This window comes from Adiantum capillus-veneris, chromosome 11, assembly GCF_014529385.1.
Source record: "Adiantum capillus-veneris isolate H3 chromosome 11, ASM1452938v2, whole genome shotgun sequence".
Lineage (NCBI taxonomy): Eukaryota > Viridiplantae > Streptophyta > Polypodiopsida > Polypodiales > Pteridaceae > Adiantum > Adiantum capillus-veneris.
This window is the reverse complement of record NC_140941.1, coordinates 1651970-1724058: the sequence shown is the minus strand read 5'-3', so window position 1 is coordinate 1724058 and position 72089 is coordinate 1651970.

Here is a 72089-nt window from a genome sequence, read left to right as displayed (position 1 = left end):
CGCGATGAAGAAGAAGCTGCAGTCGTGCCGCGCTCAACCGCTTCGCCGCCGTCGTGCCTTCGTAATGCTCGATCGCACACACACTCTCCCTCTCTCTCTCTCTCACACACACACACACAAGGAGGTGAAGAAGAAGAAGATGGAGATGGAGCAAGAGCACTCTTCAATTGCACAAATGAGAGAATGAGTAAAAATTAGGTTTAGTTGGCTTTTATAGGAGCTCACCCCATTCACACTTGGGCACCCATGCTTAACCAACTAATCCCTTGAATGTCCCAGTTAGAGTGCGCCTCTCATCGACGATCACTCTTACCCTTTTCCTATTGGTCCGACAAGCCCGGTACCTGACTCTAAATAATACAACGTTTATAGATCATAGGGTGTCCGTGTGCCGTGAGGGTTAACATGCCCCCCTTCTTGATGTAGATTCCGTCCTCGGAAGCTATTGAGTTGAAGCTGGTTCATCGAGGTGGAAGAGCATTTGAGATGAATGTCCTTAGCCTTCTTCAGTCACTGCAAAATCAAACAACATTGGCACAGTAATTGCATTCTCTTAAAAAGCATATGCAGTTTTAGGTAGACACATTGATTGGTCAAACAATTTCAAACAATTTGTTAGCAATGAACATTAAATTGCAATGTAATCAAATGCATAAACAGATGTAAAGGTAGAAAATTAAACAAGTCTGGGGTCGCTAATTTGACGGTCGAAAAGCACTAGAGATCGAATATTAATACCATGGGTAAGCTTCTTAATTCTCTGTGGTCAATTAAGTTGTTTAATCGCGAGAGCCAAGTATTCATGTTCGAGGGCTGACTAGAGGCTATATCTAGAAAACTTTGTTAAGCTACCATAAAAGGAATTTCTCATGAAATCATCGCCTGACTGATTACTTTTTCTTTGACCCCCCAAGGTCTTTTCACATTGATTCAATTATGATGTGTGTGCTTATTTTGTATGCCTTGGGTTTTTTGCTTTTCAAGGAAAAGCGCCCACGCTGGGAACCTCTAGGGCTCTAGTACCATAGGCGATACATGTGAGTGAAGTACCAAATCAAGCTGAGATTTCTCTTCCAGCGCAAGATTTTACATTGTGGCACTTTGATTTTTTGTTTGTTCATTTTCATCATTTTAATTTTGTAACTTTGGGGGGTCATATAACACTGTTACCCTCCCCAGGCTCATCACATTAGTAAACTCCCTTTATAATACTTACGCTAAAGGTCAATAGGGTTAAGCCCACTAGAAAGCCCTAGTACATTTCATACAATGCTGCCTAAATCGGATTAAGAACCTAAGTAACCATTGTTTATTAGGAAGGCATTCCCCATGGTATTAAGAGAAGATCTCTAACACCTAACTTGGTCAAACTAGCTTAGTCGGACTGCTTGATTTTTAAACCTAGACAAGTGATTATGACAAAACATTACATTGAATTAAATGTTTGATACTAAGCCAATGCGCTGAATATTATGCTACCAATCACAATCAAAGCAGACAAACATGGATGCAAAAAGATAAGGGCAATGCTAATGGACAAGAAACACCTGTTTATTTCGATGGTCACGCTTGATTTGAAGGTTCCATGAAGGTCCAAATCCTATCAATAGCAACACGCTCCTGTACACACTATGAAACAAAAGGAATACCTCCAGGAGGCACATTAGTGGGAAAAGAGAACTTTGCTAATCTCTCAACTCTAAAACAGAAACACTCTATCGTACTAATTTTACCTACCCTCCATCACTCAAGTGATGAGGATCAAAGGTGTTTTATGGTATAGGTTTCTGTTTCACTGTACCAGATGTGACATGTGTAGGTCTGAGTCAATGTTTTGACTTTTATTGTGCATACTCGTTTGCTAATTGCTCTTGCTCTTTTTTTTTTTTTGTGAGTATAAAGCTTTATATGTACATTCCCTAAGATCGGAGATTGAGAGGTCAGAGAAAAAGGTTGAGAGGGAAACAAGTGAATGATGACTGTCAGCAAACACTCCCCCCTTCCTTGGGTAGATCATACCGTTTGAAATGAGCTTGTCACCCTTTGAAACCAATTGTTCCAGTTGGTAATAGGTGAGGATTTTTGCCAGTAGTTTGTTATTACCCTAGGTGCCTTGTCAAGCTGCAAGGGTGGTAAGGTACTCTCCCATGATTTTATTTGCAATGTTGTTGTAGGTGGTGAACTTACCCCGGAAGGTGCAAACTCTTTCGCGCTTGGATGGATATGTACAGTGGTAGGTGGAGGTTGTGTCGAAGCTTCTATTTGCGTATAGGAACTACATGAAGAGCAAGAAGCTTCATTTGATTTCCCTGTTCCTGAGCTAGGTGGAACAAATCGTTCTTTCTTTGGTACCCAAACTAGCTCTAGAACGGGTGTGTAACATTCCATGATTTTTTCCTTTCCGCGATTTTCAATTTGTTTTGGAGCCACAGGATTGGGTTTACATGGGCCTGGTGACAGGTAAGAGTACAATCTACGTTTTGGCACCCAGATTTGATCATTTCCTTGATAGTATCCTTGGGCTTCCAATAGTCGTTTAGGGATCCATCGCAACATTTTCTTACTTTTCTTGGAGCGAGTGGTACGTTTCTTACAAGGATTCTGTTTTTTAGCACTAGCTATGGTCACTAAAGAAGCTTTAGGGACCCACTTGTATGTTTTCTTCGTTACCTTAGGATGAGTCTTGTCGGAAGCGATATGCATTGCTTGTAGCATATTTAAGGGTACGGGAATTTCATCCCCCTCAGGTGTGACCCAAGTGGTTCCTCTATTTCCCCAGGTATCTATGGTTGATGCTAGGTGGACCCAATCCACATTGTCTGATTCCGTCATACCCGGTAACACATCCATATAAGGAGAATCTTGGCCAATGTCTGTATCCTTCTTACAAGTGTAACAATATTGTAGTGGGGCCGAGTGAACTGTGGTGTCAGAGCGATGATCAATAATGGTTTTACTCCCTAAGGGGTGTACCTTACCAGTCACCAAATCCACTCTAAGGACAGAGTCTTGGAATTGCAAATAGACATGATTTTTAGACCAATCGTGAACCATTTGTGCTTCCCTCATGAATGGTCGTCCTAAAATCATTTCATATGACATAAGGTGTTTAGAGAAATCCATTACAATGAACGTATGTCGTACCTTGTGTCCTAGAACTTTGATCTTAAGATCCTTGAGCATCCCCATAGGTTTGGCTATGGTACCATTTGCCATCTTTACCACAATGTTAGTAACACTGAGGCGGGGTTTTCCCATGGATTCCCAACAATCTTTTGTAACGATGCTAACTCCCGCACCACCATCAAGAATTCCCTTTATAGTTAATCCCTTGGTAGTGATGGGTAGGGTCGCATTAGACTCGTCGCCTTCAAAATACTGCCCTAATTCGTTAATGGGTACCTCAATCACAGACTCGTGTCCATCTAAGTCAAGTGATTGCACATGATTTTCCTCATCAATCATAATCGAGTCAGGCCTATTTGGTTGCGCAAAATGCGGTAATCCCGTTCGTAGCTCTCCGTTAAGGAATGCTCGAAGTGCAAGGAATAACTCAGGATCTCCATACAGCTTTGCTATGATCGTGGTTCGGACCTCAGAAGACATGAAGTCCACTAGTTTGGCAACATTCATTGGCGTTTTGCAGGGTGTAGGTCCTTGACTAGGAACTGGTGAGGATGGAATCTCATATTCCTCAATGGGATCAGGTATTCCTTCGTTAAACATCCTTTCCAACAAGAAGGGTGTATGCTCACTTTCTGATGTCCTGTCCTCACTCCCTTCTTGGATGATACTAGATATGGCTAACGGTCTATGGTTCATGTGGGGTGGATGAACTTGCGTGGGAAACACTGTGTCATGAATTTTGACCTGCATGGGTTCTGGTTCTAGTTTCCTTTGAGTCTCCTTCACTAAACCTCTTAGATGTTTCACTTGCTCAATCTCGTCTACTGGGTTTGGGTACGTCCCAATCTTCTTTTTACGATTCTTCCCTTTTTGCCCCTGCGGTTTATCTTGGGGGTCTTGGATTGGATTTGGAAACACTTCTGGTGTTTTCAGAGGCTCTTTATGGTTTTCTCTTATTCGCTTTTCATTTGGTTCCATGTTACGGTTTTCTTTGTCGGTCTTTCCCTTTGTGGTATTGGTTCTAGTCTCCATTGTCTCGACTGAATCTGAATCATCCTCGAGGTCATTCATATACACGGGGTCATCTCCTGTTCCTATGTTTGTTTTGGAACTTGGCTTTGAATTTTCCGTATTCTGCGACTTCTTCCTTCGTGTCTTCTTTTTCTTTGCTTGGATAATTGACGCGGTATCTCTCTCTTCGAGGATATGGCCTGGCCCTTGAAGCATGGACCGTGTAATCGCATAAGCGGGTGCGACGGGTGGTATTGGCGACGTCACACTAGCAATTTCAACCAAATTCAGGGGTGTGATTTTAGGCGCATTTGGGTTATAGGGGCATTGGGCAATCAAGTGATCTATGCCACAACGATTACATGTGAGTATTGGCATTGCAGACGTGCTCCCTTGATTCATTTGCATCTGTGCAGCATTCTTTTGCAGCCTAATAGGGCACTCCGCTGCTCGATGTGGTCCACCACACTCGTAGCATTGAAGAGGTGGCCTCCTAGCCTCGGTGTTGATATTTTGACCTCTGGATGCGAGAGCAGCAGCTTGATAAACCGGTTTGACTTGTCCCCAACAATCTTCCATGTAGTATATAGGACATTCTTCCAATGTATCAAGTCCGTAGGCAATACTAGTGTCTATTTCCTCCTCACAGCCATCTGCATAAGCATTTGATGGCTCGCAACCCACTTGGTTCATAGGGGCGACTCTTGGATGCGAGGGCTGCGGTCCTAGCACAGGAGGTGGTAGCGGTGTAGCTTGTACAACATTTTGAGATCTAGGGACCATGTGTTGCGGTAGTTGCTCAATAGGTGGAGTAGGCATCAATACATGAGCTCGAGGCGCATCCGTCCAGGCTACAGGTGGTCTATTTGCCATCATACGTTTGATCATTAAACAATCCTTAGCTTGGTGACCATACCTACCACATGCGTTGCAAGTTCCATTAAATTTTACTCTAAACGTAGGGCACTCACTAGTGCTATGTGGACCTAAGCAAATGGAACACCATTGTTGCTCCCTTCTTGGATACATGTGACTATTTTGAGGGGGTCGATTATCCTTAAGAGACTCTTGGATTGCCTTGGTGAGGTCTGTCAAGAATGTCTCAAATACCTTTGGCTCATTGGCAATGGGCTTTGCAGTCATGGGTTCATACTCAATGGCTTGTGAGCTAGTGGATCTCGTGTCAGTAGACACCCTCATGCCTGCTATCATCAAGTTGTCCTCTAATTGGATTGCATTGGCAGTGACATCTTCCCAGGTTGTGATACCTCTAATCACTAGTCCATTATAGATTCCTTCATTCCTCAACCCTCGAATGAATCGATCAAGCAGTTGGTTATTGTTGAAGCGCTCATTTACAGGGCAACGAGAGTTTATGTGCTTTAGAAGACTAATGAAGTCCCTTACTGACTCTCCTTCCTTACGTTCGGCCTTCTGTAGCTGAGATGCTACACCCCAAAGCACACCTTCTTGTATGTACTCCTTTAGAAACAACCTTCGAAGGGTAGGGTAGATTGTTTTCTCGTCCACCCTTAGGGTTCTATACCAATCTCCAGCCTTCCCACTTAATGTCAAGCTTAAGGCATTGCACTTATGTAGTTCGTTGCGTTCCCCTAAGGAATCACATACTTGTTCAAACACTTCAATGTGTTTCCTAGCATCTTCGTCCCCATTGAATTTTTGCGTGAGTTTGGCAATTTGTACTGCCTTACTTCTAGGCTCTCTATCAGATGCGTGACGCATATTTTCCGCGATAGATCGACCTATGGTTTGAGCAAACGCTGCCAAGTCACCTATGTGAGGAGGCAGGGCCGGTGGAGGTACTCTTGGAATCATATGTGGGAGAGGAACGGGTACCGGTCTTGGCATATGTGTGGATGATGTAGGATATGGAACATAACCGGGCATAGGTCCACTCGGATAAGAGCTAGGGAGCGGCACTCGAGGAGCATAAGCAAGTGGTACTATTGGAGGTGTGGGGGCCATGTGTGCATAAGGGGCTAGAGGCACATATGGTCGATGCCCCATATTAGGTACTACGACACTAGGTAGTGGCACTGCGCTAACCGTAGATGTCATCGGTACATTCTCTGTCAGGCTTATCCCTGGAGTGAGCACTGGGTTTTCCTTAATAGAGGGTTGAGCCAAGTTAGGGAAGCTAAAGTTTTCGCTCGGAGGCTCAGATTGCATAGAGACCCCAGGTGAAATGACGTAAGATGGGTCCATGGGACTCATTAGAGGAGTCTCCATTTGTGATAGAGTAGGCTGTTGAGCCTTGCTCGTATCCAGAAATCTCATGGGGCCAGTTGAGAGTATATTTACCCCTCGGTTTTGCCTTTCTAATTGAATAATGCCATGGATAACATTACAGATCATTTTCTGTTGATCTTCGATGCTCGTGGCACTAGAGGTGGATAGTACAATCTCTATCCATCCTACATGGTAGGCGTGGCCAGAGTGTAGATCCGTCAACACCTCAGTGTGGAGGTCGTATGTCCAATGATCATTAATGAACAATCCTTCTAGAGTCGACGTGTTAACGGTTTCTTGTGAGGTAGAAGCAATGTTGCTCCCCGTGGTTTTACTTGCCACCAACGGTACTCTAGAGGGAACTTCTGAAGGAGGCAGCTCAACAGGGCCTTCTTGGTAAGAAGTTGGTAGGATATCCACATGGACACTCTTTGGGGGTGTGGGGTCCACGTGCGATGTGAAAGGAGATTCCACTTCCCCACCCCCTTCGTGTGCTTCATTTGCATCAGGTTCCGAGCGAGTAGCTCTACCTAATGTTTCCATGAAACGGCTAAACATACTAGTACTAGGCTGTGGAGCTTCGGGAGGTGCATGGCCTTCTCTCTCAGTGTTTTGGGTAGGGTATGCTTCCATGATTTCTGAGTCGGAGGAGGAATCACTAGCGGCTATTTTAGGGTCTTGGGTGGTGCTACCTTGTGTCCCCGCTGAGGGTCTAGATCCTATCGTGGATGGGTAATGGGTGTCCGTATGAACAGAGGCACTCTCAATATGCTCGTGTTCTAGCACCCGCCCAGAGCGTAAGTGCATGTGCTTTTGATACCCTAAGGTGTCAAAAAGCTGCTCTAGGAGGCCTTGTGACTAGTTTTTAGCGTGTTTTTTGTTTGTTTTTTTTGCTAGATTTTTTAGAGCGTGTCGTGGAATGGGCCGTGTGATAGCTCGAAACGAGCGTATCGGTCAGAGGGTCGTGTCGTGCTTTACAGCCCTCCGTTTGGTCACTCTATGCCCTCGGAATCCCTAAAACTGTCAATTTTCAGTAGGGAACTAGGCCCAAACTAGAAAGTCTAAGGGTGAAAGTGGGAAGAGAAAGGAGGAGAGTGGAGGACTTGTCCCACATGCTCTCATTCTCTCTTGAGGGAGTAGGGTATATATATAAGAGTGAGTCTAGTATATATCATAAGATTGAGGACTGAGGCCTGGGCTTGGGCTTGGGCTTGGAATAATGATCCCGATCCCGATCTATCTTTTATACAAACCAACCCGTCCGTTTTAAGAGTCACGTTTTTTATTTTCGAAAAATTTAGCCGCCCGCTCGCTCGCGTTTTTAATTTCCGAAAACGCAGATATGCAGAAATTTCAGAAAACGCAGAAATTGAACAAACGCAGATATGCAGAAAATTGAAAAACGCAGAAATTGCAGAAATTGCAGCAATTGCAGAAAAAAACGCAGAAATTGTAGAAAATTAAAAAAACGCAGAAATGCAGAAAATTGCAGAAATTGAAAACGTCGAACTTGAAAATGCAGAAATTGCGGAAATTGAAACGTCGAACTTGAAAATGCAGAAATTGCGGAAATTGAAAAAACGCAGACAATAGCAGAAATTGAAACTTGACAGTAAATGCAGAAAACGCAAAAAACAGAAATCTCCACACACTCCTTCCCTGCTTTTCCTATGATAGAAATTGCACCACAAGGAAGCGTAAAGTGCTAACCGAGCTTAGTGTAGGGCATATCCCCGGCAACGGCGCCAAAAATGTGCGCTCCTTGCCGCACTGTCGAAGCAAGGGACTTGCCAATACACCGTATGCGAGCCACAATCGGCTCCAAGCACACAACAAGCCTAAACTAGCAAGCTCAAGAAAACAAAGGGTGTGTCACTCACCGCTCTACGCTCGCCTTCGTGGTGGATTCCTTGCCGCGATGAAGAAGAAGCTGCAGTCGTGCCGCGCTCAACCGCTTCGCCGCCGTCGTGCCTTCGTAATGCTCGATCGCACACACACTCTCCCTCTCTCTCTCTCTCTCACACACACACACACAAGGAGGTGAAGAAGAAGAAGATGGAGATGGAGCAAGAGCACTCTTCAATTGCACAAATGAGAGAATGAGTAAAAATTAGGTTTAGTTGGCTTTTATAGGAGCTCACCCCATTCACACTTGGGCGCCCATGCTTAACCAACTAATCCCTTGAATGTCCCAGTTAGAGTGCGCCTCTCATCGACGATCACTCTTACCCTTTTCCTATTGGTCCGACAAGCCCGGTACCTGACTCTAAATAATACAACGTTTATAGATCATAGGGTGTCCGTGTGCCGTGAGGGTTAACAGGGACGACATGAACGCGGAGGGGGGGAGTGTTGAGCCAGCAGAGGATCACACCCACATTTTTGCTCACACCCATCATTTTGTAACCATTGATTGTAATAAATGTCTTTCCGACATTAATTATGATTTGAGCCATTCATTAAGTAACGGGACTCAATTGAGTTTCCAGCTTGTAATCCCGAAGTAATTTCACCTGTTGATGTAAATAATTAGAGATGTTCTAACCTCCAAGGCTGAGGTATATAAGCCAAAGTTTTGTAACCTAAAGGAGATTCAATTATTAATCAAAGTGGGTTTTTGAGCGCCGTGACTGTGTCTGAGAGAGAGAGAGAGAGAGAGAGAGAGAGTCTTATCTTCTTGCTACGCGAGCTACGGGGCCGCCATTGGAGAAGCGACACCGCCATTGTGTTAGCAACAGGTACCAAGAGTGCGCGCTATCGGCTTCTACGTGTGGTAAGTTCCTACGAGCTTCGGTGTGAGTTTTCTTCCAACTCGTGTGTTGGAATAGAGCGTGCAGCATATCTATAGAACCACAACGAGTAGAGCTACACATTAGTACCATCGGGGTCAAGTTTCGATCACCTGTATTTTTCGGCCTGTCTTCATACGCGTTTGCCGCACGGAGTGGTTATAGGTTGATTTTGCAATTCAAGTCTTTAGGGTGTTGTTCTTACCTAGTGTATAGACTTCCCCTTGAGTTTGAGATCGATTCAATGATTCTAGATCCTGTTTCGTATAGCATTCGTTCGTAGTACGGATTTCAGTCACTTGCGTATTTTAGAACTTAGATTTGATTTCCTTAGTAGTGATTGTCATTAGAAGGTCGAGTAGGTGATTTGACACCCACCTAGTTGTTTCCATGCGCCTGCGGATCAAGCTCCGTCCTCGTCTGACAAATTCTGTTGTTGGTTGAGTTCTCGCTATTTAGCTTCCGCTAGCGGCGTAACCGCCATAACACATGGCTTTGCAAGCTAGCACCCTTTTAAGAATGGTTTTTGTTGAAGAGGATATGTACTCTCACCTTACTGTGCACTGTGCATGAGTGTTGGACTCTACGACATCACCATTTGTAAGTTAATAGACTTTGACTCTTATGCTCATCTCATCCAGCATGAGCGACACGACTTTAGATATGCTCAACTCTTCCAGCTTGAGTGTACGCCTAATAACTATGACCTTAGCACATAGTTTAATATGACTTGAAGCTTTGGGTCCAATGCTTTGCTCATTTTATGGCTCAGCAGCCCGACTCTGACTATGCCAACGAGTGTTTTTTGCACCCTCGCGACTTGACTTTTTACATTCTTGTGCTTACTACAAACATTTCTTCAGGTAAAAGTAAGTTTGAATCCTCAAAAAGAGGATTAGTGAAGGGCCAAGTTGGCATTGAAGGTTTCTTTTGCCATACCTGTTTTATCATCTTTGAATCTGCATTCGCGTTGGTTGGGTTGTCCTTCTTTGACTGTGAAGACTCTATTGGTTGTTTGATTCTCTAATTAGGCATGTTGATAGAAGTCTTTGATGATGTTGGAGGCCTTTGTTCACTTGTGGCATCTGGATTTTGACTAGGAGCATTGGAAGACTTAGGAATCCAAACCTCTTGATGACAGGCTTTATAACTCCTTTGTTGACTTTGTCGAGCTTTAGGTCCTGCTGAGATGTTGAGATCTTCATGAAAGTCTGGTGTAGTTGCAGTTGGCTTGTGGTTGACTGGTAGTCAAATCTTTGTATACCCTGTGTAGAATCCTTATTCAAGAAGAACATTCTTTGAGATCCATATTTGTCAACATTCTGTATCCTTTTGTGAGCCGTGGTAGACTTCAGTATCATTCAATGTTGTTATGTTGTATACTTGCTTCTTAGGTATCCGAGGATATTGTCGAGGTTGATACCTTGTGGGCCTTGTTTCTTAGGAGGGACTTGAAGTTACTTCATATGCTCTAAAGTGGTTTTGGCAACCCATATCTGTATGTTACCTCCATAGTACTCCTGTTCCTTTAAGCTCCATTGTGATGCTATCCATCCCATGTGTTTGTCTTTTTGTGTTGATTTATCATCCTTAATTCAAACTGGATAATTGACTTTGACTAAATTTCTCGGAACAAACACTTGCTTGACTTTCCTTTGCTTTCTTGAGTACTTTGGTTGATATATCTTTGCTTTTCTTGGTGTCTCCTTAGAGGTTTTAGTTGGGTCAGCAATTGACTTGAAGTTTTGAAAGCCTGACTTTCTTGCTGAAGAAGCTAATCCATGAGGGTTCTTTGATGTAGAGGCATATGCTTTCACATCTTCTTTGCTAATCCATTAGGCAAAATTTGGACTCACAAAGGGGCCCTTTAAGGAGTTTGACTTTACCTCTCTCTACCAAAACGGGCGCATGGATAAATTTTTGCAAACAAACTCCAAATTTGGCGGAGGTTTGACGGTTAGAATGTCCTCTTCAAGCTCTATCTACTGATATATAGCACGCCATGAGATTTCTCATATTTTAGAAGATTCTTTTTTTGATTCACTTAGATATCGACAGAGTTGTCACATCATAGGTGAATCAAAAAAAGAATCTTCTAAAATATGAAGAATCTCATGGCGTGCTATATATTAGTAGATAGAGCTTGAAGAGGACATTCTAACTGTCAAACCTCCGCCAACTTTGGAGTTTGTTTGCAAAAATTTATCCATGCACACGTTTATGTAGAGAGAGGTAAAGTCAAACTCCTTAAAGGGCCCCTTTGTGAGTCCAAATTTTGCCTAGTGCGGTGGAAGTTCCACTTTAGCTTTACCTTTGTCTGCAATTTTGATCTTCATTTCTTCTAGCTTTGGTGGCATTTTCTGCCCCATAGCTGTCGTGGTTGCTATTGTTTGATTTTCTTTAAGCTCTTCTGAAGTTCTTCTCGATGGATCAGTCTCCATTTTAACTATGCCTGAGGACTTTGTGCTGTCATCCGCGGGTAACCAATCTTGGTCTTCATTCTTTGTTGCCTTTGAAGACTGCATCTTCATTGAATTCTGTATCTCAAACATCTTTTGGGCCATTGGCATTCCCATTATGATGTCTTGTGGCATATCCTTTGCTGTGATCACGTGGAATTGAGTTTTGATGGTCTGTGAACTTACTTCAATGGTGTTGGAGATGATTCCCCAGCATTCTGCTCGTTTGTCTCCTGATATGCTCACAAATTTAGGAGCATCTTCCAATTGTGGTTGACCACATTTTTTCCAAGTGCAAAAGGACATGAGGTTCTTGTCTAACTGAAAATCTAGCTTTACTTCGCTTGAGAGTTTTTCTTTGTTTTCGCCAACAATGTTGCACTTGATTGAACTTGGTTGAACTATATCTGCATTTCTTTGCTTTGACCACCTGCTTCCGTGGATGTTGGCTTGTTTTTTTGTAATACTGCACCTTTTTCTTGCAACTGTTGAGCATTGTGTTCCTGCATTTGAGTAACTTTTGATGTTAGAAGATCCACTGTGCTTTCTTGCAGAATCTGTCTCTTCGAAGGAGATTTTGATGGTGAACTTTGTGTGGCCTTTTGGACTTTAGCTTTCATTGATTTTGTCTTTTTTATTACCTGTTCTGGTAGCTTGAGGCTTTGCATCATCTTCAGATAGTCCTTGACTTCAGGTTTAGCATCTGTAGGGGCTTGTACAAGGTCATGAACCTACTGAGAATCATTACCATTTGCATCTCGATATGCATATGCGAGCTTGGTCTCACGAAATTGCTTGAACACTATGGGATTTGTTGGTTTTTGACTCTGACTCGTGGAGATCAAGTGAAACTTTTGTCCCTGATGATCTTCATAGAAGAAATTTTCTGCAGATTTTGATGGTTTCTGGGTCAATGGAAAACTTCCAACAACCATATGATCTTCCAATGGTTTTTGCATTGAAAGGGTATGCTGGCTAGAAGTTCTTGGACTTCTAACTGGTGTAGCATTTTTTGGTACTAGAGCTGAGCTTGATGAATTTGCAGCTCCCCCCTTCCTAGGGTGATCACTATAGCCTGCTTCATTGTGAGAGCTCAAAACTGTTTGGCTCTGGTTGAGTCTCACCTTTTGGGATTGTGAAGGTACACTTTGTGTAGCACTGTTGATGTTTAGCATCTGTAAACCATTTGCATAGTTTCCTATGTATCTCCTTGAAACATGACAAATTATTCCCCAAGTTAAGCTGTAGATAGCATTATCTTTGCCCTGATATTGTCTATCCCATGGGTCTCCTATGATCCCGGGGGATTCACCATGGAAAACTTATCGCACCACGTAAGTGCAGAGGAGGGGGTTTTTTTTACAGGTTACATAAGTGTATAAGTTAGGGGAAGGCCCCCAATAATTTATCTCCCAAGATTAAAATAAGGGAGGGGGGTATCATATTTAGGGCGGCGCGGGGGGGGGGGGGGGGGGGGGGAGTGAGAAAAGGAAAAAATGAGAGGAAGTTTTTATGTTTCAAAATTATGGTTTCCCAAAAGAGTCTGCCCTCAAACTTGTGAGTCAATAGCTACAAAGATACATGTAAAAACTAACACTGTTTTTTATCAATTGCTTGTTTTGTGATTATAGTTTACTTGTTGAGGGATGAAAGCTTTAAAGAGTTGGTATAGATGGAAGTTTAGAGGGAGAACTTAACACAACTTTATAACCTTTCTTTTTAGTAACTTAGATGGGCCAAAATTGGACGAGTAGCCAGAGTGGAGGCTGATTGGACACATAGTTTGAAAGTCAACGAAGATACATTGAGCGTACATCTAGTTATCAATAGAAGAGTGGTTCCTTAGTATGTTGCCAATCACTATGCTACACACTCTTTGACTAGTTTTACTCTGTTAGATAATGTGAGACCTAAATTTTATAGGGGTATCATAGTTTCCTTTATTTATATGTAAGATAGGGGTATGCTATTTTTCTTCATCGATTGTCGTATAAGCGTAAAAAGGGGGGTCATATTCCCTAATATGAGTCGTATATAGGGGTTTTATCAAAGTTGTCCGCTTCGTAGGTGGCGTCCCATTTTGTATATAGAGTGAATCCCCCGGGCCTACGATATGAGCTTCTGTGGTTTCAGGACCCAAGGCATCATAGATGCTAGACTCTCGTCTATATCTACGACTGTTTTGGTCAAAGTATATGCTCGTTTGGTCACAACATTGAAGCTTGATTTCCGATGGAGAAGAGTTTGGCTTTGAATAAATTTCTGAGTTCACTCGGGTAATATCCTTCAACTCTAGAGAGGATGGGCTATAATAGATTCTTTCCTCTGAAATGAACCATCCTTTCTGATCTATCACTGGACGCACTTCTATGAGCTAGTATGTGGGCCGTTCAAACACTGGTTGATCCTTTTTGTACAGTTGTCCTTTTTGGTCCACATAGTGTGCATATGAATTATGGGTACCATACAAAGCTAACATCATTTTGTTTGATGTGTCTCGTAGACTCGTGAATGATTGCACACTTGTGTCATTAGATGCAAAATCATTTGCAAACCTAACAGACTTTTCAACCTTCGATGATATCAGGACACCTTGACCAAATTCATGCAGGAATTTGTTGCTCAAAGAATCAATTTTAAGCTTTCCACGTGCCTGTGCATCTTTATGCTGATTTTGAACTTGTAGTACTTTTGTTGGTGCTTCTAATGGTAATGCAAAATCATCCGATTGCATTAAAAGTGATGGGTTTGATGCACTTTCATCAAGATTCACATTTCCAATTTTTTCTATACCTTGCCTGACAGTTGATGTATCCTTGTTGTCTGGATTTCTTGGACAATCTTCAGCAAAATGTCCACCTTTTTGTCCACAATCTGAGCAATATGCCATGACTGGTGGTATTTCAATTGGCTCTATCATGTCAAGATCTTGAAGAGGAGCTTCTGTTTCTATGCTTGCCAAATTGGTGGCATCTTCTTTTAGAACACTGAGCATCAAAGCTATAGACTGCTCCATCTTGACCTTTGTACCGTTTTTGTCTTGGTTCTCCAATTAGATTGGCTTCTATTGGTTGATCTGTTGGATCTTGCCTTTCTGGTCCTCGATTGTAGATCCGACCGCTGTAATCCATGTACAATGATCCTGATTGCATAAGCACCAAATGTATGCTTTGCTGGCTTGTGCAAATTTCTAGATAACCACTTGGGTTGATTTTTTGCACCTCTATCTGCACTTCATTTTTAAGCTTGCAATACCTGGCTCCACTGAAGTCTGTGAACATCTAGGTGTTCTCTGAATTTGGTTTTACTCCGATCAATAGGATCTTGTCTCCTGTGCTGCTTTTGTTGTTCATCAAGTATCTATGGCGTTTTGAATCTGTATACAAGACTTTATCTCCATTGTACCTGTGCGCGTATGTCGCACGTGTCAATGCAAGGAACTTGCGCCGATACGATGTGTGCGAGCCACAAATGGCTCCAAGCACACAACAAGCCTAAACTAGTAAGCTCAAAGAAGGCGATGATGTGTCACTCACCGCTCTATGCTTGCTGTCATGGAGGATTCCTCGCCGCAAAGAAGAGGGAGACGCCGCTACGCCGCTCTCAACCGCCTCGCCGCCGTCGTGCCACCGCAATACTCGATCGCACACACACACTCTCTCTCTCTCTCTCATGCATACACACACACACAAGGAGATGAAGAAGAAGAAGATGGAGATGGAGCAAGAGCACTCTTCTATTGCACAAATGAGAGAATGAGTGAATTTTAGGTTTAGTTGACTTTTATATGAGCTCGCCCCATTCACACTTGGGCGCCCATGCTTAGACAACTAATCCCTTGAATGTTCCAGTTAGAGTGCGCCTCTCATCAGCGATCACTCTTACCCTTTTCCTATTGGACCGATAAGCCGGGTACCTGACTCTACCAAATAAATAATACAGTGTCCATCGTAGGTGATAGGAATGTGCGTGAGTGTTAACATGCCTCCCTTCCTGATGTAGATTCCGTCGTCGGAAGCTATTGAGTTGAAGCTCGTTCGTTGAGGTAGAAGAGCATTTGAGATGAATGTACTTAGCCTTCTTCAGTCACTGCAAAATCAAACAACATAGGCGGTAACAGAATTTTAAACCATTTGTCAACAATAAACATTAAATTGTAATATAATCAGATGCATAAACAGATGTAAAGGTAAAAATTAAACAAGTATGGGGTCGCTAATTCAACGGTCGAAAGGCACTAGAGATCGACTATTAATACCATGGGTAAGCTTCTTAATTTTCTCTGGTCAATTAAGTTGTTTAATCGCGAGAGCCAAGTATTTCATGTTCGAGGGTTGACTAGAGGCTATACCTAGAAGACCTTGTAGTTAAGCTACGATAAAAGGAATTTCTCATGAAATCATCGCCTGACTGATTACCTTTTCTTTGACCCCCCAAAGTCTTTTCACAGTGATTCAATTTTGATGTTTGTGCTTATTTTGTATGCCTTAAGTTTTTTGCTTTTCAAGGAAAAGCGCCCACACTGGGAACCTCTAGGGCTCTAGTACCATAGGCGATACATGTGAGTGGAGTACCAAATCAAGCTGAGGTTTCTCTTCTAGCTGAAGATTTTAGATTGTGACACTTTGATTTTTTGTTTGTTCGTTTTCAACATTTTAATTTTGTAACTTTGGGGGGTCATATAACACTGTTACCCTTCCTAGGCTCATCACACTAGTAAACTCCCTTTATAATCTTAAGCTAAAGGTCAATAGGGACTAAGCCTACTAGAAGGCCCTAGTACATTTCACACAATGCTGCCTAAATTGGATTAAGAACCTAAGTAACCATTGATTATTAGGAAGGCATTCCCCATGGTATTAAGAGAAGATCTCTAACACCTAGCTTGGTCAAACTAGCTTAGTCGGAATGCTTGATTTTTAAACCTAGACAAGTGATTATGACAAGAAAATTACATTGAATTTAATGTTTGGTACTAAGAAAATGTGTTGAATATTATGCAAACAATCACAATTAAAGTAGACAAACATGGATGCAAAAAAATAAGGGGCAATGCTAATGGACAAGAAACACCTGTTTGCGTTGATAATCGCGCTTGATTTGAAAAGTGGATGAGAGAAAGATCCTATGAAGGTCCAAATCCTAACAACAGCAACACGTTCGTATAGACACTAAGAAACACAAAGAATACCTCTAGGAGGCACATCAGTGGGAAAGGTACCAACACTTATTGAACACAACAAAAAACATAAGGAACCCTAACCTAATTATTTGCAGTCCCCCTAGAGAGTCAAGGGAATAGGATATTGTAGAGATTGGGGGGAAACCCTAAGTCTAAACCCCTATCCTCGATTGAGATAAACAAAGTCATCATCCATAAGACCATATGTGCCATCCGTGTAGTCATGTAAATCTTCTTCTTCATCATAGGTACCCATGTTTACTAAGAAGGTCACTAGACGCCTATAGTCATCTTGGTCAAAAGGGTAGGCTTGTGCAATGAGAGAAATGTATCAGCCATTCTAACTCCTCGAAATTCCTCTCACATGCTAGCGTACCTACAAAATCCCATTCACATGCAAGCACCGGAAAGACCATGTGAAACATTTGTGAAAAGTAACGAGGGTACCTCTCACCCAAGGCAGGAGTGGATGACTCTAGCATACTAGCCATATCTGTACACGCAAATAGATGATGGTTAGAGTGAAAATATTACAAGGGTTGTGTTCTTGTGCATAATGTGTTTTTATGATTTTGTATTGCCTCTATTCATCTAACCTTTCAAGGATATATAATCGCTCAACTAAGGGATTACCATCCCAACCTTCTTGAGAAGCTACTCGAAGACTAGGAACGACAAACTCCCATGGCATAACCGCTTCTTGGCCATACACCATCTTGAATGGTGTGCAGTTAATGGCAACTTTTTACGCAATATGATAAGCCCGTAGAGCTGATGTAAGCTTTAAATCCCAATCTGTGCGATGAGCTTCCACCATTTTGGTCAAGATAGAGATCAAGGTCTTGTTGGTGCTCTCAGCTTGGCCATTTGCTTGTGGATAATAAGGTGTGGACTTATGGTGAGCTATCATAAAGTTGGTAGTGAGTTCTTTTATTAATCCATTTATAAAATGAGTACCATTGTCACTCACAATATCAAAGGGACAACCAAATCTTGTAATAATGTTCTTAAAGAGAAACTTGGCAGTTGACCTCGCATTGGCCTTACGTGTCGCCCTGGCTTCCATCCACTTTATCACATAGTCAGTGGCAACGATAATATATCGAGATTGAGTGCTACGAGATGTTGGACTAATTGGGCCTACAAAGTCCAAACCCTATTTTTCAAATGGTTGAGTCACTTTAACAGGATGTAATGGCATCCTATCCTTTCGTTGTGTGATCTTGTAACGTTGGAATTCATCACATCCTTTTGCAAAAAGTGATGCATCCTTAAATAAGGTTGGCCACCAATAGCCTGATTGCAACACCTTTCTAGCTGTTAGTTCCCCTGAGAAATGTCCTCCGGCTATTCCCATGTGGGCTTCTTGTAGTATGTATAAATACTCATCCTCACGGGCACAACGTCTAAGAATATCATCCTTCCCTAGCCTGTAGAGAGTTCCTGCAATGAGAGAGTAAGGTTCACATTCTTTTAATAGTTTTTGAGCTATGTCTTTACGAAGCTCTTTGGGTGGAAAACCATTAACTAGAAAGTTCACAATATTCTCACTCCATTCAGGTATGGTTTTGACTAGGAATAGAGAAGTGTCGGGCAACTCATCATCGACTCCAGTAGGGGCTTCACCATTGGATATGCGAGACAAATGATCCTCCATGACATGTCTTTTACCAGGTCTCACCACAACGGTAAAATCAAACTCAAGGAGAATTAACAACCATCGTGTAATTCTTCCCGTGGAACAAAGTTTATTTACTAGATACAACAAGGCTTGATGATCAACATAGAACACAAACTTGTTGGCCAGAAGGTAGTAGCAAAATTTCTTCAGTGCATAAATCATATCTAAACCTTCTCGCTTTGTAGTGGTGTAGTTTCTCTCGGCATCATTCAATTGACGACTTGCAAAGCTAATGGGATAGTCCAGTTTATGTTCTCCTGGTTGAGCTAGAACACATCCAATAGGAAAGTTCGATGCATCAATATGCACATGAAAAATTACATTCCAATCGGGCACTCGTAGAATAGGAGCCTAGTCAAGGTTTTTTTCAATGACTCATAAGCATGGTCACACTCCGCAGTCCATTGGAACTCAATAAGAAGCTTGTACAAAGGACGAGCTATCTCAACAAAGTTTAAAATAAACCGTCGGTAATAACCAACATGGCCCATGAACCTTTGAACTCCTTTATAGTTTGTAGGTGGTGGCAATTCAGCAATGGGTTTAATTTTTCTCTCATCTATGGAAATCCCATTTTTGGATACTATATGCCCTAAAATGACTCCATATTTAACCCAAAATTGGCATTTGAAAGGTTAAGGAGATGCGATACAATCTACACTTCTCAAACACTTTTTCTAAGCATGATAGATGTTATTTCCAATAGGAATAAACACAAAGGTCATCTAAAAAAGCTTCACAAAACTCCCTCAAATATTCTCTAAATGAAGTGTTTATTAATCTTTGAAAGGTAGCAGGGGCACTGGTTAAGCCAAAAGCCATAACACGAAATGCAAACATTCCAAATTCGATTATAAAGGCTGTTTTAGCTTGGTCCTCCAACGTAATTGTGATTTGATTGTAGCCAGAGTACCCATCTAAAAAGCTATAAGCTTCCTTTCCTGCAACTCTTTCAAGCACATGTTCTGAATATGGAAAGGGGTAATGGTCCCTCCTAGTGGCGGCATTGACCTTCTTGAGATCCACGCACACTTTGAGTTTCCCATTCTTTTTTGGCACAATCACTATTGGAGACACCCATTCTGAGTGCTCAATAGGGTATATGAATCCGCATTCCACAAGATTTCAATCTCTTCTTGAATGATTTTTGCATATTTAGGATTCATTGGGTAGGGTCGTTGCTGAACTGGTTTATCCATGCTATTTATGGGGATTGTGTGTTGCACCATGGAAGGTGGAACACCTTTCATATCATGATATGTCCATATATATCCCTGAATTCCTTGAGAAGTTCTTTAAGTACACACTCCTTAGTCTCTGTCAGATCTTGGGCAATGAAAACAGGTTTGGACTCTTCCCCTGGGTCTGCTAACTCTATTTCCTTAACTATCGTTGGACCATCATAGACTCCATTGCTCCCATCGATAGGTTTTCTTTGAGCCTTTGTATACACAACCTTATGTTACTCTGTGGTATAGGATTTGAAATGTTCAGGTGCAGGGTGTAAGTTTGTGGGGTCCCGTTGTTCTGTTGGACTGTGATTTCACTTCCGATTCCTTTGTTGTTGAGCTAACTCTCGATTTTGTTGTCTCCTTACGATACGGCTCAACTTTGGCTTCTCTATAGCCTCTAATTGTGCGATGTCAATGGGTTGTGGACTACACCACATAACGCTTTGAAGGTATTCACCCTAGTTATCTACCAACTTCTGATGAGCATCACATGCCCTTATATAATTAAGCCATTCTACGGTATATTTATTTTCATTTATTCTAGCACGCACATTTGCTCGATATCGTCGCCTCTTATATCTCTTACTCTTCTTGTTTAATTCTCGATTACGACCGATCTCTAGTGAAGAGTCACTAGATGAATCAGTACTTGTGTCTTCTGCTCCCTTGGATAGATTATCATCTAGGTTACCAGTGGGCCCTGAATGGTTTGTACCCACATTTGCACTAAGATTTAACTCAGATTCTTCGTCCTCAGAGTCAATTTCAATTAATGATTCCGACCTCAAATTGTGTGGGCTATAATCTTGTGAGGCGCTATTGGTTCCAATGCCAGTCAAACCTTCATCTTGTAGGTTATCAGAAGCCATATACATTGCTTCTAGCATATTTAAGGGTACGAGTGGTGGCATTTCATCCCCCTCAGGTGTTACCCAGGTCATCCCCCTATTCCCCCAAGTGTCTATGGTTGCTGCTAGGTGGACCCAATCCTCATTGTCCGACTTAGTCATCCTAGGTAGTACATCCATATAAGGAGAATCTTCCCCAACATCAATGTCCGCTTTACACGTGTAACAATACTGCAATGGGGCTGAGTGAACTGTGATGTCAGATCTATGATCAATTATAAACCTGTTTCCTAGGGGATGTGCTCGACCAGTCACAAGATCCACTCGAATGATAGAATCTTGGAACTGCAAGTAGACATGGTTTCTAGACCAGTCATGTACCATTTTTTGCTTCCCTCATGAAAGGACGTCCTAAGATCATCTCCAGTGCCATAGTGTGTTTGGAGAAATCCATAACAATAAAGGTAATCCTTATTTTATGTCCGCATGGACCTTGATCTTGAGACCTTCTAGCATCCCAATAGGTTTAACAATAGACCCATTGGCCATCTTCACTACTATGATTGTGGTTGCATGGTTGTGGTCGCAAGGTGAGGTCTTCCCATAGTTTCCCAGCAATTTTTAGTCACAATGCTAACCCCAGTGCCACCATCAAGGATTCCCTTCACAGTTAATCCCTTAGTAGTGATTGGTATGGTCGCATTGGATTTATCACCCTCAAAGTATTGTCCCAACTTATTAACAGGTATTTCTATAACAAGGTTCTCATCTAGGTTGGTTTGTGGATCTAAGTGTTCCTCCTATATTGGCATCTCCCTCGCTCCATCCATCTGTGCAAATTGTGGTAGCCCACACTTAAGTTCTCCATTGAGAAAGGTGCGAAGAGCTGAGACTAGCTCAGGGTCTTTATATAGTTTGGACATGATGGTGGTTCTAATTTCTAAAGACATGAAATCTATCAATTTGGCAATGTTTAATGACACCTTTTTGGACTTCAGTCCCTTGACGTGGGGAAGATGGGATCTCCATTTCTTTGATAGGATCAGGTAGTCCCTCTGTAAACATTCTTTCCATCAAGAAGTGAGTACGCCCACTTTCCCATGACTTTAAGTCACTTTATTCTTGGATGACACTAGCTATGGCTAAGGGTCTATGGACTTGGTGAGGTTGTTGTTGCGTAGGGAACACTGTGTCTGTAATCTGGATCTGCCTAGGTGCTGGTTCTAGATCCCTTTGGGTATCTTCTACCAAACTCCTTAATTGCTTGACTCGCTCAACCTCCTCTGTAGGGTTTGGATAAGTTCCTATCTTCTTCTTGGATCCTGGCCATTGTGGCTCATGAAGATCTTCCTTGCTAGTTTCTATCTTAGTGGTCGTTTTGGTCTCCATGGTTTCACCTGAATCAGAATCCTCTTTAGCGTCATTCATATATACGGGGTCGTCACCAGTCCCTATGTTGGTCTTTGAACTGGGGTCTGACTTCGCTGCTTTTTGCGATCTCTTCCTTTGTGTTTTCTTCTTTTTCTGAGATTGGGAAATTGATGCCGTGTCTCTTTCCTCAAGAATATAATTTTTCTTTTGGAGCATCGATCGTGTGAGTACATTTACTGGTACCACATGTGTACTTTGTGATGGCTCCTCGGTAACTTCAATCAAGTTTAATGGCGTGATCTTCGGTGCATTTGGATTATTTGGACATTGGGCAATCAAATGATCTATGCCACATTGATTACACATGAGTATCGGCATTGTATACGTGCTCGCTTGATTGGTTTGCATTAGTGTGGCGTTATTTTGTAGCCTAATAGGACACTCGGATACACAATGTGGACCTCCACACTCATAGCATTGAAGAGGTGGTCTCTTAGGAGCGTAATTGATATTTTGGCCTCTTGCAGCAAGAGCAGCTACTTGATAGACATGTTTGACTTGTCCCCAATAGTCCTCCATGTAGTATTGTGGACTTTCTTCAAGCACATCCATACCATAGGCAATATTAGGATCTATATCTTCCTCACAACCTTCCAAACCAGCAATAGATGACTCACAACCTACTTGATTCACAAAAGTGATTCTCGAATGTGGTGGTTGCAGTCCTAGCACTGGAGGTGGTAAGGGTGTTGTTTGAAAAACATTTTGGGTCCTAGGGACCATGTATTGTGACGTTTGTTCAAGAGGTGGGGCCGGCATTAATGCAGGCACTCGAGGTGTGTCTGTCCATGCTAAGGTCGGTCTATTGTCCATCGCGCGCTTAAATACTATGCAATCCTTAGCTTGATGACCATATCTAAATTTTCCCATTGAATTTTACTCTAAAAGTAGGGCATTCACTGGTACTATGCGGTCCATAGCATACTGAGCACCATTGTTGCTCCCTTCTTCGATACATATGATTGTTTTGTGGAGCACGATTGTCTCTAAGACTCTCTTGAATAGCCTTGGTGAGATCTGCTAAAGTCATCTCAGATATCTTTGGCTCCTTAGCAATAGGCTTTAGGGTCATTGGCTGATGCCCTGATGCTTGCGAGCTAATAGATTTAGGCTCAACAGACACTCTTTCTCCTTGAATCATTAAATTATCCTCCAATTGGATTGCATTGGTGATGACTGCTTCCCAAGTGGTGATACCTCTAATGACTAGGCTATTGTAGATATCCTCATGTCGTAATCCCCTAATGAATCTATCAAGCAATTGATTATTATTGAAGCACTCATTTGGAAGCGACTAATAAAGTCTCTCACCGACTCTCCTTCCTCTCGTTGGGCTTTTTGGAACTGAGAGGCTACACCCCAAAGCACTCCCTCTCGTATGTATTCTTTCAAGAACAGTCTCCTAAAAGTAGGGTAAATCATTTTTTCTTCCACCCTTAGGGTTCTATACCAATCCCCTACCTTCCCACTTAAGGTTAGGCTTAAAGAATTACTCTTATGCAGGTCATTGTGTTCTCCTAGAGAATCGCATATTTGTTCAAACACTTCAATATGCTTTCTTACATCCCCATCTCTGCTAAATTTTTATGTGAGCTTGGCTATTTGTACTGCCTTACTTTTGGGCTCTCTATCAGGCGTGTTACACATATTCTTAGCAATAGATCGACCAATAGCTTGAGCAAATGTTGCCAAGTCACCTAAGTGAGCAAGCACCATGGGTGAAGGCGCTCCAGAGACTATATGTGAAGTAGGTATTGGCATTGGGCTTGGCGCATAGGAAGCCCTTGGGTTCCACGTTGGGTATGATGTTGTGCCATGTGGTGGCCCAAAGTTCATATGTGTGGCCCTAGGCATAGCAGACATCGGATGTGACATGCTAATGCTAGCTGGTATATCCCATGAAAATAAGAACTTGGGTATTGTGGTTGTGGAGCATAGGTTGTTGAAACAATGGGAGGAGTAGGGACTACATGAGTACAAGGACCCATGGGTGTATACGATTGGTACACCCTTGTAGGTACTATTGTAGGCATTGAACTACCATGTAGTGGTGTTTTACTAACAAATGAGGTCCATGGCGTGTTTCTTGGCATGCCCATCATTGGGTAGGCATGGTAGCCATGGTGTCATCAAGGGAAAGATGAGCTAGACTTGGAAAGGTTAAGCTATCACTTGTGGGCTCAAATTTCACTGAGACCCTTGGAGAAACAACATATGGAGGATTCATCGGACTTACCGAGGGAGTCTCCATTTGCGATAATGTTGGTTGTTTAGCCTTCTCTTGAGACCTGTTGAAGGCATGTTGATCCCCTTGTTCTCTCTCTCTAACTCAATCACCCTATGGATGACCTCACAAACTCTTTGTTGTTGATCCTCCACACTAGTAGCGCCCATTGTGGATTGTAGGACATCTAGCCAACCCATGTGATAGGTGTGACCTGTGTATAGGTCGGTTAGAGTTTTCGTTTGTAGTTCGTACTCTCAGTTCTCATTTAAGAACGCTCCATCTAGGATTGAGGTGCTAGGGGTGTCCTTTGAGCTAGATGCAATGTTGCTTTCTAGGGGTTGGCCCTTAGCGGTTGCTAAGTCAGGAGCACTCGATTGCTCTCTTAGCAAGGATATTGACATAGGGGCTTTCGTTTTTAACTCTCTTCATTGCTCCGCCTTGCGTAAGCTCTCGATTTCCTTTTCCCTTGCTGCAAGGATATATCGCTCAACCTCTTGCACTTTGGTTAGGATTCTTGTAACATTTAATGGCCCAATAACTTATGTGTAGCGGAAATTAGCATGAACATAGTGGGCATTTCATTAGAATAGATTCCTAATGAGAATTACAAGAGTGCTTGGGTGGAGAGACCGACAAAAAGAATAACACCTAGTTAGATAGCATCGACAATACTTGCAAAAGAGAGAGAAATTAAGCTATTGACAACAGTTGAGGACCGGATTTTCATGGAGCCGGTCCCCCCTCCAAAAGGCTTTGTATTATGGTTTCTCCCATCAAGAGAGACATTGTACAATACAATTCTTTGTGTTCCTTCAAGACTAGCTAGTGCAATGAAGATGGAAACTTCATGCACTAAGCAAAACACTTAACAAACACAACTTGAATTATCCCCGTTCTTAGACCCAAGACCTCACACACCTTCGAAGATGGTGAGAGCTAGCAGGGCATGAGAGTAGATTGAGAGGAAGAAGGAGTATCTTACGAGAAAGATGTACATCTCCTCACATAATCACTCATATGTAGCATAGCTTAGCTTAGTAATTAGCTTGTTAGAGGAGATGAGCATGCATTGAAGCTTGGCTCTTCGTTGGATTTGCATCCACATGCCAAGAGAGTGTTGATGTAGGCTTCTATCTCACAAGCTTGGAGTAGGTGATGAGTTCTCCATTAAAGCTTGGGAAGAGATAGTCTTCTCTTTCTTCACACATGAGCTTGTGTGAGTGTGTGTGATAATGCCTTGCAAAAATCAGCCCCCTCTCTCTCTTGGGCGAGCCCTCTTGCTAATTGCTCTTGCTGAAGCCTCATTGGCCCTCCCCAAATCAAGCCAATTACAATTAAGCAGCATAAGTGATAGCCTTCTGACATGTGTCCCCCTTTCCCCTTTTGTGAGAGCTTTAGGTAATTAAATAATTAAACTAAACTCTCATTGGACCCCTTTGACTCCTGGTCAATAGGAATCAGGCAAGCCATGAGGCTCTTGAATGCTCATTGGACCCCTTGGGAGACTGCCCAATAGTCTTCTAGGAGACTTAATTCTCATTGGTTTCTTTTATTAAATGTTTTTAAATTAATTAAACTAGATTTACTCTAGCTTAATTCTCATTGGTCCACTTCAAGGGTCATCCAATAGAAATTGGGCACACCTTGTGGACATCTGGCCTAGGGAGCTGACATGTGTCCCTCATTCCCTTTGTGTAAAGGGAGCCTGTGTGTGTGTGTGTGTGTGTGTGTGTGTGTGTGTGTGTGTGTGTGTGTGTGGATTTCTCTCTCATCCCCTACCTTTAGGGCTCGCCCCCCCCCATGTAGGGATGTCCAAAGACTTTTAGGGCACACACAAAGCATCCAATTTTCCCTAGGGTTGACCTTTGGACACAACCTTTGAATTTTGGAACCTTAGCATTTTGGAAGTGTTAATGGGTTGAACCTTAGGGTCTTTTTAGCCCATTGTTGCACATGGCTCTTTTGCAGATGGCCCCCCCTTTGGATCCCTATTTTCCCTCCTTTGGATCCCTACTGTGGCCGGTCTGCTAGCTTAACCAATATTCTAGCTTTTTCTCCCCTGGCCTTCCCCACATTAAATGATCAGTTTAATATGAGAAAATCATTTAGGAGAATTAGATATTGATTATTATGACACTTCTACCATTGGTTAATATGACCTCGGAGGGGAATAGCTCTGAAGAGTCAGGAGGTGCAGTGAATGAAGTATTCACGTGCACATTCTCTAAGGGCATAGGGTCTACGTTGGTCATGAATGGAGAGTTTACTTCCCCACCCCCCCTCATTTACATCATTAGCTCCATGTTCGGAGTGAGTGGCTCTACTAAAGGTTTCCTTCAAGCGGCTAAGCATGCTCGGTCCGGACCGCGGGCCCATGGCATGCATGTCTTGGCTTGAGCTATCGGGATTAGGCATTGGGAAACCCTCCATGACGTCGTAGTCACATGAAGAGTTACTAGACACATTAGGCAAAATTTGGACTCACAAAGGGGCCCTTTAAGGAGTTTGACTTTACCTCTCTCTACCAAAACGGACGCATGGATAAATTTTAGCAAACAAACCACAAAGTTGGCGGAGGTTTGACAGCTAGAATGTCCTCTTAAAGCTCTAGCTACTGATATATAGCACGCCATGAGATTCCTCATATGTTAGAAGATTCTTTTTTTGATTCACCTATGATGTGACAACTCTGTCGGAATCTAAGTGAACCAAAAAAAGAATCTTTTAAAATATGAGGAATCTCATGGCGTGCTATATATCAGTAGATAGAGCTTGAAGAGGACATTCTAACGGTCAAACCTCTGCCAACTTTGGAGTTTGTTTGCAAAAATTTATCCATGCGCCTGTTTTGGTAGAGAGAGGTAAAGTCAAAGTCCTTAAAGGGCCCCTTTGTGAGTCCAAATTTTGCCTAATGCTTTGTTCGGGTCTTGGTTTGTACTACCTTGGGTCCCCGCCGAGGGCCCGAAACCTAAGGTAGGTGAATAATGAGAACTCGCGTAAGTCAAAATTCTCTCTAGTTGCTTCGTCTCTAGCACACGACCAGAGCGCAGATGCATGTGCCTTTGACACCCTACAAACGTCAGTGAATAACCTCGAAGATGAACCGCTTACTTTTTTAGGCGTCCGTTTCACTCGGTTCTTATGTTTTTTAATATTTTTGAATGATCGTTTTTTTGATTAAAGTGTGTGATAGCTCAAAACAAGCGTATCACTCAAAGGGTCGACAACATAAATTCGGTCACCTGAAGCTCCGTTGGTCCTCAAAAAAGCCGATTTTTAGCTACGTGTGAAGCTGAAATACGTAATTTTAAAGGATGACTAAGGCCTAAGCCTGAGCGTGAGCTTGGGATTGGGTCTGCGCTCGGGTATAGAAGATATTCCCTATCCCGGTCCTACCTTTAATTTTAATTTTAATTTTTTTTTATAAAGATAAGGTCGTTGGCCCAAGCGAGAGCACACACACACACACTCTACCTACCTACTTACAACTAATACACCTACTGTTACACACTAACACACTTCATTAGCTCTCACAGATCTACTTCCTACTTACTGTACTTTGCATTACACAGAACTAACAACCTTAATACTAATTCCTTATGACAGAGAAAACACAATCACCTTTCAAAACACAGTAATCTTTCAAAACTTCATTAACAAAGAAATACACAGTAGCAACACAAATCCTTCTTCTCAACACACACACCTTCGTTCCCTACCTTTCCTACAGTTGAAATTGCACCACAAAAGAAGCACAGAGTGCCATTCAAGCTTAGTGTATGGCATTCCCCGGCAACGACGCCAAAAATGTGCGCGTATGTCGCACGTGTCAATGCAAGGAACTTGCCAATAGACTGTGTGCGAGCCACAAATGGCTCCAAGCACACAACAAGCCTAAAATAGTAAGCTCAAAGAAGGCAATGGTGTGCCACTCACCGCTCTACGCTTTCTGTCGTGGATAATTCCTCGTCGCAAAGAAGAGGGAGACGCCGCTACGTCGCTCTCAACCGCCTCGCCGTCGTCGTGCCGCCGCAATGCTCGATCGCACACACACACACACTCTCTCTCTCACGCATACACACACACACACACAAGGAGATGAAGAAGAAGAAGATGGAAATGGAGCAAGAGCACTCTTCTATTGCACAAATGAGAGAATGAGTGAATTTTAGGTTTAGTTGACTTTTATATGAGCTCGCCCCATTCACACTTGGGCGCCCATGCTTAGCCAACTAATCCCTTCAATGTTCCAGTTAGAGTGCGCCTCTCATTGGCGATCACTCTTACCCTTTTCCTATTGGACTAACAAGCCCGGTACCTGACTCTACCAAATAAATAATACAGCATCCGTCGTAGGTGAAAGGAATGTGCGTGAGGGTTAACAGTACCCATAAAGCTGTAAAATCTGCTCTGTTGCACTTGTACCTGTGTTACCGTTGCTATTGGCTTGCTCTGTTGTACTTTAACTCTCAGCTCGAGATGAGTCCATGTTGACTGGTTCTGTAAAAACTGTCTCCTAGCAGACTTTGGTATTGATTAGCAAAAAAATTTCTGCTTAAGTTTGATAAGACTGCTTTTGCCAAAGTAATTTTGGCAGTTGATTCCTCTTAGACTCACAAGAGTTGATTAACTCTAGCTCGAAAGTGTCAGAATTGATTGCAGCCTTTGAAATGATGAAAATCTAGGCCTTGAATAACCTAACCTGCAGATTAGATTCTTATCCGTTTTTTCCCACTTGACTTGAATTCAGCTCTTGTCAAGCTCCCAATTCTTTGTCTGCAACCTGGTTCTTCAATCTGAGCTAAGTAAGTCAGCAATTGAGATTTCCGAATTCTACCCTTGCAAGGAGCTAAAGGACTAATTTGTAACTTGAAACTGAGTTAACATGTACCAATTTTGGATCCGATGGAACCCAAAATTGACCAGTGGCCTTGTATTATGTTGTTCTAGCACATGGACAAGCTCAAAAGTCCAAAATCTTGTTTCTGGGGCTCAAAAGTAAATAATCTCGATTATTTACTTTTCTCAGTTTCTTCGCTTTTAAGGCTTGTTTTACCAAGTAATTACCTTGTTGTGGTCTCTGGACAAGTTTGGTTGAGTTTGATCAAGATTTGTCCAAGTTATCAACTGTTTAGTGTCCGCAGACTCTCATCCCAAGAATTTGGCTTAAGTTTCAAATTTGTGATCCAAATTTCATCAAATTTGATTTGTGGAGTCTACTTGATGTGCTTGACCCTGCAGTATACTCAATTGTGCAAAATTTTTCAATTCTGGAGCAAAAGTAAATAATCGCGATTATTTACTTCTGTTTTTTTCAAAAGTAAATAATAGCGATTATTTACTTTTGATATGTTTGGTCATCTGAGCATGTACACTTGTTTAACACATCAAGATAAGCCTATAAGTCAAGTTTCACTGAACTTGAACAAGATTTACCAAGTCACACTCAAGTTCTCGACATTCAGTACAGATTTCAGCTTTTATCAAGGTCTTGGTCTATTTTGTGATCCAAACTTCATGAGCCTTCACAAAAGATGTTTGCAATCATGCTTAGAGTCTATGGTATCAACCTTGATCAGTTTTGAGCCAAAGGTTAATAATCACGATTATTAACTTTTGACCTAAAATTACAACTTTTTTCAACTTTTTCAGAGGGGAGTCTTTTTATGATCTATTTTGAGCCTATGAATCAAGTTAAAACTTAATTTGAACAAGAGTCACCAAGTTAGACTCAAGTTCTCGACAATCAGTACAGATTTCAGTTTTTGTTAAGTTTTTGGTATGTTTTGTGATTCAAACTCTTTGAGCCTTCACAAAAGATGTTTGTACACATGTAATGAGTCAATGGTATGAACCTTGGTCAAATCTGAGCTAAAAGTTGATAATCGCGATTATTAACTTTTGGCCCAAAATGAACACTTTTTTGAACTTTTTCAATGGACAGTCTTTTCATGATCTATTTTGAGCCTATAAATCAAGTCAAAACTTAATTTGACCTAAAATGTCAAGAAAAAGTAAATAATCTGAGTTTTGACAAACTTTTGAAAATTTTACCTCAAAGTGTCCTTGAGCTTATCCACTGGTTCATACAACTTTTAAGCTTACTCCCGAGTTGGATTGAGTGGTTTGGAGTCTTTTCGTGCTATTTCTAGCCGTAGATCTGAAACTCTGCAACTTTACATAAACAACTCACAGATGATTCGTTTGTAGTGAGCAATGTTATGAAATCCACCTCGGATCCTACTTACCCTACTACTTTTGGCCCAAAATGAACACTTTTTTGAACTTTTTCAATGGACAGTCTTTTCATGATCTATTTTGAGCCTATAAATCAAGTCAAAACTTAATTTGACCTAAAATGTCAAGAAAAAGTAAATAATCTGAGTTTTGACAAACTTTTGAAAATTTTACCTCAAAGTGTCCTTGAGCTTATCCACTGGTTCATACAACTTTTAAGCTTACTCCCGAGTTGGATTGAGTGGTTTGGAGTCTTTTCGTGCTATTTCTAGCCGTAGATCTGAAACTCTGCAACTTTACATAAACAACTCACAGATGATTCGTTTGTAGTGAGCAATGTTATGAAATCCACCTCGGATCCTACTTACCCTACTCCTAGATTCTTATGCAATGGAGTTGTGGAAAGTGTCCAAAAGCACCAGTTTTCTTGTTTTTTATGGTTTTTTGAGCATTGATCTTAAGATTTGTTTCGTCTACCAATCATTCTCCAAATCCTAATCTAAATTTACAATCCTAAAATCCTAAAGGCACTCGGCAAGTACAACTTACCTCCAAGCTACCTCTACATAGCAAAAGACGACAATCTTAAGCTATGCGGTTTCTAAAAACAAAGTTTTACTCTAGGTGAACCTAGAGGAAGTTAATGGACAATTACACAAGACGCTTGTGTTTTCTCTAGTTTAGGTCTATTCGTCCCCGACAATGGTGCCAAATGTGGGACGCATGTCTAACCTCACCATCCTATCTTATTGCAGTATTAGCGAGAACCACGGTTAATTTTTCAAACCATGGGATGAAGCTAGCTCGACTACTGCATAGAGGCTACAACAGGTTGTCAATCTCTTGGAAAACAACTAACAACTTACATCTAACTCAAGCTACACTCAAGTGACTGAAATCACCAAAAGCCAATCGCTCATCGGTAAGCAAATCACATCCGTTACAGCATCAACTGACATCCAAACATCACGAAACTTCTAGGACAAGTTTATAAGACCTAAGCACACATGCCTATGGCCTCAAACCCCACTTTAGGTCAAGTTCCAAAATCACAATTATTAACAACAGTGGATTTTTGACCTAATCATTTTCGACCCAGAATGCATCTAAATGCTTAGCAATGATGCCCCAATACCCCGCCTATGCTTAGTTTTTGATTCAAACATGTAAATTCCTATTTATGATGAAATTAAGCCATGGGTCGGCGACGCCAAAAGCTACGAAATACTGTGAATGGCTTACGTCAATGCGTAGAGCTCTTACCTGCGGTTGCAATGCAACAAACGCAATCGCAATGTGACAACCAGAGAGGGAGTAGGAAGCGCGAGAAGGAGAGGAGTGAGCGTCGTTAGCTCACGCTGTGTATTTCTTATCCAAAACCTTAATAAAATCTTTACAAAGTTGGCTTTTATACCTTAGCCAAGGTCTAAAATGTGTAATGTCCAGTGCCCAAGATCATTGAAACTCCACACTTATTGTATCTGCAACCTAGGTACACTAACTGACCTATGCTTTACACCTTGGAACTCTTATTGAGCCCGTAACACGTTACAATTATCACAATGGCTGAATAATTCGGGAAATTACAATACATGGCCATTTTGGGAAAACGTGGAAAATGTGTAACTCCAATCTTTACTGCTTCACTTTGATCTTCGATGTGCATCCGTAGGTCTTCAGTCTTTAGCAGCTTTTGTTAACTGACATTGACTCAGTTAACAATTAACAGCTTTTGAGTGTCTGAATGTTCTTCTACGTTGCGAATTGGGGACAACCTCAGTCATTCAGTGAGGGTGTGGCCTATACACATCAGTTATTGTGTAAGAAGTTTTTCTTCCCATGGCGAGTAGCAGCAAACACTCCAAAAAAGAAGGATTAATAAAGAATCCACCACCTCAACCACTGAGTTCTGCTGAGGAGGAGGATGACTCAAAAACTAGTGGCCAGGATCTGGATGTCTTCACTTCCAATGATGCCAGCGATGAAAGTTACAAAGCCTCCCCAACCTTGGAGTTGGATTCAAAAGCTACCTTTGAATCGGACGCGTCCAAAGAAACAAATGTGAAAACAACAGGTAAAAAGAAACACAGTTATCAAACCATCATTCATGAGATCAGTCGGTCGGCTACATCTAAAATTTGCAAGACCATTCTCCTTGGTTATTTATCTACAGCTGCCTCAACCATCTCTAAGTGAAATCCTCTCCAAGGACTAGCTACAGACTCAGGGTCTCACAACACTGCTGATGGCGATCTACCAACTACTGTTCCTGTTAAGATGATACATGATCTTTTGAAGAACTTTCCCAAGGTCAAGGGCCACAAACTCACTGCTACATGGTTAGTCCATGTTATGGGTATGACCACCTTTCCATCTATGAAGCCTGCTATCCAAACTTTCTCTCAGCTTTCCAAGGATGCCACCATTCAGGCATGTCAGGAGATGCTCACTATGGATCACCTCGATTACAAAAGAAACAAAAAGCTCCTAGTAGTCTTTAGATACTACTTTCTGGCTAGAGATGCCAAAGAAGATAAGGAAAAATGTGAACAGCCCACTACATTATCCCATTGGGATAGCCTTTACTGTTTGCTCCACGCCCAACCCTGTGGATTTTACCATATTCTTTTTTCATCATTACAATCTAGGGCCAAAAGGTTTTGGGCCCAGGTGAGATCTGTGCAGTTTAGCTTCAAATGTTTCGCAACAACTCTCTTGACGTGGGTCATAAATATACATGTTACACCAGACGAAGTAGATGAGGATACACAAAGTGTGCAAGGGAAAAGGAAATCCTTAAATATTAATGATGATCCTAAATTCACGAAGAAAAAGAAGATCAAAGCAAAGGTGGCAAAAGATACAACAGAGTCTCTACTCTCTTTGCCAATATCTAAGAGCCAACAGACTAAGGCAACACATCTTTCGTGGCGCTCTCTGTCTTCCACCCCTCTCTCTACTGGGCCAGTGTCTACTTCCAAACTTCATGAAAAGTTGGCGGCTTCTCCTTCAGAGATTCCTCTACCTTCTTCCCCAATATTCACCCATACTGATGCCAATATATCACTAACTCCACCTGCAACAACCATCTCAGCTTCTACTCCACCAGTAGTATCTACTCCTAGCGAGCCCACTGTGCCACTTGGGAGTCCTCCAGTATCATCTTCAGGGGTGGCCAAATCTACTTCTCTGCTACACCTTTTGGAGAAAGTATTACAAGACTCCAGGAATGCTATCGCCACCATAGAGCTTGGAGCGGAACAATAGCTGCCATGCACCAACGCCACCCTATCATATACGCAGCTATGGAGGGATCTCTGATGGTCGTCGAGAGTGCCATCTTTGATTGGGATGCTGGTGCGTCATTGAAGACCTTAAAGCATAGGTACAAGGATTTTGGAAAATGCTTCTAGGAGATAGGTCTACTCAGGCTCAGGCTCAGGCTCCAACTCCAGCTGGCATGGGGTTTGGATGGACTAGATCCGGGCCACCATTGCATATTGCAGGTCCTTCTCAACAATTTATGGGACTCTACACATAGCCTCCAGTTTAGTACTACAGTCAACAGTATCCTCATAGGTTCAAGTCATTGCCATTGACTGTTATCTATTGTTTTCTTTGTTTTCATTCTGTTTTGAGTGAGATGTCATGCACATTGCACTAAGGAGCACCCACTGTAGAGAGCACGACACACTATCTGCACTACACAAATATGTGCCGGATATGCACTTGGATGAAGTAAAGTGAAAGTTGGAAAGTCTGAAGCAAAGCTTGGATGGAAATTTTTTAGAATTCAAGTGGGAGTTTGAAGCCCTTTGGGGACACTTTATCAAGGTAACTACTGCAAAAAAATGTTGATTTCTTGAAGATGAGAAAATTTATGGTTGCCTGCATGAGGATGTTCATGACAAAGTCGAAGTAGATGGACATATGATGTATGCGAAAGCAGTAACTTTTAAAAGAGGCCGGACCAAAAAGATTTTGAAGAAGCATCAAATGAAGCATGGATTGTCAAATCCGATGGTGCCAAGGACAATTGATGTGGTAGAAGGAAATACGAGGACGATGAAAAAGAATCTACCTATGAAGGAAAATACGAGGATGATGAAAAAGAATCTACCGATGGTGCCAAGGACAATTGATGTGGTAGAAGGAAATACGAGGACGATGAAAAAGAATCAACAATTTTGTGCGGGATTACCTGAAGAAATGGCGGAGTATGCAAGAGGAATTGAGAGCTCTTTGGTTGCAGATAGATGGAGTTGTACGTATGCCCAGAATGTTGGTTAGAGAGGTTATAGCTATGGAAGAGGTGCAAGTGACTCCATATTAGGTGGAAGATGTGTTGGCAAGCTGAGGTATGGCTAGTCAGGTTGCTTTGACTGTGCTCGTGATTAGAAAGTAAGGTTTGCAAACAAGATTGAATCATTAGAGATAGATGAGATTCCAGATCTTGAGACAGAAGAGGAGGATGAGACAAGCAATAGTAGCTCTCTGGATGTGAATACAGCCTAGGAGACAATTTTTCATGTTTGAGGTATGAGGAGTTTGATCTCATTTATGTTGATAAAGACGTGGTGGATATGTGCGAGGAGCACGAAAATCTGCAAGAGGTTATGCTATATGAAAACCAAGTGAAAGCATCTAGGCCTATAAATGAAGATATGTAGGTGAAGGTGATGTGTGGTACTATGCTAATGGCTATGCTTGTGAAAGTAGCAGTGGAATGGATTGTGGTTGTGCAATATAGGTGTAGAGTTTTTCTAGATAGGACAAGGCTACATTGGCTATAGAACAAGAGTAGGTGAATGAAGCAATGATGGTTGCTCCATCTAACCCAATTTTTATGGAAAGGCTTGATGATGCTAGGATTGAGGGTGCTACAGGCATGGAGGAAATCGCGAAGCTCATGATGGTGAGGGGACCTGTGGTGGAATCTTGGCTTTTACAATAGATATGCTCTATGGTTCATACCCTTATTTACTTTTTCCCGTAATCAATATAGGGAGAGAAAGTGAGAGAGTTTACTCACTCTCTCACTTTCCTCTCCAATAACCCAACTCTTTGTGCATCTTTTTCTTCCCCAATTCTCTTCCCCCTTCTGTTGCACGCTCCACAATCAATTGGTATCAGAGCACAGGTGGAAACGGCAGCGGTTTACAGATTGCGGAGCTTGCATAGTGAGACGTAGCCATGGCAGGAGCTTGGAGCATGGGAGATGATAGAGCTTGAGAGAGGGAGTTAAAAGAAAGCTCGAGCTTGGAGCTTGAGGGAATACTCGGAGGAGGAGAAAGCTTGTGAAGTCAGAGCTTTTGAGCTCGACTGCAATGTCTGAGAACTTGGAGCGTGATAGCGTTACACACACATACAAAATTGGATTAGAGTAATCGAGTGCAAGAGCTTGTGAGTCAAGATACTTTGCAGCCACTATCGAGTAGCTTTGGTGGGAGTCGACCATGCAGGAGCTGTAAGAGTAGCCGACAGGCAGCAAAGGGGAGTGTGTGTGTGTTTCACACACACACACACACACAAAGTGTTGAAGCCTTAAGATAGCAAAGGCTGCAAGGGAAGCTCATTTGCAATTAAGCAGCCTGGCAAAAGGCACTGAGCAAGGAATCAATTGCAGAATCAGCAAATAGAATCTCGAACAGCAAATCACAAGCAGCAAATCAAGCCGATTGGGGGCATTTGAAGAGAATCAGGTAGCAACGAGGCCGACAAAGGGGAAATTTGCGGCAGTGCTGTGAACTTACCAAATCGGGCAAGGAAGCTCACACACACACACACACACACACACACACACACACACACACACACACTTGGGCAGCAGCTTAGCAGGTAGCAAGCACCTCGGTAGGAAACGAGCATCAGGCAAGACAATTATCACATCGCTGTGAATAGGGGGGCCTTTTGAAGTTTCAAGGCTCTCGATGCAAAGAAGCAGAGAAGCCGCTTGGCAGGTTGTCGACACACACACATAGTCTCCTGGTAGCTCGTCAAATCCTGCACAATCTGCTAATCAACAGAGAACTCGATTTTTTAATTGAAAGCTTTTAATACAATTTTTTGTGTGTAAGAGGTTGCTCCCACCACCAAATCCTCGACAAATCTTGGCTCTCTCGACACCGACTCCGAGTCTCGAGCTTGAGTAAAGAGTGAGAGATGGCAGCTTGGATATGTAGATTCAGGTCTGTTTTTGCTAAATGCATGCACACTAGGTGTTATGGGCCCTAGCAAAGGCTAATTTGGAGTGGCATGCACGTTCGTGACATGGATCTAACAATCACCAATAGAGGTCATGGCTTGGTTTGGGTGCTTGTGGATCTTTCCAGTTAACCAAGGTGGTTATTTATAACATTGTTTATTCCTCAGCCATGTTGTAAGGCATTATGATCTCTGTTTACCAGTCATTTTGTACGGCTATCTGTAACTGGTGGGGAAACACACCTCAATACTATCATTTATCCAAAGAGGATAGGTAGATTATAAGAGTAATCGTGTGCTAAAGGCGCATACATTACCACCAAACAATCCAATTATATTACATGTATTTCTCTAGTTGGAGTTTGCTGACCATAAGGTAAAGCATGTATTTCTCTAGTTGGAGTTTGCTAACCATAAGGTAAAGCATGTTTGCGACTAGGTTTAGTCTTTTCATGTTTCAGTCAAGTTCTCAACTTTGAACACTCGTTATGGTGGGGTTGTTTCTTGGTGCAATAAGATAACAACTCAAGGACTTAAATTTTGGGGATAAGTTACGTCAGGCAACCACTTTCATGGAAAGTGAAAAGAGGTACTCTTTGGGGTACATCTTTGATGTGATAACTTGTTTAGCCTGCTCATGTGGGTTCTAAATGGAATTTACACACTATGTTGGTTATGGGCTGGTTACACAAAAAGGTTGCAAAGGGACAACAATGTGGACAATCAAGATGTTAGTCTTGGTTTTATTCAACCTCTTTCTGAATCGTGTTTTAGTCCAATGAGCAATTGGATCCATGAAGGATGCCACTGTGGAAAACATTAGTGTTCTTATGAAGATACAACCACTTCTCCAAGGGGGGAATAATGTCAGGCCTAGGATAAGACCGAGCAAGCCAAGGGCCAAGACGGAGCCATGCAGTCAAGGAGGCCCTATTATTAGCAAGGCAGGGCCTATATAGGACATAAATGGGTGGAGAGTTGTAGGCTTTAGTCCCCTTAGTCTTACAATCTTGACGCATTAACAATGGATCAATAGCATACAATAAGGTGTGTGTGTGTGTGTGTGTGTGCACGCGCACTCCACGCAACTGGGTTTGTGGGTATGCAATGAAAGGTCATGACCCCCACCTAAAAACTTCTCAATGTCTAGAATAGAGAGTCATTCATGAAGTGCCCATGCGTGCATGTGTAGATCCATTATGAGTGCCCATGTTTGGTCAAAATGTGAGTTGTCACTAGCCATAGTTATAATCTAGATATATCTAAAGAGTAAAATGTGGTTCTATAATCCATGCTTAGTACTAAATGAAATTTTCCCATGGAGATATGTGTGTGTGTGTATGAGTGTATGCCCATCTCTAGGGATGGCATGATCTAGAGTAGGTGAAGAAGAATCCATGTGGTATGTGTGTGTGTGTGTGTGTGTGTGTGTGTGTGGCCCTCCCCCAACCCTAGGAGAAGGCCCACATGGTGGGAGATAGGGCCCCCCATGTGGAATCCTACCTCCAACCAAGTTTGAACAAATAAATGAAAAAAATTACTAAGCAAACAATATGAAGTGTTCAAAGAGGTATTTATCATGTGGAATCCTACCTCCAACCAAGTTTGAACAAATAAATGAAAAAAATTACTAAGCAAACAATATGAAGTGTTCAAAGAGGTATTTATCATGTGTAGAAAGTTTTGGTAAAGTGCTGCCACTAGGGCCGATATATAAGGATGATCACTCATAGAAAAGTCGTCTCATCATGTACACTTTGTCAAGTACTAAGAATAAGAGAGAATCTCTTACCGTTTTTCATCATAGCTTAATTGATCTATGTTCAAAAACGTAGTTCCCGTTGTTTCTATATGGAAGTCGTCCAATGTGCTGCAAAAATCCTACATATTAGGTTGATATCATCCGAGGTAATCAATGGCAACAAACAACTTCTAGATATCTGTATAGTTTAGCCAAATTGTATATTTATATTAAGTATAGTAAAAAACATTAGGTAATACATCTTGTAGGTTATACATATTGCTAACCATATTGTAGAAAGAAAGGTCCCAATCTATACTTTTAAACTAGGTAGGATAAAGTATGCAAGAAGGACAAATCGCCTTTGGGAAACTTATAGTCTCTTGTGAGAATGTGTTTGACCAAATTAGGAACCGTGGCCCCAACCCATCCGCTTGGATTAGGTAAGTCAAGTCAAGATAAATATAGTTGGTCTAGACCCATTGTATGGTGCTAGCCCAACCTGCAAAGGCTAGCTAGAAACAAGTATGTGTGTGTTCAAGATTGATTATCTAACAGTAGTTTGATTTCACAAACTATTGAACCATATAATAGGACTAGAGACCAAATATTGTGTACATAAAAACTAAAAAATATGCATTTATAGTAAACAAGAAGTAACCTATAGACTTGAAAACGACAAGTCTACAAGATGTAGTCCTGATAGGATGACATAATTTGTATTACTTGTGAATATATACAATTATCAAACAGGTGTATACAAGACTATCTATCAACCCAAAAAAACAATCGAACAATGGATGATCTTTTGTTATTGTTGCAGTTGTTGTCGTAATCCCAAGGAAGGAACCTCTTACCTGCCACCATCCAAAAAAATGCAAATCCATCAGTACTGGCATTATTTGGGAAAACAAGTGTCAATGACCCCCTCCCCTTGTTATCGGTGTCAAAAATTACAAAAAAAACTAATAACCTAGCATAGATCAAGTATTATGTTTATAGATTGAATCATTTATTCACTATGATGTTTGCAACTTTTAATTCTAGAAAAAATCGGACAGCATCTCCTTTGTAATTTGGGTTGATTTTCAAAACTCCAGTCAATGCCATCTCATTCGAGACCCTCACATGAGGATTAAGGCTCTTTTAAAAGCATTGGAATGATTTCAAAGTAAAATGCTAGCCCTTATTCCAAGATTTATGCATTTATTCACCAAAAGAGGATAACTTCAAAAAGAAGTTTACGGTTTTGAAGTCACCCATTACCTTCACCAAAAATAAATTCCTGCAAAGTAGTTCATCAAATTTGTATTTCATACTAATGGTATTTATGACAAAAGTACAGTAGCCAATTTTTATCATTTTTTTGCTACCTAAGTTACAACGGTATTAACTTGTCAAGTAAGATACCATTGTATTGTAATTAGCCTAAATGAATCCGTATGATCTGTATAAGGAACCTTAAGCCTCCCTTAAGCTTGCAAAGAACAAACTAAGGTAGCTCCAAAAGAGGAGCTAGATCTAGCTACCATTAGTCAAATTTGTGCATAAAGGTAAGGCAAAACATGGTCCCAATCCCATAGTAGAGCAGCTATAACAAATTTAACCTTCAAATATATGCATCTTACGACTGCTTTAGTACAAGACATGCTCATATCTACATTCAGGATTATGATATTCAGGTTTTTCTTAATGTTAATAACTATTTTTAAAGCTAAACTATGTATGAAAATCAATTAGTGTAAAATTTTTGATAGCATTTCCTTTGTATATGCTCATGTTGAGAAAAAAACAATCAATGTCATCTCCTATGAGACCCTCACATGAGGTTGTAGGCCAACTAGGTATTGACAATCATTTCCACATACAAGGGTTGTGTTTTCTTTGAATTTTATCCTATCTTGTAACATTCAAGTCAATGAATTGGCCTTACATACAAATCCATCTCTATGTAATCTTCCAAACTCCAGATTATACAGCTATTTACATAATTCAAGGCCAGACCGCATCATATCCTCATATGTAGACATGATGAAATATAGATAAACATGAGCAATTAGTAAAAGACATCAGTTATCATTAAGTTTCAGCTATTTATGTACTAACTAGATGTCAAAACATACAATTTGTACTTTTTATCCGATTCATATGAGCAAAAAGCACACTATTTTTGTTGGAAAATCTAATTACCCACTAAGTAGGTATAGATGCACCTACTTGAATGTTGTTTTTATTTTTGAAATAGTCTTGGAATTGTAGCTGATAGAAGTTGGATTCAAATCATCGCAAGGGTAGCATTACCAGTCCTGATCCAGGTCGCTCATTCAATGTGCTTGTGTATGCCGTTGCTTCAAGACTTGTTTCAAGTGTTGAAGATCCTCAAGGGAAGGGTATAAAATTTTAAAGAGAGACGATTATTGTTATAGTTGATATTGTGCCTAAACCTACTAGGGGAAAATTGAAGGCTAGCAATGGGCGTATCTGTTATAGGGGAGGATGCACAAGGCAGAGAACTACATGAGTGTACTTTTGGACGATTTGTGTGTGTGTGTGTGTGTGTGTGTGTGTTGAAGGTTCAAAGGGGAATGTTGCAAGGGAGGTATGGTTGGGGCAACCACATTAATATTTTTTGTGCCCATAGACTCTATGTATGTGCACCTGTGTCATCAAAGGGAGCAAGGGTGGTTAGTAAGGACAAGGAGGAAAATCTTGGCGCATTAAGAACAAATCAATATCATACAATAATGGGTGTGTGTGTGTGTGCCATGCAACAGGGTTTGTGGGTTTACAATGAAATGTCATGACCCCCACCTAAAAACTTCTCAATGTCTAGAATAGAGAGTCATTCATGAAGTGACCATGTGTGCATGTGTAGATCCATTATGAGCACCCATGTTTGGTCAAAATGTGAGTTGTCACTAGCCGTAGTTATAATCCAAATATATATAAAGTGCAAAATGTGGTTCTATAATCCATGCTTAGTACTAAATGAATTCCGCCCATGGAGATCTGTGCGTGTATGAGTGTATGTCATCTCTAGAGATGGCATGATCCAGAGTAGGCAAAGAAGAAGCCATGTGGGTATGCATGCGGGCATGAAGTTGCAAGGAAGAGTGAGGCAAGTCAATATGTATGAGAGAATGGGGCACTAGCTTTTGCCCATGTAGATATGTGTGTGTGTGTGTGTGTGTGTGAGAGTGAGAGAGAGAGAGAGAGAGAGAGAGAGAGAGAGAGAGAGAGAGAGAGAGAGAGAGAGAATTTGTTCACATTTTGGACCCACACTCTTGGATCAATTACCTTACAATTTTCATTTATTCACTTGCCTCCCTTACTTGTGGTATGTAAACATGATAGCTCAATAGCAAGTGTCCATGGACACAACTATTTGTGACACTGACCCTACCATGCTTTTTTTTACAAGGAAATTAGAGCAAATCATAGCATATACTATTATTAAGGTTTTTTGAGAAACTAGAGTCTATGTTTTTAAACTCTAAAAATTTGAGATAGAGATAAGGAAAATCAAACCTACTGTTGTAGTAGCCCGCCCTCCATTGGTTGGGTAACATTCTCTCTCTAGTGCTCTAAAGACCAAAATCGAGTTCAAAATTTTCCTAATGAGGTATGTGTGGCCTAGAGGTCTGTGAAATGAACTCCTTGGCCTTTGACTTGATGTTATTTGATTTTTCATTTGTTTCCCATTCTCTTGATGGAGCATTGTGTCTAACCTTAAAGTCTAGATCGACTCTTTGCAAAGCATAGTTGAAAATATATGTCCCAAATCGAGTTCCTTTACCCTTGAGAACTTGTAATAAGCCTCCTTATTCATGTTGCACCATGTACAAGGAATATGTACAAGACGGTAGTGGTGAGGGGTAGCTTGCACATTTCCAAGAAGGTATTTTTATGTAAAAGTTTCTCTACTCATATCATGCTACGTGTGTGAGTGTCTTTTGGGCTCTTCTCCTTCCCTTCGGACTTAAAATACATAGACTTTAACTCTTATGCTCGCCTATACCAACATAAGCAACACAATTTAGATATGCTCAACCCTATCATCTTGAGCTGTACTTAGAATAACTAAGACTCTTTGGGACTAATGCCTTGCTCATTTATTGGCTTAGTTGTCCGACTTTGACTATGCCAAAGGATATTTTTTGCATCTTGGCAACTTGACTTGAAATTCTTGAGCTTGTACCAAAGACGTTTCCAATAATAGGCAATCTTGCATCTTCAAAAGTAGTGAGATGAGAGACCAATTTGGAATATTTCTCTTCTTTTGTGATACCCTTTTTGGTTACGGGTTTTTGCTTCTCAAGTTTGTTGGCATGGTACTTGGTTGATGCGAGATGATGTCTCCTTCTCTTTGACTCTCCAAAAGTATTTTCAGCATACTTGACTTTCTAATCGGAGTTTTTTGCATCTGAGGATGTTGGTGGCTAATCTTGGGTAGCCATATATGTGTGTTGCCCTCACAGAGCCCTCGTAGAATCCTCGTGCTTGAACTAGCTTCATTGTGACCATCTGTTTTTGTTTTTGGATGTTGGCCAGTCTTTCTCTAGAATCCTCAATGCTTCTACAAACAGCTGAAGAAGATCATTTGTGTATGTGATCAATTGCCCTCCTAGTCCTTCCATTGAACAAATCATCATTGAGTTGAGAAATTGTATGTTTCTTTTTAGTGTCATTGAGCATTAATTTCAAAGCAACCCATAGAGAATTGCTGCCCTCATTCTTGTCTTGGAGCTAAGCAACTATCTGAAATATCTCATCTTATCTGCATGTTCATTGTACACTAGGTATAGTGTTGGATAGAAATTTGGTAGCTCCTCCATGCAACCCACAAAGAATTTTTGTACTCATTCATGTCTCAAAGTTGGTCGACTATCTAAACATATATCATCCTATGTGTAGGTTCATTATACACTAGGTAGAGTGCTCGAAAGCACTTTGGTAGCTTGTCTTCCCTCATAACCAAAGCATACATCAAAATAGGTGAGTCTATACAGCCTCAATATAGTTCATGACTATGTCCTTTTTAGCCTGCATCATCTTTCAAATAATTCTTACCAAATGGAACAAGTGTTTCAGTGACTCTTCTTGTTTCTTACCTGACAATTTGGTTAGCTTGCCTTTGCTGCTTGATACATTATTCTCTAAGAGAGTACCTACCCTGAGCTCAAGTATTTGTTGACCAATTTGTATGTTTTATAGTGTCTCCTTGATCTCATTTTTGACATCCTTGATGCACTTATAAGCAGGCCTATTCCCTGACAGTATCTCAAACTAAATTACTAGACTCTGTACATTCCCAAACTAAAGGGTGCCATTGACATTTTTTTGTGGCATAACATACTGTGGAATTCTTTCCAGCACATGAATAGAATTTGGTTGAGAAGTTAAGTGACATTCTTCTCCATCATGATATTTTTGGGCTCCCCATATGCTACAATTATTTGAGTTGTGGTAAACAACATTTGGAATCTCTTCATATCCAAGTAAGCATCGTCATCATTTAGATACCTCTAAATTTGGAGTTTCTTTTATATTTTGGATGTAAAATTTAGCTTTTGAAATTTAGGGGAAGAGAGAAGGATAGAGAGGAAGAAAGGGCGATTTCCCTTTGATTTTCCAAACCTTGAAGCCTTTGAAAGTCAAAGTCTCAAAGCTACTGATAGAGAAAAAGACACCGTGCGCACACTCACACACCCAGACAACTCGACACAACACAAGGAATTTACTTAAATTCTACCCCCACACACCACCACTCAAGAGCTCAATGAAAATTCCCTCCACAATCCCTATTCAAACTCCAAACACCTCGACCTACAAGCCCTTGCCCGCAGCCCCCGCAGAAACTACAAGGTGAGTCGAGTTGATCAACGCTTGAAATCACACTCGATGGTGACCCAAATATACAAGAAAAACCATCAAAAACTCAAAAAATCCAGCCACAAAAGGAATCTCTCAATCCATTGCGAAAACATCACCAAACTCCACTTTGTTGGACTCTTTGGAGTAGCACCAACCCTAATGGCACCGATACAGGGCCACATAGTCTTGTAGAAAGCCGCACCTTCTTCCCTCAATTACTTGCGCACACACATCCATGGAGACCTCAAAAATTCCATATAATCTCCCAAGCTCAAAATTGAAGTGAAGAAACTCTCATTCACTCCTCCACACACTCAAAAATTGGACGTGAAAAAGACGGGATTGCACAAGACCACTTGTGGAAACCTTACTTCCTCCCACACATAGAGAGGTGAAGTGATGATATTCCACTTCAAAAGTACTCTCTCAGTCCAAAAACTCACGGCACCATGAGTAATGTGTCAATTTTCCCCCTTTTCACACCATTGTTTTGGCTTTTCTGGGGCCATTTTTGGCCAATTTTGACCCCCGACGGGCATTTTTTGCAGAAGAAACCCCAAACAGACTTCAAAATTCACCAAATTTGTACACTTGATCCTTGATACCCAAGGTCCTTTTCCACATCCTCACATTCCATTTTTGATCACTTCTAGGGTGATGCACGCATCACCGCAGATCAGGCATCGTAAATAGATAATTATTGCATGTGCTGAACTTATAGGGCGGGTTGAGAAAGGTTCAACCTGTGTATGGGTCAGTGGAAGGTCCAGCTCCGTGGATTAACAAAGATCACAAATCAGCTACTTCAAGAGACTGTGGAGTCCTCCAAGGTTCTTAAAAAGAATATCACTGCCAAACCAAGACTGGGACCACAATACAGAGAAATGACGGAGATTCTCTTCAAAGCCAGACTAAAGACAAATCAGCCACTGCCGCAAGGATGGATTCACACAACCTCACATGGTCATAAACTGGCTAGAACCTGTCTGACTAAGGAAAAATGTAGTCTATATGATCCCGGCACCAAAACTTACAATGCCCTCATGCCTTATGAATTTGAGATAACCACAGAAAGGTGAGATCAGCTTGAGCAGGAGACCATTTACAGACTTATTCTGAAGGATAATGCTGGCACTGGGACTTTTGAGGCACCAAAGAAGAAGAAGGGCAAGAGGAAGCGGGTTCAATGGAAGGATACTGGGTAGTTCCATCTCAGAACCAGACGGTGGATTTTCCCAGCTATCTAGTAGGCACTGGAATCTCCTTGGATGGGTACCCTTGGAATTACAACTACATGGGTGTCAAGCACTCAACAAGCATGAAGTACGGCATAAAGCTGACAATACTGAAAGAGTACTATCATGAGGAACATCGGACAACTCATAAAACCAGACTGGTTTTCTCAACAACAAATCCAAATTAGGTGGTGGATTTGTTTTCCCAGTCAGAAGGAAATTTTGGTTTATACAAAAATTCAAGAAAGGAGGGAATGATGTAGAAGGTGGGGATAGTCCCAGTAGGCGGGAATTGCTCCTTAGAAGGACGACCAACAAGAACTGCTACACTAGCAGTAATTACAACAGTTACTACAGTAATTGCTATAAGCCTATAAATAGGAGCCGCTACACTGTATCTAGGGCTTTTTGGACTTTTGGCTTACGAGTTTTTGCTTCTAGATTTTTAGCTTCATAAGCTTTTGGCTTTCAACTCTGTAATCACTTACTCCTGTTATCATTCCTCATACTTCATCTGAGCTTAAGCCTATTGCACTGTACTGATTATCTTTGTAATACTGATTTGAATCTATAATACCATTCCCAATCTTCCAGTTTTTGTCTTTCATTTCAATACATTATTCTAGTTCAATTCTCTGTTTCAGTCCAGTACTTAATTCCAGTCCTTACTAACTGAACTGCCTAGATAATCAGTAGCTCTGAACTCTAACATTGGAATAGCTGCCTGAAGAGGCCCCCTCTCATTCTAGCATCACATGAATGTCCATGACAGCCCTTTGACCCAAAACATTAAGCTCCAAGTCATGAATGACTGCCAAGAATTTCACTCTACTGCTATTTGCCATCTTCACAGTAAACAAGGATTTGCCTGTGAGCTGCAATCCCAATTGTTGCATTGTTTCCTCTCTCATAACGCACACTTAGGCTGCACCATCCATGTAAGCCTTATTCACCCTCCTTCCATGTATCCAAGCATCAACCACAGGCAAAACATCAGTAACTTTATGAAGCTGCACTACATGTGCATCATGCGTCTTTACCTTCACCCTTCTAACACTAGCTAGTTTATGCCACTGCCTTCTCATACTTGAGCTCAAATGCAAGAGTTTCCCATAAGATATGTCGGGCCTCTTGTTCTTCAAGTATTCTAAGAGGTTGTATGTTGATCGACCCTTTCCAAATTGAAAATCATCCATGCCTATCTTCCTTCTCCTTGCTCTTACCTTTGCATGCTTACTACTTTCAGCCTCTTCCATAGGTGCCTTGCCTTTATCTACATCTCTCCTTGGCTTTGTCCTTGGATTTATCTACATCTCTCCTTGGCTTTGTCCTTGCTCTTTCCTCTTTAAAAAGTCTTTCACTCCCTGATTTTTGTTCCTTTGTTCTCTTATTTGCAAAGATGTCAAACTCATCATCTTCATCTCCCTCTGTTGACCGCCGGGTCAACAACACAACATAACTCAAGTTTCGTACCAAAGTCTTATCTTTTGTGAGTTATGAAATGCTACGGATTATGGCTATAAACGTCATTTTTAATGAGTAGTTATTCTAGTTTCAGAAGACGGGGTGCAATGGCACTTCCAGATTGTAAATACAAAGCCATTTGACCCTTTCAACCCCATTTTTGGTTAAACCTAAGGTAGCCTTAGTATTGTACCTAGGTCATTTTGTAAAAAAAGACTTTTATCATAATCAAAACTTTAGCGCTGCCTTCTACTGTGTGTGAGAGAGAAAGAGAGTGAGCGTGAGCTTTATCCTCTCGCTACACCCGGCTCGCTCAACACATTGGAGATCCGAATGCACCATTGCTATAGGCTCGAGGAGAGCTACGCGACAACGCCAAGTATTCCACGCGAGACGAAGCGCACACGCCGATGCATCTACGAGCTATTTGTGGCCGTAAGTATATCAAACGATGTCTGCTTTCTGCGTGCTAGTAGTCTATAGAATTGTGGCGACATAAGATATGCATAGGTACTCATAAATTTCAGTTTCGGGCACTTTCAAAATTTTGCTCTGTCATCCTACGCGTTTTCCGCAGACGAGTTTAGAGTGAGGGTTTTCAGTGTAGAATCTTAGGGACAGGTGTATCCTAGTGAGGGGATGGTGTTCCTTAAGTTTCGTACGAATCAGGCATGATTAGGTGAGTTACCTACCGTATGTGTGTATGTGGCTAGGTGGTGTAGTTGAGAGCAGTGAGGTTCTTGATTGTGGTATAGTTGGCCTTCCAGAGTGTTGTATGTGTAGGATGGTCTCAGCTTGACAAGCTAAAGAGATTTCCTCCGTGTACCTATCGTGTCATCTGTGTCCTCGATTGACATTATGTTGATCTAGGTAGTGTTTGCATGCACTTCATGGGTGTGTGAGTCGCTTCCCCAACACCCTCCTCAACTGCCTCCAAAATTCCTCCATTAAACTGTGGAGGTGCTTGAGCTTGCTTTTTTCCCTGTTGTTTTGCATGTCCTTGGCCTTGGAGTTGTTGCACATTTCCATTGACATTGCCTTAATTACCTATTTGCCTTTGTATGATAGGATATATACCGCATGGCTCTCTCCTTGGTTGATTGCAATTAGGCGATATATGCCCTCTCTCCCCACAATTGTAACACATCACATTATCACCTCTATTTCTTTGAGGCTGTTCTCCTTGAGGTCTTCTTACTTGTTGTTGGATAGCTTGCATAGCAAGGTTGAGGCTTCCTATCTGCTATGTCAATCTTTGAATTTCTTGATGAAGGGATTCATGTCTTCTATTGTCCACTCTTGGAGATTCTACATGGATTTCCCTTTCAACATGCATATCCAAAGGCAAGGCTCAGCCACATTATTTATTGATACATAACCATCCCTTTGATGTACATTTGATTCTCTTTCCCTATTTGCCATCTCATGCCTTCTCACCTTCTTTCTCCATTGCTCTCTAGCAACCTTTATTGCCTCATTGTAGGTCCCTGGGTCCTTGAGCTCCACCTTGTCTCTATTGCTTTGATGTAAGATAACCACAAACCTATCTTTCTTCAAGAAATCAGGGTGCATCTAATTCTCTTCAAGTACCTTTATGATCTTTCTTCAACAATCTTCAAACATGTTTATGTGCACATTAATGTCTTCATGTTCTCCTTGTTGCAGCTTTCTTAGCTCTCTCCACAAATACTCAAGATTGTCCTCCTTCTCAAACTCTTCTCTCAAGGAATGAGAAAGAAGATTCCAATTTCCTTTATATAATCTTCAAGCCTATCTTCATACCATTCACATGCTTCACCTTCAAGTAGCAAACTCACCAAATGTACCTTGAATGCACCATCATCCTATTGCTCTTCAATGCAATCAATTCACCAAATGTACCTTGAATGCACCATCATCCTATTGCTCTTCATTGCTCTTCAATGCAATCAATTCAATCCTTTGGATGAACTTGTCCACATATTCTCCTTTCCCACCTTTGAATACTGCATACCCATATCCCGCCATAGGCCTTGAGTTGATCTTCAAATGGATGACAATCTGTAGATCAAAACCTTGTTAGAAGGATTCTCTTCTCCTCCGTGGGGGCACCAGTTTATGTGAAGGATTGAGGGGCTGGCCTCTACAACACCTCAAACCAACACCAAGAAAAGAGGATGAAGAGAATAACTCTCTCAAGATAATATGGGATGATCTTCTCTCGCAAATTTTGACAGCCTCACTCGCACACTCAGCCCCGACTAGCTTCGACTAGCTTCCCTCTACACTGCTACAACTCCCACTATACTTGGATGCACTAAAGGAATCAAGGGAACAAAGAAAACCAAAGGAAAAAAGTAAATAAAAACAATGGAAATCTCTGCACTTTTTCTCATAAAACCAAGAGCTTCACTTCTTTTCAAATGCCCTTCCATGTGCTAGTAGAGACTCCATAGGCACTCCCATATATACACATAGCTTGACCAAAACCCATCCAAATGAAGCCCAGTTTGAAAAATCACAAAGTTCAGAAAAAAAACTCAGAAAAAGTGATGGAAAACTTGGGGAAAACTTTGCCTTTTTGCATATGTACAAGAAAGGAATTGCAACGCATAGTCTACCCTCCACTAGCTGCACCAAAGGGAACTATACACAACATGGTTGCCATACCTCAAACCAAGATGAAGAGAGGTCAATATAAAGAGCTAAGTTTCATTAGCCCATTGAGGAGAGACACACTCTTAACTCACCACACCAGGATCTCACAAGGCAAGTGGGGCACCTCTACACCAAAACCCCCACCCTTCCCCGTAGGCTGCAACAACACATAGTTTCTTCTTCACAACTGCATATCCCTGTTCACTCATGACCGCAAGATGATAAAAGTCAAATTTTTTTTCATATTTTTAAAGCACAATCACTCCTTGAAGTCTCGACGCCTCTACGTACAAAAATAGCAAAACTATGTACCCCGCACAACTGGCCCGCATGCGTAGAGACAGTTGGCACACCACCTTTGTACACTTTGTACAAGCATGCTTTATGTAAATCCAAGGGTCACAAAAGCATTTAAAAACAATTCTTAAAGTCTTTGGGGTGGCCCACACCATTTCACCAAAACACGTCACAACGGGGTTCCATACTATATGGTGAGCGTGGTAACTAGAAAGAGGAAGAAACAATCTTTGAACATCCCAAGAAAGACGAATTGGTGAAAATAGATGAAAGGAAGTTGCTCCACAACTCACTAGAACATCTTGAGCGAGATGAGGAAGCAGATAATGAATGCTTTGACAACCCAAGTGAACCAGAGGAAACAATAGCAGATGTTAGGCTCTATGACTTTCCAAATCAAAAACCTAGACGTCAACAATGCTATAAGAGAAAGAGAGTTGAGCACAAGGCTAGAGAGAATCAAAGGCCTAGAATAAGGGGCAAAACACAATTAATGATGTTTGCAAAAGTTGAAGATTGTGTTAAGGACCAAGTTTCAGGGAGATTCTCTAAAGCTTAAGAACAAAAACACGAGACAACATAAAAAATCTGGAAAAAAAAGCTAGAAAGTCTGAAATGAAAACAAAACCAAAGAAGACAAAAGAATCATGACTAGATGAGCTCGAGGAAACTAAATGGACTAAAGCTGAGAGAAAGAAGAAATACAAAGAGCTCAAGAAAACTTTGAAGGAAGTGTTGATAGTGGAAATAGAGAGTGGTGAAGAAGAGGGTGAGAAAAAGGATGACAAAATGAGTGTGCCTTCACACTACAGGAAATGCACTATCCAAGATAGATTGTAGTGATAACGCATGCCATACAAGAGAAAAAGGACAAGGAGTCTTATGACAGGCCAAAAGACACGAAAAAGATAGACTTGGTAGAGCTAGGAGAAGAGCCAAGGCCGGTCTACATAGCAACTGATATGAGTCCGGATGCAGAGGAGAAGCTCATAAACCTTTTCGAGGGGTACAAGGACGTGTTTGCATGGTCATACAAAGACTTAAAGGGAGTAGACCCAACAATATACCAACACACGATCCCATTGAAATCTGATGCAAAGCGTAACCGACAGAGATTGTACATGTACAATAATATGTCTACTAAGCACATCAAGGAAGAGATTGATAAACTAAAGGAAGTTGAGTTTATATACGAAATAGAACACACTGATTGGGTATCTCTTTGGTAGTTCCCAAGAAGAATGGTAAGCTTTGAGTGTGTGTCAATCTAAAGAAGGTTAATGCAGCCACAATAAGGCATAACTATCCCTTACCTATCACTGACCATGTCTTGGAACGAGTGGCAAGAAAGCAAGCATATTCCTTCTTAGATGGATTCTCTAGGTACAACCAGCTTGCAATTGCTCCTAAAGATTGATGAAAAATGGAATTTGCAACCGAATGGGATATATATGCATATAGGGTAAGGTCATTTAGATGGACCAATACCCCAACAACGTTACAGAGATTAATGGCTCATGTCTTTAAGGAATACTTGAGGATATTCTTGGAAATCTACATGGATGATCTATGCGTACACTCTCTTTTGAGATATGAATATATAGAGCACCTTAAAAAGGTATTCGAGAAGTGTAGACCTTAAAAGATTTTCCTTAATCCAGAAAAATGTGTGTTTATGGTTAGACAAGGTAGGATCTTGGGACATATTGTCTCTGAAAATGGCAAATCTATGGATTTGAAGAAGATTAAAGTAGTTGTAGAAATGCCTAGACCAAACAATCCAAAGCAAGTACAATGCTGTATGGGACATTGTGGTTACTACAGGAGGTTTATACACATGTATGCAATCATTGCAGGAGTGTGGTGGTAGCTAATGAAGAAGACGTTAGGGTTGCACAATAGATTTTAGAGCAAATCAGAACACGGTCACTCTCTCTAGTTGAAGAAGACAATATGCTCAAAACAAGAGAAGAGAATATGATGCAAGAGCATGACAGCCTTGAAAGAGAGCTGCAAATATTTATGTAGAGAGCAGAGAGCATTGGAAAAGAGCAGGAGACACAAAGAAAAATACTACAGGAAGCGGAGACTGAAAGAGGCACCCTCACTCTGCAAATAGCCAAAGTGTCCAAAGAGATTACAAAGCTGCAAGAGGAAAAAGGCAAGACTAAAGATGAGCTAGAATCAAACAAAGACAAAGTTATGGAGCTAAAGGACAAATTAGCGCTCCAAGAAATCACCATACAGAGACTAAGAGGGACCCCCGGGGACTACTAAGGCAAGCACAAGAGCATATAGCCAGGTCGTACAAGCCTTGGAAGCCCAGATCGTAGCCTTACAAAGGGAATTAAAGTTATAGCAAAGGCAAATGTTAACCCTCACGGACACCCTATCACCTTCGACAGATGCATATTATTTATTCGATTGAGTCATGGACTGGGCTTGTCAGTCCAATAGGTGTGTAGGTGACCGAGTGATGAGAGGTGCATCACTTATCTTATTTTTACAGTAGTTTTGCAATGATTGGCCACTATGGGCGCCCATGTGTGAATAGGCCAAACTCTTATAAAAGGTCCATTTAACCTAAAAATCCTTATTCTCTGAGGTGTAAGCTAAGAAGTTCTCTTGCTCCATCTTTGTCTCCTTCTCCTTTGTGCATGTGTGTGTGTATGCGAGAGAGAGAGAGAGAGAGAGAGAGAGAGAGAGAGAGAGAGAGAGAGAGAGAGAGAGAGAGAGAGCATTGCAGCGACATCGGTGGCGGCGAGGCGGTAGAGCGCGGCAGCGATGACAACTCCTTCTTCTTTGTAGCACAGGATCCTTCACGACGGAAGCATCAAGAGGTGAGTGACACACCATTGTTCTTTGAGCTTGCTGGGACTCTCTAGTTGTGTGCTTATAGCCTTTTGAGGCTCGCACATAGTGCACATGCAAGTTCCCAGTCTTTGACCTGTACGGCAAAGCGTACATTTTTGGCACCACTATCGGGGGCAACCTTGCATTAAGCTTGAGGAGCACTCAATGCTACCTCTAGAAGCCTTTCTTACATCTGTTTTTCTGCTTTTTTGCAATGGGCAAATGAGTAGGTTTTCTATTAACTATTGTTAAGTGACTGTAATGTGTAGTTTAAGTAGGTTTTTGTCAGATTTTATTAGTGGCTGTAAGCTCTGTTAGTATGTACTTGTTTTTTTTAGTTTTGCAAGATCTATATTGTGCAGGTGTTAGTAGAGCTGTTAGTGAGTGTAGACAGTGAGAAGTAGAGTAGACAATGAGCAGTAGATTTGACTGTGTGTGAGTGTACAATTCTGTGTTAGATAGTTCATTAGCTATTAATTATTTGCAAGGAGGTTAGATAGAGCTCCTAGGAGCTGTTGTGTGCACGTGGGAGCTCGTTGTCAACGCGGCCACATTATCCTCAGGGAAACTTAAAAAAAAAAGCTCGAGAATATTGAGACCAAAAAGAATTTTGAAAATTAAATTTAAAAAACCTTATCCTAAAAGGAAATGATCGAATCATTCCCCCAAGCCCCGAGCCCGAGCTCGAGCCCAGGCCCAGGCCTCAGTCCTCAGTCTTATGATATACTACTCACACTACCTTTTATATAAAGGCTAGGATATCAAGTGAAGGGAGGGCATGTGGGACAAGTTCCTCAAGGGCTCCACCATACCCTTCACAATCACCCTTTGGACTTCCTAATTCTAGCCCTCTCTCCACCTAGAAAAAGACTAGTATTAGGATTTTGAGGGCTGTACAGAACCGAATCAGGGGCCCGGGGCGGTCACTTTTTAGAATGTGTATGCTATCACGTGAGTTAACCGGAGAGGATTATTAAAAGATCAAAATGTATCAAAGTGTATACATACAGAGGGGGGTGGGGTTTTTTTAAATAGGCACATAGTGTAAATATAGTATGCATATTGAGGTATTATTAATAACCTCTTGAACGCACGTGATATAGGAAGCTTTTGATAAGTGACTGCCCCGGGATTAGGGATTGTAAAGCACAACCCGGCTCTCTAGCCAAGATGCTCGTTTTGAGCTATCATATGCCATATTCCATGGCTTGGTTAAAAAAAGGGACCAAAAATACAAAAAAATTTGGATTGTAAACACCTAAAAAACTAGGTGAGCAGCCTTCACGGGCACTCACCAACACCTCTAGAGTGTTGAGGTCACATGCACCTACGCTTTGGTTGTGTGCTAGAGGACGAGCACATCAAGAGTGTCTTCATTTAACCGGGCACTCATTATTGCTCTACCTTAGGCTCTAGGCCCTCAGTGAAAACCCAAGGTAGTACCACTCAGGACCCACATATTGTGTCTAGTGACTCTTCCTCTGACTACAACATCATGGTGGGTTACGTGATGCCTAATCCTGATAGCTCAAGCCAAGACATGCATGCCATGGACCCACGGTCTGGGCCAAGCGTGCTTAGCCGCTTGAAGGAAACCTTTAGTAGAGCCACTCGCTCCGAACATGGAGCTAACGATGTAAATGAGGGGGGTGGGGGAGTAAATTTTCCATTCATGACCAACGTAGACCATATGCTCCTAGAGAGTGTGCAATTGATTTAGATTAAATATTAGATTCTATATAGTTTTTTGTCATAATCTCTTGTCTAGGTTTCAGAATCAAGAAGTCTGACTAAGCTAGTTTGACCAAGTTAGGAGTTAAAGATCTTCTCTTAATACCATGGGGAATGCCTTCCTAATAATAAATGGTTACTTTAGGTTCTTAATCCAATTTAGACAACATTGTGTGCAATGTACTAGGGCTTTCTAGTGGGCTTAGTCCATATTGACCTTTAACTTATGTATTATAAAGGGAGTTTACTAGTGTGATGAGCCTGGGGAGGGTAACAATGTTATATGACCCCCCAAAGTTACAAATTTGAAATGTTGAAAACGAACAAAAAAAATATTTAAAAGTGCCACAATGTAAAATCTTAAGCTGGAAGAGAAATCCCAGCTTGATTTGGTACTTCACTCACATGTATCGCTTATGGTAATAGAGACCTAGAGGTTCCCAGTGTGGGCACTTTTCCTTGAAAGCAAAAAACCCAAGGTATACAAAATAAGCACACACATCAAAATTGAATCAATGTGAAAAGACTTTGGGGGATCAAAGAAAAGGAAATAAGTTAGGGGATGATTTCATGAGAAATTCTTTTTATCGCAGTTAACTACAAGGTCTTCTAGGTATAGCCTCTAGTCAGCCCTCGGACATGAAATACTTGGCTCTCGCGATTAAATAGCTTAATTGACCAGAGAAAATTGAGAAGCTTGCCCATGGTCATAATAGTTGACCTTTAGTGCCTTTTGACCGTTAAGTTAGCGACCCTAGACTTGTTTAGTTTTTGACCTTTACAACTGTTTATGTGTTTGATTATATTACAGTTTAATGTTTATTGCTGACAAATTGTTTAATCTCTATTACCAATAAATTTGTCTGCCTACAACTGCATATGCTTTTTAATTTTATATGATAATGCAGTTACTGTGCCAATTTGGGTTCATTTTGTAGTGATTGAAGAAGACTAAGGACATTCAATCTCGGATGCTCTTCCACCTCGACAAACAGGCTTCATCTCAATAGCTTCCGAGGACAGAATCTACATCAGGAAGGCATGTTAACCCTCATGGACACCCTATCACCTTTGATGGACGCATATTATTTAGTTAATTGAGTCATGGACCGGTCTTGTTGGTCCAATAGGTGTGTAGGTGATCGCCGATGAGAGGCGCACCACTTATCTTATTTTTACAGTAGTTTTGCAACGACTGGCCACTGTGGGCAACCATGTGTGAATGGGCCAAACTCTTATAAAATGTCCATTTGACCTAAAAATTTTGTCTCCTTCTGCTTTGTGTATGTGTGTGTATATGCTAGAGAGAGAGAGAGAGAGAGAGAGAGAGAGAGAGATAAAGAGAGAGAGAGAGAGAGAGAGAGAGAGAGAGAGAGAGAGAGAGAGAGAGAGTGTGTAATCAAGAATTGCAGTGACATCGACGGTGGCGAGGCGATAGAGCGCGACATCGGTGGTAGATCCTTCTTCTTCACAGCACAGGATCCTTCACGACAAAAGCATTGAGAGGTGAGTGATGCACCATTGTTCTTTGAGATTGCTAGGAATCTCTAGGTGTGTGTCTGCAGCCTTTAAAGGCTCACACACAGTGCATAGGCAAGTTTCTAGCCTTTGACACATACGAAAAAGCGTATAGCAAAGAATCCACATTGCAGAAGGTTCATTGGTAGCACTTAAGCCGTTTGTGGTAGAGACTGATGCTAGTGATAAACATTAGGCAAAATTTGGACTCACAAAGGGGCCCTTTAAGGAGTTTGACTTTACCTCTCTCTACCGAAACGGGCGCATTGATAAATTTTTGCAAACAAACTCCAAAGTTGGTGGAGGTTTGACAGTAAGAATGTCCTCTTCAAGCTTTATCTACTGATATATAGCACACCATGAGATTCCTCATATTTTAGAAGATTCTTTTTTTGATTCACCTATGATGTGACAACTCTGTCGAAATCTAAGTGAATAAAAAAAAGAATCTTCTAAAATATGAGGAATCTCATGGCGTGCTATATATCAGTAGATAGAGATTGAAGAGGAAATTCTAACTGTCAAACCTCCGTCAACTTTGGAGTTTGTTTGCAAAAATATATCCATGCGCCCATTTTGGTAGAGAGAGGTAAAGTCAAACTCCTTAAAGGGCCCCTTTGTGAGTCCAAATTTTGCCTAATGTCCATCGATGCGGTACTTCTCCAGGAGGGAAGACCTATAGCCTTTGAAAGTAAAAAGTTAGATAGAGCTCAACAGAATTATTCTATCTATGAGAGAGAGCTCTATGCCATAATTCACGCTTTATGAAAGTGGTGACACTATTTATATGGTGCCGAGTTTGAAGTAGTTTTTGACCATGAGAGTATCAAATGATTTACTACTCAAACAGACTTGAAGGGCCGATTGCTAGGATGGGAGCAGTGGCTATAGCTACCTTGAGCTGTTCGAAACTGCGTTTTTGGGCTTCTTCCCAAGAAAAGGTCTTAACTTTTGCTTTAAGTTGATCCTTCATAGGAACAATGATTTTGGCATAGTCATGGATATACTTTCAATAAAATCCAGCCATGCCTAAAAATATTTGAAGATCCTCAAGCGTGTTGGGATGTGGCCATCAAAGAATGGGAGCGACCTTGTCAGTGTCCATCTTGATGCCAAAATAAGAGATTCCATGACCGAGGTAATGTATCTCTGTTTTAAAGAAATTGCACTTGCTTTGCTTAGCATACAGTGCGTGAGCTCATAGCTGTTCAAACACTAATCGTAAGTGTTCTATGTGTTCATCTTCAGTTTTACTGTAAATGAGAATATCATCAAGGAGAACCACAACAAATTTTCCAAGATAGGGACGTAAGACACTATCCATGAGTGTCATAAATGTAGCTAGAGCATTGGTTAGACCAAAAGGCATAACCAAAAATTCAAAATGCTCGAACCGTGTTCTAAAGGTAGTTTTGGAGATATCTTGTAGTAGGATACAAACCTGGTGGTATCCTAAACGAAGATCTATCTTTGTATAGTATCTTGCCCCATGGAGTTGATCAAACAACTCATCCACTCGAGGTAGAGGATACTTGTTCTTGATGGTTATCGCATTTAATCCGCGATAATCTATGCACATGCGAATAGTACCATCTTTCTTTTTTACCAATAGAATTGGTGATTCCCAAGGCGAAGTGCTAGGTCTAATGAAACCACGAGCGAGGTAGTCAGCCAACTGACTCTCAACCTCCTTGGCTTCTTTAGCACTCATAAGATAATGTGGTTTACTCACCGGTTTAGTGCCTGGCAAGACATCTATGCCATGCTGCACATCACGTGTAGGGGTAAACCCGGTGGTAAATCACTTGAGAACACATCACTATACTCCGTGAGTAAGTGAGTCAGCTTTTGCCGTGCAAAAGGAGAAATTAAACTAGAGTTATGCTGGGATGGAGAATCTTGTAATTCTTGTAATGTTTGTTTTACAACAGTTGCACGTTGCTCTATAGAATTAAAATTGAGAGCACTTTGCTTCTTAGATTTGTTAACACTTTGTTTATCAGTAGAATTCATTGCACTTTGCATATCATTACTAGAATTCACCGCACTTTGCTCTTGAGAATTCACAAGACTTGGAGACAAGCAGTAACACAAAAAGACTTCATCTATTAAATTTACTTTTTGCAAAATAGAAAGCTCGGCTGTACATATAAGAGGTGCAGATGGTATATTTTTCTCACCAAGCAAAAGCACATGTTTACCATTGGCCATAAAGGATAAGGAGTTGTGTTCATAACTAGTGTGCAATGTGTTTCCTAAACCATGCAGCCACTCCCGTTCTAAAACTACATCAGCACAGTCCATATTCATAACTTGGAAGTCAAGGGTCATCGTATGATCTTGAACAATAAGCTCAATCCCTTGAACTATCGTATCCCATGCTTCTTTATCATTCCCAGACATCTGCTCCACCACATACTTGTGAGAACAGGGAGTCTTTGTAAGCTTCAATTTCTTGACTAGCTTATAGTTCAGGACGTTATGAGTTGCACCATCATCCACTAAAATACGAACACGTTGTCCGTTAATAGTGCCATGCATGCGAATCAAATCATGGGGGCCAAAGGTGGAATGCCACATTGAAGCAGGCACACAACACTTGTGCTTTTCTTCCATATGAAGAACCTCTACAACACAGTATTTAGGAGATGAATCTAATGTGAGTCGTTGCCTCGTGTGCATGACCTTTTCTTTGCCTTGCAAAAGAGGACAATCTTTCTTGTTATGTTGGTCCGAAAGACATCTAAAACACAAATTGTGTTTCTTTGCACTCTCAAAATCAGCAGTGCTTTCAAGTACGCTTTGGTGATGTTCCAAAGTCTTGAAAGAAGACATATCTACGAGCCCATGATCTCCTAGATCATCATCATCATGCATATTAGTGTCAGCAGCACCCGTGGTGGCCTGATTTTGATCTACGTGCTCAAAATCAAACGTGTGTGTAGGTGGGATATCCTCACTGGCCATGGTAAACACACACTAATGGAAAGAGAGAAAAAGAAACCACAACTTGTACCTTGAGAAATTGAAGTCTTTGTGTTTTGTATACTCCGCGATTTGCGTTGCATGCGAACCTCGCCTTGCGGGAATTTGAGCGCTTCACTTGTCGTTCCTTGTAAGAACACCTTTAATGGTTCTTCACAAAAACTCGTTGTTTTTGGGAAGGCTTTTCTTCACTTTGAAGCTACCTCCTTGAGGAAAAAAGAATTTTTGGAGGAAAACTTGCCTTCCGCCAAGAAGTGAACTTGAAGTTTCAAGCTTTCCCTTTCCTTCTAGTTTTCCTTTCAACACAAGTAGACTATCTTTCTTTGTTATACACAACAAGGACCAATAGCTTGATGGTGCCGTCGGTGCCGGTCAAGTTTGCCTTGGTTGCCAGCCTTAGTCACCCGCCGCTGTGGAGGCGTAGATGGGGCGGCCGCCGGTCGGCTGTCGCTGTCTGTCCACGCTGTCGTGTTGTGGCACGTATATAGTGGGAACGGGCATTAAACGATTTATCTTGTGACTTTTGACGCATAAGTATACTTCATATAATAACTCATATACGTAAATAGAAGCTTTCTACCATACCTTAGTATTACCTTTGAAGTAATATAAATGTACATTACTATTAGAAAGTACTGCAAGAGAAGTATCAATGATTGTGCCTCTTTTTGTCTGGGGGAAAAGCATTTGTATATTTCTTCTAATATCTCAGCTATACCCTACCATATATAAATTATTTTCTTCTTTTCAATTTATTTAATAATATAACCCTTCAATAATGCATACCTTCTTGGAACTTACAAGAGGGAAGGGCCTACTAGAAGACTTTATGAAAAGGAAGATCCAAAGCTTCTTGGACCATCCCAATTTGAAAATCCCGACCTAAGGGCGTGGAGAAAAGGCCAAAACCAAGTCAGCTCTTTTAGTAGGCCAATTTGCTTTTTGAAGCATGTCAATCCGAGTTACAGGTCAAAAGTTATAGGGGAAAAGAGTAAAAAATCCTCTCACAACTACGCTGCAAGAAGAGATGGTATAACAGGTGAATCAAGTGAAAGAGGTAAATTGGTCTTTTTCCATAAAATACAATATTGGAGGGTTTAAAAGACATAAGCATGTGAATGTGACACTCAAAGATGCCTTGAAGGACAAGACACACAATTTGGGAACCCCTGCTGGAGCCACAAAGAAGATGCCTAGGTGGGGCCCACATACATCATGCACCCACATGGAGCCTCAACGACCAAAAATGCTGAATTTCATGATATTTTGAGTCCTAATATTGCCCATTGTAAGAAATATCCAAAGAACATTTGATTTGGGCTAACTCTTTAGCCTAATCAAGTGATTATGTAAAACATGGCTCCCTCACCTATAAAAAGGGCAACCTTCTCTTCATTGAGAAAAGTTATGAGTGAGTGAGAATAGCTCAATTCCATTGTGACACACTCATCATAGTGTCACACTTTCTCTTGAAGAAAGGATGAAGTCTTGCCTCATCTTCTCTCTCCATTAAGGTGGTGGCGATTGCTCTCATGTAAGATATATGTTGCTAGTTTTCCTTTCATTTGCATATCTAGTCCAATACTTGTCTCTAACTCTATCTCTACCCCTCATTATCTATCTTTAATACCACCACCACACTTAGATCTATCCCTAATTCTATCTTTACTACTCCTTTGATCTCTCTTGTTGTGTGTTAACCCTCACGGATCACGGACACCCTATTACCTACGACGGACGTTGTAACCTACGACGGACATTGTATTATTTATTTGGTAGAGTCAGGTACCGGGCTTGTCGGTCCAATAGGAAAAGGTTATGAGTGATCGCCGATGAGAGGCGCACTCTAACTGGAACATTCAAGGGATTAGTTGGCTAAGCATGGGCGCCCAAGTGTGAATGGGGCGAGCTCATATAAAAGTCAACTAAACCTAAAATTCACTCATTCTCTCATTTGTGCAATAGAAGAGTGCTCTTGCTCCATCTCCATCTCCATCTTCTTCTTCTTCACCTCCTTGTGTGTGTGTGTATGTGTATGTGTGTGTGTGTGTGTGTGTGAGAGAGAGAGAGACAGAGAGAGTGTGTGTGTGGGCGATCGAGCATTACGAAGGAACGACGGCGGCGGCGAAGCGGTTGAGCGCGGCGAAGCGGCGGCTCCTTTTCTTCGCGGCGAGGAATCCTCCACGAAGCAAGAGTAGAGCGGTGAGTGACCACCATCGCCTTCTTTGAGCTTACTAGTTTAGGCTTGTTGTGTGCTTGGAGCCATTTGTGGCTAGCACACGGTGTATCGGCAAGTTCCTTGCATTGACATGTGCGACATACGCGCACATTTTTGGCGCGGTTGCAGGGGAATGCCATACATGAAGCTCGAGTAGCACTCTGTGCTTCTCGTGGTGCAAATTTCTATTGTAGGAAAGGTAAGGAGGAGTGTGTGTGTGTTGAGAAGAGGGATTTGGTGTTATTCTGTGTGTTTTTTTTATTAATGGAGTTTTCAAAGGTTCTGTGTTTATTCTCTGTGTATTAAGGTAGTTAGTTTTCTTTGTTAATAGAGATTTCAAAGGTTCTGTGTTTATTCTCTGTGTATTAAGGTAGTTAGTTTTCTGTGTAGAGTAAGTAGGAAGTAGATTAGTGAGAGTTAATAGAGTGTGTTAGTGTGTAAGAGTAGGTGTATTAGTTAGAAGTAGGTAGAGAGAGTGTGTGTGTGCTCTCGCGCAGGCCGCGACGGCCTTATCCTTTATTAAAAAAAAATAAAAAAAATAAATAAAGGTAGGACCGGGATCGGGAATATCTCCCAGATCCAAGCCCAGACCCAAGCCCAAGCTCACGCTCAGGCCTAGGCCTCAGTCGCCTTTAAAAAAAACGAATTTTAGCTTCACACGTAGCTAAAAATTGATTTTTGAGGACCAACGGAAGGTCAGATGCCCGAAAATTGTGATGTAAAGCACACAGCGACCCTTTAAGTGATACGCTCGTTTCAAGCTATCACACACTTTAAAAACAAAAAAAATCAAGTAGAAAACGGGGTGCAAAACACCCACAAAACAAAGCAAGTAACCTTTGAGGGTACTTGCCGACACTTGTAGGGCACCCAAAGCACATGTATCTACGCTCTGGTCGTGTGCTAGAGTTGGAACAACTAGCTAGTGCTTCGATTTACGGGGGTACTCACTATCCTTCCACGCTTGGGTCTACGCCCTCGACGGGGACCCAAGGTAGTGCAACCCAAGACCCAAATATAGCGTCTAGCGACTCTTCATCTGACTACGATATTATGGAAGAGCATCTTACACAAAGCCCCGGGGGAACAAATGAAACCGTACCTAGCTGGGCCCAACAACTTGGAACTAGTGTTTTTAGCCGTTTGATGGAAACTTTTAGTAGAGCTACGCGCTCTGAACCTACGGCTAGTGAAGTAAACGAAGGGGGTGGGGAAGTAGAATCACCATTCACATCTCTCGTAGACCCCACACTCCCTCAGAGTGTCCACGTGGACATTCTACCTATCTCATTTAATGAGGGCCCTATCGAGCTACCACCTTCCAAAGTCGCCTCTAAGGTAGCGGTGACTAAAAGTCAAAACACGAGAAGCAACATTGCATCCACCTCACGACAACCCTCTAGTACACCAAGTTTGGACGGGGTATTTCTCAATGAAAATTGGGAATATGACCTACATACGGAGACTTTGACCGACCTATATATGGGCTACACATACCATGTGGGTTGGTTAGAAGTTGTACAATCCACATCTAGTACCACTAGTCTAGAGGAACAACAACACATGATCTGCAATGTCATCCATAGGATTATCCAGTCTGAGAGGCAAAATCGGGGAATAAACATACCTTCAACGGGTCCTATGCGATTTTTAGACACGGGCAAAGGGAAACAACCCACTCTATCACAAATGGAGACTCCCCCAGTGAGTCCCATCGATCCCCTATATGTTGTTTTGCCAGGGGTCTCAATGCAATCTGAGCCCACAAGTGATAGCTTTACTTTTCCAAGTCTAGATCATCTTTCCCTGGATGACACCACGGATACCATGCCTACCCCAATGATGGGCATGCCAAGAAACACACCATGGAGGTCGTTTGTTAGTAAAGAACCACTACATGGTAGCTCAATGCCTGCAACAATACCTACAAGTGTGTACCAATCGTATGCACCTATGGCTCACACTCATGTAGTCCCTACCCCTCCCATTGTTTCAACTACCTATGCTCCACAACCACAATACACAAGTTTTTATTCCCATGGGACTATACCGGCTAGCATTAGCATGTCACATCCGACGTCTGTTATGCCTAGGGCCACTCATATGAACTATGGACCACCACCTGGCACAACATCGTACCCAACATGGAACCCAAGGGCTTCCTATACGCCAAGCCCGATGCCAATACCTACTCCACATGTAGTCTCTAGAGTGCCTTCACCCACGGTGCCTGCTCACTTAGGTGACTTGGCATCATTTGCTCAAGCTATTGGTCGATCTATTGCTGAGAATATGCGTAACACGCCTGATAGAGATCCTAGAAGTAAGGCAGTACAAATAGGCAAGCTCACACAAAAATTTAGTGGAGACGGGGATGTGAGAAAGCATATCGAAGTGTTTGTAGAAATATGCGATTCTCTAGGAGAACACAATGACCTACATAAGAGCAATGCTTTAAGCCTAACCTTAAGTGGAAAGGCTGGGGATTGGTATAGAACCCTAAGGGTGGAAGAAAAAACGATTTACCCTACTCTTACGAGACTGTTCTTAAAAGAATACATACGAGAGGGAGTGCTTTGGGGTGTAGCCTCTCAGCTCCAGAAAGCCCAACGAGAGGAAGGAGAGTCGGTGAGAGACTTTATAAGTCGCTTAAAGCATTTAAATTCTCGTTGTAATCCAAATGAGTGCTTCAACAATAACCAATTGCTTGATAGATTCATTAGGTGATTACGACATGAGGATATCTAGAATGGCCTAGTCATTAGAGGTATCACCACTTGGGAAGCAATCACCACCAATGTGATCCAATTGGAGGATAATTTAATGATTCAAGGAGAAAGAGTGTCTGTTGAGCCTAAATCTATTAGCTCGCAAGCATCAGGGCATCACCCAATGACCCTAAAGCCTATTGCTAAGGAGCCAAAGATATCTGAGATGACTTTAGCAGATCTCACCAAGGCTATTCAAGAGAGTCTTAGAGACAATCGTGCTCCACAAAACAATCATATGTATCCAAGAAGGGAGCAGCAATGTTGCTCAGTATGCTATGGATCGCATAGTACCAGTGAATTCCCTACTTTTAGAGTAAAATTCAATGGGAACTGCAATGCATGTGGAAGGTATGGTCATCAAGCTAAGGATTGCATAGTATTTAAGCGTGCGATGGCCAATAGACCAACCTTAGCATGGACAGACACACCTCGAGTGCCTGCCTTGATGCCGGCTCCACCTCTTGAACAAACAGCACAACACATGGTCCCTAGGGCCCAAAATTTTGTTCAAACAACACCTTTACCACCTCCAGTGCTAGGACCGCAACCACCACATCCGAGAATCACTTCTGTGAATCAAGTGGGTTGTGAGTCATCTATTTCTTGTTTTGAAGGCTATGAGGAAGATATAGATCCTAATATCGCCTATGGGATGGATGTGCTTGAAGAAATTCCACAATATTACATGGAGAACTATTGGGGACAAGTCAAACCTGTATATCAAGTAGCTGCTCTTACGGCAAGAGGCCAAAATATCAATTACACTGCTAAGAGACCACCTCTTCAATGCTATGAGTGTGGAGGTCCACATCGTGTAGCCGAGTGTCCTATTAGGCTACAAAAAAATGCCACACTAATGCAAACCAATCAAGTGAGCACGTCTACAATGCCGATACTCATGTGTAATCGATGTGGCACAGATCATTTGATTGCCCAATTTCCAAATAATCCAAATGCACCGAAGATCACGCCATTAAACTTGATTGAAGTTACCGAGGAGCCATCACCAAGTACACCCGTGATACCAGTAAACGTACTCACACGATCGATGCTCCAAAAACAAAATTATATTCTTGAGGAAAGAGACACGGTATCAATTGCCCAATCTCAGAAAAAGAAGAAAACACGAAGAAAGAGATCGCAAAAAGCAGCGATGTCAGACCCCAATTCAAAGACCAACATAGGGACTGGTGAAGACCCCGTATATATGAACGACGCTGAAGAAGATTCCGATTCAGGTGAAACCATGGAGACCAAAACGACCACTAACATAGAAACCAACAAGGAAGATCTTCATGAGCCACAATGGCCAGGATCCAAAAAGAAGATAGGAACTTACCCAAACCCTACAGAGGAGATTGAGTGAGTCAAGCAATTAAGGAGTTTGGTAGAAGATACCCAAAGGGATCTAGAACCAGCACCTAGGAAGATCCAGATTACAGACACTGTGTTCCCTACGCAACAAAAACCTCACCAAGTCCATAGACCCTTGGACATACCTAGTGTCATCCAAGAAGAAAGTGACTTAAAGTCATGGGAAAGTGGGCGTACTCACTTCTTGATGAAAATAATGTTTACAGAGGGACTACCTAATCCTATCGAAGAAATGGAGATCCCATCGTCCCCACGTCAAGGGACTCAAGGCCAAAAGGTGCCATTAAACATTGCCAAATTGATGGATTTCATGTCTTCAGATATTAGAACCACCATCATGTCCAAACTATATAAAGACCCCGAGCTAATCTCAGCCCTTCGAGCCTTCCTCAATGGAGAACTGAAGTTTGGGCTACCACAATTTGCACAGATGGATGGAGCTCGGGAGATGCCAATAGAGGAGGAATGCATAGATCCACAACCGAACCTAGATGAGAACCTTGTTATAGAAATACCTGTTAAGAGGTTGGGACAATACTTTGAGGGTGATGAATCTAATGTGACTATACCAATCACTACTAAGGGATTAACTGTGAAGGGAATCCTTGATGGTGGCGCTGGGGTTAGCATTGTGACTAAAAATTGTTGGGAAACTATGGGAAGACCTCACCTTTCGACCACAACCATAGTAGTGAAGATGGCCAATGGGTCTATTGTTAAACCTATTGGGATGCTAGAAGATCTCAAGATCAAGGTCTTTGGACATACAATAAGGATTACCTTTATTGTTATGGATTTCTCCAAACACACTATGGCATCGGAGATGATCTTAGGACGTCCTTTCATGAGGGAAGCAAAAATGGTGCATGACTGGTCTAAAAACCATGTCTACTTGCAGTTCCAAGATTCTGTCATTCGAGTGGATCTTGTGACGGGTCGAGCACATCCTCTAGGAAACAAGTTTATAATCGATCATAGATCTGACACCACAGTTCACTCGGCCCCATTGCAGTATTGTTACACGTGTAAAGCGGACACTGATGTTGGGGAAGATTCTCCTTATATGGATGTACTACCTGGGATGACTGAGTCGGACAATGTGGATTGGGTCCACCTAGCAGCAACCATAGACACTTGGGGAAATAGGGGGACGACCTGGGTAACACTTGAGGGGGATAAAATACCACCACTTGTAACCTTAAAAATGTTAGAAGCAATGCATATAGCTTATGATGATCTACAAGATGAAAGTTTGACTGGCATTGAAACCGGTAGCGCCTCACAAGACTATAGCCCACACGATTTGGGGTCAGAATCATCATTTGAAATTGACTCTGAGGACAAAGAATCTGAGTTAAATCTTAGTGCAGATGTGGGGACAAACCATTCAGGGCCCAGTGGTAACCTAGATGATAATCTATCCAAGGGAGCAGAAGACACAAGTAGTGATTCATCTAGTGAGTCTTCACTAGAAATCGACCGTAATCGATAATTAAACAAGAAGAGTAAGAGATATAAGAGGCGACGATATCGAGAAAATGTGCGTGCTAGAATAAATGAAAAGAAATCTACCGCAGAATGGATTAATTATATAGGGGCATGTGATGCTCATCGAAAGTTGGTAGATAACTGGGGTGAATACCTTCAAAGCGTTATGTGGTTGATAGCGGGAAAAAGCGCAGTGCAATCGGGTGGCCTACTCGTGCACACTCCACAAACCACGCCTCATGCAAACAAGCAAAGAACAAAACAAAGGGGACACCACCCTAAATTAAGAGGTTTAGGGACCTCACACATAGTGCACATAGGCAAGTGAGACTTCTGGCATTATGATGGCATCAAAACATATGGCAAAACACATAGAAACGAAGCTTAGGGACCTTATGTAGCATATATATACACAAGACATCAGCTTAACAATACAACGGCATCTGATCATACATAACAAGGATATAGAGAAGCAAGCCAAGGATGGCATAATACCTTATCAAAAACAATCAACCCAGCCAGTAGGTATGATCCTACTAGCAACACATCAATACCTTAGAGAATGATGGCGAGGATGGTGGCCATGGAGCATGAGAGAAGACTCCTTATTTAGGCTTTAGGGCTAGTAATGTAGCATACTAGAGGGAGAGAGAGAGAGGGAGAGAGAGTAGAGCTCCATCCATAGCTCCTCGTTGTGAGCAATGTTGTCATAGCTTCATTTCTTGGTGAAGTGGGTGAAGTGTTGGTTTTGAGTGAGAGAAGGCCTCCTTATATAGTTTTCTAAGAGGGTTTAGGATTAGGGATAAACATGCTTAAATCCGCTGATTGGGGTTACTTTTTGCTTAGGGTGGTCAACAGATTGAGGTCACCTGATATGTCACCATCAAGATATTCTCTAGAGTGATGTGAGAGGGGAGGGTAAATGCTGATTTTTCTGATTGTGACACATGGGGATAAGGCCTTGACCAACATTTAAGAGCAGGTAGGTGGCTGTTGAAACTGGAGGTTCTGCACATGTCAGGGGGGGACCTGCGGGGTCCTCCTGAATATCAAATTCTCAAAAAATCCTCAACCATGGCTTCTTTTGACATGTGTTCTTTGAAAAAATCAGCATGTCTCTTTTCAACTCAAAAGTCTTTATCCCTGTTGACTCACCTTTACCATAAGATTTTCCCCTTTTCTCCTCCTGTAACTGCATTGTTGATGCCCAATCACTGCTTCTAGTAACAGTGACCTGTTACCTACCAAATACTTATGGTGCAATAAAAAATATTTACCATGGGTAAAAAAGGTTACTGTAGGTAAAAAGTGATTTGTATTTACCATGTAGGTGAAAAATATTTACTGTAGGTAAAAAATATTTACTGTGGTAAAAAATATTTATTGTCGATAAAAAAAGTGAAAACGGAGTATGCTGTGCTGTGAGTCCACACGAACATCCTCATGTAAATTTCACTAGAAATTCACACCTAGAATGGGCTATAAGATATAGGTTGTAGGCATGCATAAGAGCTCATTCCCACGTATCTTCTGTCCATGGCACTTTTTACTCTTTGGTGCTTGTGAAGTAGATTTTTCTTCTCTTTCGAGATCCCTTGGACTAGAGTATCCTCATCTCCCCAACAACTGACTGTGCCTTTATTGCATCATCAGAAGGGGTCCTAAAAACCATGCATCATATAGCCCTCCCCCTTAAGCTAGAGGTATTTGATGCCTCTAGCTGTAGGTTGTGCTACAATAGGGTTCTCTTGAATACTTACCAACCTGGTACCAATTGAATTTGCCATGTTACTGCTTTCTTGGTTGATGCACCCTGTTTAGTCCTTTCTGATGAATAATTGTATCCATCCATGACTAACAACTGGTCTCCTAGACCCTTGAAAGCCATACCCCATCCATTGTCAATATCCACTTTCACTGGTAGCATTCTCTTTTTTTCTTCTCTTTTTTTCCTTTTTTTTTTTTTTTTTTTTTTTGTCTTCTCTTTTTTTTTTTTTTTTTGAAACGACTATGTACATGATTGTTACCTTAGTTGGAGCTCGAATATGATGAGCTCTCCTCTGAACCATCCTTAGCATTGATTTCACCAGCATATGGCTGTGAAAGACGACATTGGTAGGCCTTCAATCGCCAACCATTTACCGGGGTCTGATGTACCTTACCATCTAGGTCACCTAGTTGGTAACTACCATTTGAGAACCTCTGTATCACTACAAAAGGGCCTTCCCACTTAAGCAAGAACTTACCATCCTTCCTGCGATCAAAGCGATTGTCGTATCTGAGCACTAAAGAACCTTCCTTGATACCTTTCTTGACAAGGTTGCGATTGAACTTCTTTCGTTTCTTCTCTGCCTGGGCTGCATAGTACTTCACTGCTGACTCTCGATCTAGCCCTAACCTCTCCAAATGGATGATTTTTCCTTCCACCTGCTTCTCTTGACTATCCTCTTGATGTGCTTTTAGAACTCGGGGGCTCGCTAGCTCCACTTCTATAGGCAATAGTGCCTCTTGCCTGTAAACCAAGTGAAAAGGTGTATACCCCAAGGATGTTTTAAAGGATGTTCTGTAGGCCCAAAGTGCTGCATCTAGGTGTTTGTCCCATGCCTTAGGATGTAAATGCACTTGCTTAGTGATGATTTTACATATAAGACCATTTACCTTTTCGACAAGACCATTGCACTGAGGGTAGTATGGTGTAGAGTGTCTGCGCTTGATTTTTAACTTGCTTATCAATTGCCTGACTAAATCAGCTCGAAATCCCAGTCCCCTATCCGAGAGAATCTCCAAAGGTGTGCAAAAACGGCAACAAATGCATTCAAAAATGAAATCACTCACGTCCTTGGCTGTGATGCGCTTTGTGGGACGAGCTTTTGCCCATCTGGTCATGTACTCCACCCCCATAATGATGTATTCCTTCCCTGATTGAGTGCAAGGTAGTGGCCCTATTGCATCTATCCCCCATTTTTCAAATGGCCCATAGGTTTTGATTGGATTCTTATTTTCATGGGTAAGACGCCTTGGTCCAGCTTTTTGGCAAACCTCACATGTGCGGCACCAATGTTGTACATCTCGATGGAGGCTTGGCCACGTGAACCCTGCTTGTAAAATCTTTCTGCTAGTAATCTCTTGTGCAAAGTGGCCACCACACACACCTTCATGACAACTAAACAAAATATCCTTTATCTCTTGGGATGCAGGAACTCTCCTTAAGACAACATCTTTCCCTCTACAATACGAGTCCTCATTCACTAAGCTATAGCTGGTAGCCTTTTTTGCCAACCACCTACGTTTACTTTTACTCATACCAGAGGGTGCTTCACAATGCTCAAGAAAGTAAAGTAAATCATGCAGCTCCTCCTTTCCCTGGTATAAAGGACTTTTCACAAGGATAGCACCTACTATGAGAGTTTGTAGTTCTTCACCTGCTAAGGCATCTGCTTCTCGATTTTGATCTCTAGGTACAAAGTGCACTCGAACTTCTTTAAAACCCTTCAACAAGGCCTTTGATTCCCTCATCTTAACAGACAATTTGTCATTTTTACAGGCCCATACACCAACCATTTGATTAACAATCAACATGGAGTCACCAAAAACATTTAGCTTTGTGATGCCCCGAGAAAGACAACATTGCAACCCTAAAACAAGGGCATGGTACTCTGGCTCATTGTTAGAATGAACCTCTTTTAGATGAAACCCTTTTGCAAAGATCCTCTCCTTCTCTGGACCTAATATTACTATGCCTGCTGATGCCTTGTCTTTGGTCCTCTTGTAAGCCCCATCAAAATACAGACTGTGTGCTCCCAGTAGAACTTCAGGCTCCGGGATAGGCGGTACCTTACTAGGTGCCTCTTTCTTGGCCTTCTCATAACACCTTTGTGTGAGGACATCTGCCAAACAAGCACGGGTGGAATCCTCTACTTGTAGTGTGTAGTCAAACTCTTGAAGCTGCACCACCCACTTTGCTATTCTTTGAGACAATTCCATGTGTTGTAGGGCATATGGAAAAACCTCCTCAATTGTGATCACCACAAATTGTCTTGGAAGTAAGTAAGCCCAAAACTTCTCCATTGCAAACTTAAGAGCTAGCACCAATTGCTCAGTTGCGCTGAAACCCTTTTCAGCATCTGTCATCACTCTACTAGAGAAGTAGACTGGTCTCATGAGAGAGGTCTTTGGGTCTTTTTGCATCAAGACAGCTCCTAGAGCTTCTGGACCTACACTAGGATTTACATAGAATAATTCACCCCATGTGGGTTGTAGGACGACAGGCAATGAGCTCAAAATGGTTTTAACTTCTTGAAAGCACCTTTCACCCTCCTCACTCCATGTCAATGTAGTGTGTTTAGTGAGCTGCTGCAAAGGATAGATTGCCTGAGAAAGGAGATGTATGAATCGTCCCATGTAGCGAACCTTTTGAATGAAGGAGACTAGTTGCTTCACGTTTGAAGGAGTAGGTAAAGCTAACAATGTCTTTACCTTTTCAGGGTCAGCCTCAATACCATCTTGAGACACAACATGGCCTAGTAGAGTGACCTTGCTCTCACCTATGTGGCACTTGTCTTTATTCAATTGCCCACCCAATTGGGCCAGACGGGTGAAACCTTCATCAACCTTGGACAGATGTACTTCCCTAGAGCTGTAAATGCAAAAATCATCAATGAAGACTCGTATGGACTTACCAAAGTAAGGTTGAAACACCAAGTTCATAAACCTCTGGAAAGTAGCTGGGGCATTAGTTAAACCAAAAGGCATAACTCTATAAGCAAAACACCCCCAAGGTGTTATGAAGGTAGTCATTCTTTGGTCTTCATCTGCAATTCTAATTTGGAAGTAGCCTGAGTACCCATCACACACTGTGTACCTTTCATGACCAGCCACTTCATTTAGTATTTCATCTTGAAAAGGCAAAGGAAAATGGTCCCTTTTTGTGACTGCGTTTAGAGGCTTGTAATCCACACATACCCTCCACTTCCCATTTTTCTTTGGTGCTACCACAATTGGAGACACCCACTCAGAATCTTCCACTGGGTAGATAAATCCTGCCTTGAGTAATCTTTTTACTTCTTTTAAGAGTGCATCTTGTTGCACTAGCCCTAATCTCCTTAGCCTTTGCACCACTGGTTTGGCACCTTCCTTTAATTGGATACGGTGTTGGGTTACCGTCACTCCTTTAATGTGCTCGTAATCAGTTATAAAGAGGCCAGCATGCTTCTTTAGTACCTGCAA